This window comes from Mirounga angustirostris, unplaced genomic scaffold (assembly GCF_029215605.1).
Source record: "Mirounga angustirostris isolate CCGP_5_RB_7025 unplaced genomic scaffold, mMirAng1.0.hap1 SCAF_6, whole genome shotgun sequence".
NCBI lineage: Eukaryota > Metazoa > Chordata > Mammalia > Carnivora > Phocidae > Mirounga > Mirounga angustirostris.
Window position 1 is genome coordinate 119,324,178 of NW_026991714.1, and position 62,828 is coordinate 119,387,005.

Sequence of the window (62,828 nt, forward strand, 5' to 3'; positions counted from 1 at the left end):
AATGGAATAGAGAGTCTAGAAGCAGAACTACATATATTTGATTGATTTTGACAGATTTCTAAGGTAATTCAAAGGAGAAAGGAAAAGTCCTTTCAACAAATGTTACTACGCAAATGGATATCCATGTAGGAAAAAAATGAAAATTGGTCCTTATCTCACACCACAAACTACTCTGAATCTTTTGTGCGCAAAAGTAGTTTTACAAATCGAAAATTCAGGACATGGATTATTGGCCTGGATGTAAAATCCAAAATTATAATACTTATATGGGGGAAAAAGAGATTATTATGATGATTTTTTAGGTGGGCAATGGGTTCTTATATAGAAAGCACAAAGCATGTAACATAAAATTTTTAATTTATGAATTAGACTTAATGAAAATGAAAAGCTTTTCCTCTTTAAAAGTCACCAGTAAGAAAACAAAAACAAAAACAAGCCACTAATTGAGAGAAAACTCTCAAAACACAAATATCAAAAGACTTATATCCAGAAAAAAAAAAAAATCATTCCAGCTCAATAACAAAAGGCAAATGCCCAATAAGTAAATGAGCAATAGATTTAAAGACACTTCACCAAAGAAGATATACAAATGGTCAATAAGTATATAAAAAAATAAAAAGCTCAACATCATTAGCCATCAGGAAAAAGCAATTTAAACCATAATGTAATACATACTCATGAGAATGGCTACGATTAGAATAACTGACCATACCATGTATTGGCAAGGATCTGGAGCAATTAGAGTTCTCAAACACTTCAGCTGAGAATGTAAAACAATACAATCAATTTGTAAAACTACTTTTTCCATTTGTTAAAATGTTACATGTATCCTACCATAACATCCAAGCATTCTGCTTCTAGGAATTAATCCAAGAAAAACATATGTATATAAGTTCTTACATAGACTTGTGCACAAAAGGTTCATAGTAGCTTAAGTGTAATAGACAAAATCTGGGAAAAACTCAGAAGTTCATCAACAAATGAATGGGTAAACAAATCATGAATGATCTATACACAATGGAATATTAGTCAGCAATTAAAAGGAAAGAAGTACTGATAGATGCAACAATTTGGATTCATATCCAAATTTGGATTCTAACAATTAGAATCATTATGTTGAAGAAGAGAAACTGGGTGAAAAAAATCTGTATTATTCCGTCCATTTAAAGCAGAAAAACTGACAAAACCAATTATGCTGTTAGAATACAGTCTTGTGGTTACTTTTGAGAAGTGGTACTAACTAGGAGGGGAATGAGAGAGGCTTCAGGGGTCCCTATAATGTTTTTTATTTCTTGATGTAGGTACTGGTTATATAATTGCATTCATAGAAAGAAAATTTATCAAACTGAATATTAATGATTGGTGTATATTTCTGTATATATGCTATAATTCAATATACATTTCAAAATACAAAAACAAGAGAACATGATTACAGACCCTGCATTTTCTACTCCTTTGAGCATTAATAGAGCTATTTGTATTTGTATTTGCCATGCCCTTTGCGACCCTGTCGCATTGCATCAGAGGGTCACACTCTATCCTTGAACTTGGAAGCTAGTAGTCCCCTCATCCTCATCACTGACTAACACCAGCACTTGTACCATCCAGAAGTGGCAGCCACATGAACATTACAGACCTCTTGGCTGACATCTAATGAGAATAAACCTCTGTTCTGTTTAGAGAATATTCGCAGGACATTCTAAGTTTATTTATTCACACACACACCCACCACCACCACCACCGCCTCTACCCACATTGCTAAGGAAAAGAACAAAAATTATATCGTAGTTATTGAAAGTAGTACTCTTTGCCATATGTTTGCCTAGCTCCCCTCTTCTGATGATCATGAGGGAGAATAATGATAATTCTGTCACTATTTGGGGCAATTATTGCCTTTTCATACAATCCTAATTGACAAATGCATTTGCAAATTCAGGCCATGTGCAGATGGTCATGATTCTGTGAATAAATAGAAGGACTTTTATTCCAAATCTGAAACAAATATTACCTCTCCAGGTCAAGTTCTGACAGGACTATCTGTTAGAAACCTTGTCTCAACCCCCAGAATCCTGCTTGGGGGAAAATTAGCTGAGGGAAAAACGTGGTGGCCTACATGTGTCAGTCACCATGAAGCTGCTAGAAAACCTGAATTCTACCCCCAGGGAAGACAAAAAATTGTCTGGAGAACACATCAGAGCCCACGACAGATACTAAGATATCTGAACTTATGAAAAGTTGATTTAAAAAATAGTCCCAATTATACACCTTATTGTACCCATGCTTCTTGAAAATATGACTTTGCAGTTTATCCTATCAAAATGATGAGCCTCTTGGGGCACCCGGGTGGTACAGTTGGTTGAATGGACTCTTGGTTTTGGCCCAGGTCATGATCTCAGGGTCGTGAGATTAAGCCTGGCCTTGACTCTGCACTCAGCGTGGAGTCTGTTTGAGATTCTCTCTCCCTCTCCTTCTGCCCCTCCTGCTCATGTTCTCTCTCTCTCTCTCAAATAAATAAATAAATCTTAAAAAAAAAAAAAAAAAAAAAAGATGAGCCTCTTCTTTCACCCCCTTGAATCTAGGCCAGTCCTGTGACTTGCTTAGGTTAATAGAATATGGAGAAAATGATGTTGTGTTAGTTCTGAGCCTAAGTCTCAAGAGTTGTGTGTGCTTCCCCTTTCTTTGCTGGAATCCTGCCACTACTGAACAAACCCTAGCTAGTCGCCTGAAGAGAATTCAGTTGTAGTAGCCAAAATTTTCCTAGACCAGCCTATAACCAGCTGATCCTCATACCCATAAGAGCCTACTCAAGATCCGCAGAGTTGCTTGTCCAACCTACAGCTGATCATAGACACAGTATGAGCCTGGAGGAGTCCAGAACTGCCTAGCTGACAAACTGACAAACCCGATATATTTGTATTACTCAGGCACTAAGGCTTGGGATGGTTTGCTATGTGAATAGTTAGGCAACAAGGAGCTGAAACAGAAATCTGAGGGTATCTCTATTACCATCATCAGAGATGTAGATCTTTGGGAAGAGTCTTTGGCCTAATTTTCCTCATTTTATGAATATAAGTAAAGGTAAACATAAAGGACATGAACTAAGAGTCAAAAATACCAGCCTTTTTTTAATTCCATTATAGCTAATATTACAAAATTTATTTGAACAGTTTCATTATAATAACCGTATTAATAACTACTGGCATTTAGGCACTTAATATAGACAGAAGTATTCTAAACATTTTACATCATTTTTTCCCTATAATCTGAGGAAATGGATTGTTCAGAATCACACATGGAACTAGTATAGGAATGCACATCCTTCTGACACCAGAGCCCCTGTCCTACAGTTTCACTCTATTCTACCACCTCCCATGATGGTAAGGCATGGAACTGCACCTTGCACGGGCCTGCAATTCTAAAGTCAGTACATCAAGCAAATAATAACTACAGTCAAAATTATCCTGGAAAATGTCTTTGTCTATAAATTGTAACACCAGCTGTCAGGAAGTCCACCAGACTCAGTTTTATCCTCCAATATTGTAGAGACAGCTACAGTTTGGGAGGAACAGAAGTCAGTCTACATAGCTGGACTGTATTTCAGAGTCCATGTTGAATAAAAAAGATCCATGCATACATGGCCATGTATTTTATACATGGTTAGATGCTCACACTATGAAAGATGCAGGAGACCTGAAACCCACTGAATGATCATCATACTCACTCATCTCATTTTTCTTTTGGCTCATAATCCAGACTGACAGATGGAATCACTTGAGGTATTAAAATTTGCTCTTTCTCTATTCCTGTCTCTTCTCATTGCCAAGTGTTCAAACACTTAAATTCACAAAAGTTAAATGTGTATCTGGTGCGACTCCACTATACTGTTTTGGGAAAGGGTAACCTGCCATGAGTTCCAGAGTAATCAAGGAGGTTGGAGCTACATGGAGAACTGGAAAGCGTACTCCCCCAGGGTCAGGAAGCCCTGGTCTTGATCCCTGATCTGGCACTAACTTGCTCTGTGACTTTGTTACATGTCAACATTAAGTCGACAGCCCTGAAGCTCAGTTTCCTTGCCTGTAACACGTTTTTTGACTCTGAAACAAGCCTGAACGCTTTCATACCAAAGATAAGATCTACTAGGTAAAGTGTGACTGCTTCCAGGAAATCAAAAAGGGTAGGGGAGGGGCAGGATTGATGTTAGGCTCCTGGTCCTTAGAGTGCAACTGACTTCCCTGAAACTCTCCCAGATGCTTCCTGAGATGCAGGCTTCCCGCACCTTCTATCAGCTGCACCCTGGACTCATGAGCTCTATGATGTCATGGACCCAGGATCTGACAGTCCTGAGCTCCAACCTTAGCTTTTTCCCTTATTACCAGCATAAACCTTGGCAATGTACCTAAGCTCTTTCTAATTTTAATTTATTCATGCACGCAACAGAACTAATAATGCATATCTAACCCACCTATATAATAATAGATGGTGTTTTTGTTAAATATGTAAGATAACATATCTTAGGCCCAGTTATTTTGTGTCCCTTGATATCATTTAAACATTCCATAAGCAATAAAAACAGAAAACTAACTTAAGAAAAAAAATTACCACAGTGGAATGATACTGAGTGAGCTCAAAAAACTGAAGAGACAAAACCAAACCTGGGAAGGACTAGGCCCAGGGCAATTTGGGTGTTTCCACAATAGAGGAGCATTCCTAGCTGGGTCTCTGCCCCACCCACCTTCTGTGTTCAGGATACGAATTGCTGGGAAAGATAACCCAACTGTACTAGTTTGGATCATCTGACTACACTGGATCAAAGGTAAAGAGCCCTGTGGTGGAAAACCCCATTCAAGCCACATGGAGTGAAAAGGGTGAGCTCCCTAGAGGAAGGAAGTACTGTTTCCAGAACAATAGAAGGGATGCTGGGCAGAGAGAAAACAGGTTCCATGCCCAGTCCTGAGAGTTATCATCAACGTCACACAAAGTTTAGGTCCCAAAGTCATTGTTGTTGTTTTTTAAATGGCCTACCCAATGATATTTTCCCCTAGCTATGTCCTTGCCATGACCTTTCCTGCTACCCTACCTGCCTTCCTGTTGTTGGCCCTTTTTTGTGGTTCTAGATAGTTTCCTGTTGAGAGCCTTGCTGAGTTTAATTACTTTTAGGGGAAAAACTCTTCATGCTGGTGAACTCAGCCATAAAACACCATCAATCCAATGAGTAGGCCTAGGTTCCCCCCTAACACAAGACTTTTGTTTTTGTCTTTGTTTTTTTCACTTACAGAACAATACAAACAAACTCCACATAACTGATGAATCAGTAAATTTTAAAACTTTGATCTTCACCCGGAGGCAACACAAAGAAACTCTGAAACCAGAGCAGGAACGTAGTGTGTCCTCCATGAACTCCTCCCTCCACAAACTCATTCAGTGCTATTTGAATAGCTACCACAGGCTTGGTCTGATCTCTTGAGCCCTCCATAACATTGGATCAGACAGTAACATCAACGCTATGTTCAGCCATGAGGGAAATCAAGGTCAAAAACAGACCCATGAATAGTGCAAGCTATTTTTTGGTTTGTAATTTTTCTTAGGAAAACAAGGAGATGCTTGGTCTATATATTTAGGCTTGAGAGCTCCAGATCCTAACGTGAACTTTCTGGGTAATGTCTTGTGATTCATTTCGTCTCTCTGTGACCTTTTCAGACCCAGCACAAAACACATGGATGGAAATTCACACCAGCAATTCACAGGTGGGGAAGTGGAATTCAGTCCAATTCAGTTTTTAGTGTAGCAGAACCACTATAAGTCAGGATACCTGGGCTCTGATCGAACTGCCAACTGCTTCCTAACGTGAGGGGAGTTGCTTTCCTTCCATGGGTCTTGGTTTTCTCCTCCCTCATGTGAGGATGCTGAGCCACTTATTTCTAAGTTGCTTTCCTTCCTGTGTTGATGTTCAATGAAGCTAGGGCCAGAGGGACTCCTAGGAATAAATGCTTCCAGTACTCAGAGGACCCAACTTCCTCCTGGGGAGGAAACATGGAAATTAAAGGGCCCCATTTGCTCACCTTGACTTAGCTGGGGGTGAAGAGCTGAAAAGGGCACCTGCTGATGTTATTCAAGAACTCCAGAATATCATTCTTTGTGGGCACTGATTCTATGATATTTGGGATGACAATAAAAGTTGGAGTCAGCAAACTTTTTCTGTAAAAGGTCAGATAATAAATATTTTAGGCTTCACAGGGCTAGTCTCTGTTGCAATCACTCAACCCGCACCATTGTCGTGTGAAAGCAGATGCAGACAATCCTTAAACATAGTAGCAGGTTGTGTTCTATTACAAAACAGGTGGTGGGGACTTGACCAATGTGCTGTAGTTCGCTGACCCATGATGTAAATGGCAGCCTTTGGAAGATCACTGAAATAGGAGCCACAAGATGTAGGTCGAAGCCAAAGTTCACCATTAAAGTAACTGGCCAATTATTTAACTTCTGTAAATCTCAGTTCCTTCATTTTCAAATGAGAAAAAGAACAAAAGAAAAGAAAATGGTACACACTGTGCCTCAAAGGAGTAAGAATGCTAACAGTTAACACTGGAATATTATAAAACTTAAAATATTCCTTTCACATTTATCATCACATTTAATTCTAAAAAACAAAAACCCTTAGTATCCACCTAAACTGGTAGTTGTTACCTAATTCCTAACATTCTGGCTTGTAGATATCATTATTCCCATTTTATGGAAAAGACACTGAAGGTCATGTGAGGGGGGGAAATGAGGTGAAAACTGTCGGGTGCTACATTAGCACAAGGTGCCATAATTATTCAAGATGAGGAAAATAAGGTCTCCCAAGTCCTCCCTTCACAGGTTCAAGGAGTGGATTTTCATCCTGGCGTTTAAAATCCAATTCAACATACATGTTCTAACATCCACTGTCATGCGTAATCAGCCTCCACCCTCAAGGAGCTTCTGATCCTCATAAAGAGCCCTAATTTACCCCCAAGGAGAGGCTGGAGAATCCCTCCTATGTCCTTGTCCTCTCTCAGAGCATATCCAGGAAAAGAGCTGCTGCTATTTGCATGGACATGGTAGTTACGTGGCAACAGAGAACCAGGCGTGTTTCCTACCTCTGCCAATAAGACACATGGAGGAATGGGGAGGGGGAAATACTCCGAGAAATCTGGAATCTTCCAACTGCCAACAGCCCTAGGTGAGAAGGCTTTGAGAATTCTCCTTTGCCTGAGGCTATGGAAAGACAAGGGTGACAGGTACACAGGCAGTGTCTTCCCAGGCTTGAAAGGGGATGATCAGACTAAAAGACATACATGGAGATCACCACTTTCAAGGGTTTGAAATCATCCCAGACATCACTTTAAAACATTTTACAATTTTGAAGAGCGAAGATCACAGCTGTTGAATTTCATTTGCACAGTATAATTTGACACTTACATGACTTTTTTGGGTGTTTTTGACATATATTTTTCTACCATTAAAGGGAGCATTGTACTAATATGGAAAACCAGGAAAACACAGGAAAAAAAATGATTGATGAAATAAGAGTAATCCATAATTCCATAAGGCAAAATAACTATTAATGTGGCAGATTGTTTTCAAAGATTGTTTTCAAAGATGGCCACAGCCATTCTTCCCCTTGTGCATGCCCTTTGGCTATTGACCTTGCCATTCGCATCCAGAAGTGGAGTTTGATTTTCCCTTCCATTGAATCTGGGCGAACACTGCAGCTTGTTTTGCCAATAGAATGTCACAGAGTGACGTTTTATAAATAATGATGCTAGGCCTTAAGAGAACTTAGAGCTTTTGTTTTTGTCTGCTTGGAGCCCTGAGTCTCCATATTAAAAAAAAAAAAAAAAAAGTCTAAGGGCTCCTGTGTGGCTCAGTTGATTAAGTGTCTGACTCTTGATCTCAGCTCAGGTCTTGATCTCAGGGTCATGAGTTCAAGCACAGCATGGGGCTCCTTTAAAAAAAAAATGTCTTCTAGGGCGCCTATGTGACTCAGATGGTCAAGCATCTGCCTTCGGCTGAGGTCATGATCCCAGGGTCCTGGGATCGAGTCCCACATCAGGCTCCCTGCTCCTTGGGAGCCTGCTTCTCCCTCTGCCTCTTTCTCTCTCTCTCTCTCTGTGTCTCTCTTGAATAAATAAATAAAATCTTTTTTTTAAAAAGTCTTCTAAAACGAACTACTTAAATAAGACCCAGAGTCTTGTAATACTGCACAAGCCCAAATTTCAATGGAAAATCAGGCATACCAAGAACACAGACGATCTCAAATCAAACAAGAAAAGAAAATCAACAGACACCGACACCAAAATGACACAAATGTTGGAATTATCTGGCAAGGATTTTAGAGCAGTCATCATCAAAGTGCTTCAATGAGCCTATGAACATGCTTGAACCAAATGGAAATATAGGAAGTCACAGAAGAGAAACAGAAGATATAAAGAAGAACCAAATGGAAATTTTAGAACTAAAACGTACCATAAATAAAATAAACAACTAAGAGGTTGGGCTTAACAGCAGAATGGAGAGGACAAAGGGAGAATCGGTAAAGTTGAAAATGAAACAATACCCAATTACCCAATCTGAACAACAGAGAGAAAACAAATAGAAAAAAAAAAAGATGAATAGAGCCTTTGGGACATGGAAAACTATAACAAAAGATTAACATTCATGTCACTGAAGTCTAGAAAAAGAGGAGAAAGTGGGCAGGCTGAAAAAAGTATTCTAAGAAATCATGGTTGAACAGTTCCCACATTTGGCAAGACATAAATCTACAGATACAAGAAGCTGAAAGAAACCCACACATTATAAACCCAAAGAAACCTGTGTCAAGATATATCATGGTTAAACTTCTGAAAACTAAAGACAAAAAACAAACAAACAAATCTTGAAAGTCACCTGAGAGAAATGATGCATACCTATATAGAGAAAACAACTGGACAGAGTTGGACTTCTCATCAGAATCCATGAAGGCCAGAAGGAATTGGCACCACATTTTTCAAATGCTGAATGACAAGTGTCAATCCAGAATTTTATGATTAGCAAAAACATCCTTCACAAATGGAGGAGAAATGAAGATATTTTCAGATGAAGAGCAACTAGAATTGGTTGCCAGCAGAGCAACTATATAAGAATGACTAATGGAAGCTCTCTAACCAGAAAGAAGATGATAAGGGAAGGAATCTTTGAAAATCAGGATGGAAGAAAGAACACAGGAAAATAAAAAGCATGGGTAAATGCAGTAATATTTCCTCCTTAAGTTTTCTAAATTATGTTTGATGGTGGAAGCAAAAATTATAACAATGTGTGCTGTGGTTCTCGATGTATATAAAGGAAAGATTTAAGACAAGTGTAGTGGGAGAGACAAAAAGGAGGTAGGGTTTCTACGCTTCAGTCAAACTGGTAAATGTTGACACCCACAGCCTGCGGTAAGCAGTGTGTGTATATCCTGCAATACCCAGAACAATCACTATAAAAACTATATAAGAAGAAAAACAGTCAAAAACACTACTGATAAATCAAACTTGGATTTAAGTAATTCACAAGAACCCAAGAAAAAAGGAAACAGAAAAATGAAAAAGAAAACAAACAGAAAGCAAAATTCTTCAAAAAAAAAAAACCCCCGCAATTATACAGGCCTCCGAGCAATCAGGTGCAAAGTGGTTAAAGCCAGTCCTCTGGAGCCAACCTATGGGGCCAAATTCCTGGCTGTGTCCCATTGGACAAATTTCCTAATCTACCTGTACTTCGGGTACTAAATCTGTAAACTAAAGATAATGATATCCACTTCACAGGATTTTGTTGAGGTTTAAACAAACCAATATTTACTTATAACAACACCTGACGATTGGTAAATATGATACACCTATTTTCCAATTAAATAAATTAAATTGATTCCAATAAATTAAATTGATTTCCTAACACTCAATTATTCCTCTTTTTTACACTCAAATTTTTTGTAATGATTTTTTATTTATTTATTTATTCATGAGAAAGCGAACCCGCGAACAGGGGAGGGGATGAAAGAGCAGAGGGGGAAAGAGAGAGAATCTCCAGCAGACTTCCCACTGAGTGCAGAGCCGGAAGCATGAGATCGTGACCTGAGGCGAAATCAAGAGCCCGAGGCTCAACCAGCAGAGCCACCTAGGCGCCCTGACCCTCATAAATTAATACTGTGAAAAACATCCTTATACTTTAGTCTTATTCCATATCTCTGACTATTTTTAGGATACAGGAAACCTCTGAAATGTTTTCATGTTCATGTGCAGCCCCACTCCTTTTTCCTGGCGGGATAAACTCCACAGACTTCTAGAAGAACTTGAATAACTAAAGCAGCTGCTGTTTTCACCAAATTTGTTTTGCCAGCACACAAACTAGAGAGCAGAGGTCTTTATGACAGATGATGTAAGGAAAGCCTAATAGCTTATGACTTTACACTAATGATTTCACTAAAGCAGCCTAATATCTTGGTTAAGAGCATGGCCTCTGAAGTTTGATTGCCTCGGTTCAAACTCCAGTTCTATCATTTATTAGCTGTGCCACCTTAGGCACATTGCTTAACCTGTCTGTGCTTCTGTGTTGGTTTTCTTCATCTATAAAAAGGGGGAGGGGCGCCTGGGTGGCTCAGTCGTTAAGCGTCTGCCTTGGGCTCAGGTCATGATCCCAGGGTCCTGGGATCGAGTCCTGCATCAGGCTCCCCACTCAGCGCAGAGCCTGCTTCTCCCTCTCCCTCTCCTCCTGCTCGTGTTCTCTGTCTTGCTCTCTGTCACATAAAGAAATAAAATCTCTAAAAAAAAAATAAGGGGAAATAATAGTATCACAGGGATGTCATGAGGATGAAAAGAGTTAATACACCTAAAGTGCTCAGAGTAGTGCCTGCCATTAGAACGAATAGAAAAGTTAAGTGAAGCCTCCTTCCTGATGGCCGAAATCCATCCTGCAAGCGGGCCGATAAGAAACTGATCGAGACCCTTCCATGTGCGATGGTGGTTCTCATTACTGAGCAATGTTGGCGGCCAGGAGTGTTGGGGTGGGGCGACTGGTTATGTGCCACCACTACGTTAGCCTACTGAACATCAGCTCCGCAAGAAATCATGAGTGAAACAAGTAATTTTCATAAAGCATTTTTTTCATCTGAGCTGACTCTAGCTGCCGGCCCATGTGGGAGCTTTGCACATTTATTGGATGACAAACAGATTGGCCTGTTCCATCCGGGTATCTGAAAGGCTCAACGTGCAGTTTGAAACCTTTGCAATTCTTGATCTACAGGAACTCCGTGACTCAAAGGGAGCATTCTTAGATTTCTTATGGCTATAAATCAAAGTATAAGATCATGCTTTGGGAGATGTTGTTTATTGTGTTCTTAAATGGAGTAAAAAAATAAACTGTTAAGATTCCCTCTTAAACTCTGGGCTTAGAGCAGATTCTATTCTGAGGTATTATTAGTCAGTATACAAACAGACTCTACAGAGACAAATTGTACAAAATCCCATAATTCCGTTCTACCAAAGAATAGCAGCTGTTTGCTGGGGGGGGAAAAATAGCTTCCTATCTTCCCTTTCTCCTTTCCTCATCTTTAATGGCTGACTTTACTCTGGAATCCAGACAAGGGACAGACTATAAAAGCACTAATCCATCCATTGTATTCAACTTTGCAGCAGGATATTCAAGACCCAAAGGAATCACTCTCAGATTTCATGCATCATAGAAAAGAGATGATACATACGTCCTCAACTCAACTTAATGTTGACCACAGATCCTGATTTCCTATCACAGTTCCAATGTGCAATATTCTGGCCTATTCTTAGCATAAATTATCAAATTATCCTGAAATCCCACTAGCTAAGCATTCTTGTCACAGCTCCTCTATGACCCTGAGGAGCCATGTGTCCTATTTGAAGGTATGAAAAATATTAGGACCATGAACCCAGGCAGTTCCTCTCATTCATAACTGCTGAGTATGGTATGCCCATTTCCAGGGTACAATGTTGGGGTCTGGACTCCATAATTTGGAGAACATGATCAGTGTTCCAAAGAAAGCTCAAAAGGGATGCCTTTTACAATTTCTTAAGAATTTCTGCCCCAGTATGTTTTGCAGGTCTCACAGATTTATTATTTTTTTAAAGATTTTATTTATTTATTTGAGAGAGAGAGCACCAGTGGGGAGGGACAGAGGGAGAGGCAGACTCCCCACTGAGCAGGGAGCCCATCCCAGGACCCTACAGTCATGACCTGAGTCAAAAGGAGACACTTAACCAACTGAGCCACCCAGGTGCCCCAGGCTTCACAGATTTGAAGGAGAATTTGGTATAAACAAGAAGGCTCTGCTAGAGGATTTCCAGCTGGGGACTATTTACAGATTGAACCCTGTTCTCATAGGAGATAAGCTCAACAGAGCAAGGCCAAGGTAATTGGAACAGAAACCAAAGAGGCACTCCAGCCTCTGTTGCTTTAAGAGTGTGCACTCTGGAATTAGACAGCATGGGTCTGAATCTTGTCTCTACCACTTATTAGCTGTGTGACCTTAGATAAGCTAAACAAATTCTCTTTGGTCATAATAGTGTCATCCTGACAAGATTGTTGTGAGGAGTAAATGAGCTAAAACACATAGACTAGTACTTCTAAAACAACATTTCCTGTTTTAGGGTTCTTATCATGTGAAGTTATTAGCATTGTTATGTCCACATTGAGAGAGATTTACAATGGTTGCTTAGAAAACCAGAACCAATAAAGTGTATTAAGTACCTACCATTCACTCAATCCTGAGCTAAGCACTCAGTCTTCGAGGATATAAAAACATGAGTAGGGGCGCCTGGCTCAGTCGTTAAGCGTCTGCCTTCGGCTCAGGTCATGATCCCAGCGTCCTGGGATCGAGCCCCGCATTGGGCTCCCTGCTCCGTGGGAAGCCTGCTTCTCCCTCTCCCACTCCCCCTGCTTGTATTCCCTCTCTTGCTGTGTCTCTCTCTGTCAAATAAATAAAATCTTAAAAAAAAAAAAAATGAGTAAATGGGGGAGAAGAGAAAAATATACTATGTAGAAGTATTTCAAATAATTTATATACTCAGCAGAACCTACTCCTTGAGTGTAGGCTGCACCCAGTGACTTTCTAAAGAGCCATAAACAGTATGGGAAGGGGTGGGAGGCCTGCAACTTTACAGTGAAGAAACCTGACAAACACTAACTCAGCCAAACATCAAGCTCATCGTAACAATGATAAATCATGTTAATTATATGCACCCCAGCACCAGTCAACTCATGGGAAAAACCTGAGACAAATCACAACTGAGGGTCATTCAATACCTGGCCAGTTTTCCTCAAAATTGCCAAGGTCAGAAACAAGGGACGTCTGAGGAGCTGTCACAGCCAGGAGGAGTCTAAGGAGATATGAACTACTAAACACAGTGTGGTTGGTCCTGGAACTAAAAAGGACATTAGGTAAAAACCAAAGAAATCTAAATAAAGTATGGATCTAGTCAATAATGTATCATAGCGGTTCAACCATTATAACAAATGTACTTTACCTAATGTAAGATGTTAGTCAAAGGAGAAACTGATTGCTGGGCCGTATGGGAACTCTGCACTGTCTTTGCCAATTTTTCTAAAAATCCAGAACTGTTCTAAAAATTAAAGTTTAGGGCACTTGGGTGGCTTAGTTGGTTAAGAGTCTGCCTTCGGCTCAGATCATGATCTCGGGGTCCTGGGATCGAGTCCTGCATCAGGCTCTCCCTGCTTAGCGGGGAGTCTGCTTCTCCCTCTCGCCTGGCTCCCCTCCCCGCCCCCCCTCTCTCACACACACACAAAAATAAATAAAATCTTTTTTAAAAATTAAAATTAAAATTTATTTAAAATAAGATATGGATTTGGCTCATAAGAATGTCCCGGAGTGGGTGCCTGGGTGGCTCAGTTGGTTAAGCGACTGCCTTCGGCTCAGGTCATGATCCTGGAGTCCCGGGATCGAGTCCCGCATCGGGCTCCCTGCTCGGCGGGGAGTCTGCTTCTCCCTCTGACCCTCCTCCCTCTCATGCTCTCTGTCTCTCATTCTCTCTCTCGCAAATAAATAAAATCTTAAAAAAAAAAAAAAGAATGTCCCGGAGTAATGGGGAGACGTGATTAAGTCATAAATTACAAGGCAGCGTGGTGGGTGTGACAATGGAAGCACATATGTACAGAGCCTACACAGCTCAGAGAGGTTAATTCCAATGTTGAGGGTGGTTAAGCATGGCATGAGGAAGGAGGCATTGTCTGAGCTGCAGTTTTCAGGAACCAATCAGGGGGTGGGGAGGGCAGGCCTCCTAAGCAGAGGGAATACCTGAGTAAAGATTTGGATTTGGAAACTATCGAGCCTTTTGGAGTTGTCAGGGCACTAAGCATAAAGGGCAGGAGTCACAAAACAGGAGACTGACAAGGGAAGAGCCAGATCAGAAAGAACCTGGCTACTGACTACGGACTGGACCTCACTTAGCCGGAGGGAGGTCGGCTCATCAAAACCATTCCAAAAGGGGATGACTGGAAGAGCAAAGCAGAGGGAAACTGCTGACAGGCACCCCATTCTCTTCAAATTAGAATGCCTATCATCCCTCCACTGCCAGAAATAATGGCTGGAAAGTACTGGGCTTGACCTATTTTAATTCCATTTGTCACTGGGCTCAATTTATTGATGGCTAATAGGCTCTTTCCAGAGCAAGATTCATGACTCGAGAAAAAGAACTTACCATTATTAGTCGGAAGGCTTTTCCTGGGATGGACAGAAAAAATATCAAATGAGGCTTGGCCCGGATGACCAGTTTGGGCCATCTCAGCCTGTGTAGGGGTCCACGTGAGCCAGCACCACATCAGTGAGGGCAGGAAGGGGGCAGACATTGGGCGGGGGATAAGGATGGGAATGCAAATGCCCTTTTATAATGGGCTAGAATTCAAAGAAGTGCCCTGGGTATTGAGCTCCAACCTGAGCACAGACCAGCAGACTAGGAAGGCTATTAAAATAAAAATACAATTCTCCATCACTTTTTGCAGAAGTACAAGCATACTGCCCCATTATTAAGAACAGTCAGTGTGGGTTATGGGTTTAATGGTGCCACTTTAATTTCTAACTTATGAAATCCATGAAGAGCAGAATTTGTCCAATCAACCATTCTGGTTGCCCCAATGATGGGAAGAGGCAGAAATTCCAGATGTCCCACAACACCTGGGACAATCCCACCCAACAAAGAACTGTCCTGCATTCCACCTACTTCACACATGTCACTCCAGAGGGCCATGAGGAACAAAACCTACGTATAATTATCAGAGCCAAGAACATAACTCTGTCTTACCTATAAATACAAAGTATCTTTTGCAAGATACTAATTTTGCAGAAACCCAACCACCATGTAAATCAAAGAGTTTCTGTTGTTTGAAACTTCCATTTTGGACGGTGCCATGACTTACCTAATAGCAGCACTAACAGTAGTTTTGGATCGAAGACTCTGTGAGCCTATTTTTCACAGTCTCTGCATTCACAGAGTTTCCAAATATAAATGCAAGTATGCAACACCCTCATTGTGGCCCCTGTTTGAAAATTTACATATTGAAACATATCTCCTTTTAGTAGAAATCTCTTTCTTTTTATTTCTCCTCTATATTATTGCTAAGATGTTACATTGTTTTAATTGTGTGAATAGGGATTTCATTTTAGGATAGTAAAGAGGACATTATGTTTGCTATAAGTAGGTGGTGGGTCTGATAGGGTTAAGAATCATAGTATTAGATTCAAGGGGGCTAAGAAATGGGGAGAAAGCCCCTCCCAGCAGCCTGCCCCTTCATTATCTCTAAGATGAAGTTAAATGGCTCTGGTGGGCTCTGTTAGTCCACTACTAAGGGATTCTGCTTAAGGAAATTCCTGAGGGCAGAAGCCCAAATGAGCTCCAGGAGTGTCTCAGAAGTTTGGGGCTGCTCTGAGACCCAACTGAACACAATTAAATTAAACTCCAAACATGCTTCAGAAACGTCAGGGGAAGTCTAGTCTCCTTAGTGCTGGGACCAAGCCATGAATGGGTTCTGCTTTAAAAGGGTAATATCTCATACACAGAGACAGAAAGAAGCCCTATTAAACTGTTTTCTACGAGAGGGCAGGGTGACCATGTACCAGCTTTTCCTACATCGGGCATCAGCACCTTAGCTGAAATCATTAAGTAGATTTCCTTTGTTCCAATAAGGTTTTGTATTATTGTGTTTTGTTTTCACCTGTAGGAGGATTTGGTGATGAGTACGGTGCCAGTAAAGACAAAGATGCTTTCTATGACCCAAGCTAGCACACAGTGGAAAGAGAGACCCTTGGGGTTCTGATGTCGGTCTCCAGGTCCTCCTCACCAAGCAGCACGGAGATAGCCTTTAAGCAGGAGAACCAGGGGACCGGTTCTGACCCAGCCATGCTTCTTTTTTGCACACTGCATAGCATTCTTGATCCACACAGCCTCAGGTCTTTGGTTCCTGCATCAGGGTGAGGTGCACAGTGCTCAGCAAAGAAAACCTGGACAGACATCCAAATCAATGGTATCTACCACAGTGCCCCACCCGAGTTGCAGGAACAAGCCTCCTCGGTGTGCAATGCCTGCTTCAGAAGATTCTAGACATTAACACTGGATGGGAATTGGTACCCTAAACAGAACTTCTCAGGGTACTCGTGATTTTACTAAATTGTCAGCAACAGTATTACCCTTTCCAATCTCCCAGGGCTTTATCTGACTCAAATCCTGTTATTTGTCTCCATTTCCCTTGGTGAAAATATTAAAAGGTCAGTGCTTGAACTAGCTGAGGAAATCCATGTTGTACCCAAACAGTGGCATACTTAACCTAATCTGAAGGAGAATTTTTAATTGAAGTACTTCCCACCAAACCCACATGGCTCATATGATCAGCACCAAAAGTCACTTGCAGAAAGCTGTAGGTCAGGTGTTGATCTCTTTTTAGGGCAGTTTCCAAGGAATTTTCCTCTGAGGGCATTATAAATAATAGCAAAAATAACAAAACACCAGCACCAATCAAATGCTATTTATTGGGTCCTAACTATATTTCAGACATCACACTAAGGGCATGTGGCCTCTGCCATCTCCTTCCTCACAACTACTCCACTGTAGAAGTATTACCATCCCTAATTTCTAGACAAGCAAACTGAAGTTCATGTATGCTAATTAGCTTTTCCAAGCAGTGTAGAAATAGATGTGAGCCCAGGACTGAATCCAATGCTCTCATCCTCATCACGGCAGGAGAGGCAGCATGGACCATGGATAGAATATGAACTCCAGGGGCGCCTGGGTGGCTCAGTCATTAAGCGTCTGCCTTCGGCTCAGGTCATGATCCCAGGGTCCTGGGATTGAGCCCCGCATCGGGCTTCCTGCTCAGCAGGGAGCCTGCTTCTCCCTCTCCCACTCCCCCTACTTGTGTTCCCTCTCTCGCTGTATCTCTCTCTGTCAAATAAATAAATAAATAAATAAATAAATAAATAAATAAATAAATAAATAAATAAATAAATAAGAAAGAATATGAACTCCAGCATGAAATACATCCCCAGTCACTGGCTGTGTGATCTGGAATAAGTCTCTCAATCCTGGGCTTCTGTTTCTCCGAAATTCCATGGGCTGTATAAACTGACCAAAGGAGAGCACAGATGGGTGTAGACTGTTGCCTGAGGCTGGGCTGGCTTGTTTATTCTCCGAATGGAGTCAATTGAAAGGTCGTGCATAGGATACTCCCAGATGCACACTGACGGCGAGGGCAGGATGCCCACTTGAAGAAGAATGACTGCAACTAATGTATGGATTTACGTTTGCAAGGCCAGTGCTCTTGAAGCTGTTCATGGGTCAGTCCCTTTACACAAGGTGAAGAGTAGAGACAGCTGTCCTCAGTTTTCTGCTGTCTTGAGTGTTTGTAGTCATTGCCATCTGAATACCCCTGAGATTTCCTCATCCTTCTGGATTTTGCTGCTATTGGGTCCTGGAAACTGCTGAGAGCTAAATCCAAAGGAAAAAAATATAGACTTAAAATCCATATGGTATAATATATAGGACTATATATATAACATATATCATACAATTTATAATAATATATATTTGATATTATATGTGTGTGTGTGGATACATATATATATATCAGAGCCCAATTACTAGCTGCATGTACGCAAAAGTACACAAAAGTTAAAACTATATAGGAAATGAAGTACACTGTACCACATGATGGAACTAATACATGAAATGGACATAAAATTCTCCAAAGCATAAATTTAAAAGGAATATAGATTTTATTTAATCATGAGGGGAAACATGATAACAAGAGCTTTGTTCTTGTCCAGCTCTGCCATTGGCTAGCTCTGTGAACTCTGTAAGACACAGTGAGGTCCATAACAAGCTTATGGGTCAGACAATTTAAATTATGGTGTGGCAGGGCATCGATCTGCACAATACGACAATACAATTCAGATGTGCAATAGCAACAAAACAAACGAAAGTCCTATTTGTCCCACAACTAATCACATCGTTGTAAGGCTCTCATTCCCATGGTGGAAAGACCATAGGGGAAAATGAAATACTTAAATTTGACAAGTCAACGTGATTTAATCTCAAGTTTTAAAAAGTCTCCTTCAGTGCAACAATTTTATTTGGACAAATAGTCAATTCAAACTCACACTCAGAGAAGTTCTTCCCTCTTTCTTTAATTTCAATATTCTCCCTTTCCTTCCTTCTTCACAGTATAGTATCGGAGTAGAGGGCAAGTCTACTGTGTATCTGTTTCTTGGCAGGGCTGAGGCATCTGGTCTACCTGCTTTCCTTCCCTCACTGCTCTCCAGTGTACATGTCGTTGGTGCAGACAGGCTCCTGAGCACTTACTACAGGTGTCTGTGGAGGTACAGCTAATCCTAGAGATTTAGGGTGTTATGCTCGCCCCTGCTCCTTAGTGTCCTGAATACAGTGGTCAAAACAAATCAAGAAGTAAATGTCTGAGAAAGTATGGGAACAATAATCTTATTCCAACTCCACCCACAACATCAATAACCATCTATAGTAGATGACTCAACATGTTTTATCTCCAGTCTTATTCCTTGAGCAGCTGACATATGTGGCCAACTACTACTTCATATCTCCATCTGGTGCCTGAAAGACACCTCAAATTGAATATATTCAACCAAATTCATCATCTTAATCCCCCCCAAATCTGGCCTTATTTTAGTTTTCCTTACAACAGTAAGTACATCTACCATCTACCAGCTATTTGAGCTAGGAATTTAGAGTTCATTCTTAAAAGCCTCTCTACCTCATCAGGTGCAATTATTTTAACGTCCTAATTACCTCACAGATCTGAGCCCTTCCTCTCTGTCTTCACTGCCCCCTGTCTCTCAACTGGGCTTCCTCAACGGCCTCCTGACTGCTTTACCTGTATCCATTCTGGCCTTTTAATCTGCTTTCCTCCTCGGCCAGAGGGATGTTCGCTAAATAAACACAGTGCCAGCAGCGTGCACGCACACGCGCACATGCACACGCACACGTACATGCACACGCACACGCACACCTACTTCTTAAAACTCTAGTTGGCATTCTATTACTCTAAGAGAAAGACCAAAATATTTCACACACATCTCAGAATCCTATGTCATCTGACCCCCACTTGCCTCTGCAGCTCCCCTCACACACTTGCCTTCACTCTCTGAGTTCCCGTGACACTGGCCCAATTTCAATCTCGCAATCTGAAAGGCTCCTTCCTGACACAGAGCCTTTGTCTCTGCTATTCCCTCTGTCTTGAAGGCTCCTCTCCCCACTTAACCCTCCTTTTCCTGGCTAACAGTAACTCTTCCTTTGAACCTCACCTTAGCATCATTTCCTCGGGGAGCCTTTCTAACCTTCCTGATGATGTAAAATCTCCTTGTGAAATGTACTTTCTCTCAGCTCTCAAGTTTACATGTATTCATATGATTCTTTGATTAACGGACATCCCCTTTTACTAGATTATAAGCTTCCTGAAAGCAGGGACTGTATCTGCTTTACTATTTTATCTTTGGCATTCTGAACCATGCATGGTACATAGTAAGGTGCTGTCATACATATTTTTTATTTCCACTCATTGAATGCATAACTGATTGAATAAAATCCATCCAGAAACTCTTTGATGATTACATTTTTAAAAATATAGTAAGTTATTGATATTTGTGGAATTGACTGTCAATGGGAGAAATGTTTTTAGGTTGGAGATTTTGACAGCTGTTTATGCCACCTATTAGCTTGGTACTCTTTGGAAAATCATTTAACTCAGCAGCAGCATTAAAATAATAAACCTGTTTTCAATCACAAAGCTACAGATAAATAGTCAAGTATTATACAAATGTAAGGCATTATAATTTTATTAGCAAGTTTAAAAGCTTTCTATGCAAAAGCCACAAAAAAATACATAAGAACACGTAATTAATGTTGAAAAAAGCCTGTGATTTCCCCCACAGACTTTAATTTTATATTAGTCAATGCGATGTTTAATCAAATGTTACACTAAATATTTATGGAACATTCTGTAGGTAACGAATACCTTGCAAAAAATATCTATTTCCTATCATGTAATCATTATTATAGTTCAGTTCCATGGGTGGTAGCAGCTCCTTCCCCATAGATGAGGAAACTGAGCTTTAAGCAGGTAACTGCCTTGTCCAAGGTCATGAGCTAATAAGGGATGAGCGAGGGTTCCAACACCTGGTGTCTCTGACTTCAAAACTATCCATGCTTCTGGAAATTTGGGCTGATTTAAAGGAGAAATTTTATCAAACAAAAGTAGCATTTCACTTTTTTTGGCGGTGGGGGGGAAGGTCATTATTAAAACCCAAATTAGTAGCCTAGAAAATGGCCGGCAAGAAATATCTCAAAGACCTGAGAAAAAAGTATAGAGACATAAATCATGAAGGAAAAGTTTAGAGACTTAGAATCTCTATGTCCAGAAGACCTAACAAATGAATAACAGATATTTTAGAAGGACAAAGGGAGATAGATAAGAGGAGGTCGTAGTTAGACAAATAAATGGAGAAAATGTTTGTGAGATAATGAAAGACTTAAGTCTGCAAGATTGAAAGGGCTCTCTGATTTCGAGCCTGGAATACTCTTAGGCATGCCTCAATAAAATTTCTGATCTCTTAAGTAAGGATAAAGAGAAAAAAAAATAATATCCAGGTCATTTCACAGTAAAGATACACTTGTCCTTCCTCATATTAACAAGCAGCAACTAGTTGCACACTGAAATCATCTTTTTCTAGTCCTAAAGTTGCCCCTTTGTCCCCCAAAGGGGAAACAGACATCTCAGTCCATCCTGACACAACACATTGTTGTCATTACTTGATGAATACCCAGCTTTTCCCCACTAGAGTATAAACTCTGTGAAGTCAGAATCCTTGTCTATCTGGATCCCCAATGTCATTGTTTCTTGAGCTTTGTATAGTTCCTGGAACATAGTAGGAACTCAGTATTTGTGGAACCAAGAAGAGGAGGAATGGGGAGAGGAAGGAAGGAAAGAAGGAAGTCAGGAAGAGAGCAGGCATATAATAATAAATGATAGCTTCTTGTTCAATAAGTGGTCATGGTTATTATTGCTGTCACTACTCACATTTTATGGATGGAGTTCTAAGTCCATTTGCTTGCATTTACAAAGACTTCATTAGTCCTTCAGACATTTTGTTGGGCTTTCGCTACAATATAATCATATTTCCAGGCTAACATCTCTGAAAGAAATTTTCTGTGGCTTCTGTTTTATTTCTAAGTGTAGCATAAGGTATCAACATTTCCAAACAAAACAAAACAAAAAAAGTTTTTCTGAAGATATTTGAACCAAGAACAGCAAGTTATATTTTCACGAGGAAATGGATTTTCTATTAAATGGCAAATTCCTTCAAATGGCTGTTTCATAGAGTTCTCGGCAAAACGGTGTTTTTTAAAATTTACGTGTTTAAATTTAGATTACTGAAAAGTCCATTTCAAGAATGTTTTCTGAACACAGTAAGAGCATCTTCACTCAGTTGTGAAGAAGGCCAATTTTCTTCTACTGTACACTTTCACTCAGCATTTGCTCTTCTGAGCTAGAAAAACAGGCAACGACATTCTGTTAGCCTTTAAACTTTCTATTACAGTCCACATCATCATCTCAAGAGCACTATTATATTTTAGCGCTTTTCAGAAAAGTTATCATACTCAAAAAATATGGCTATTCGTCAACATCCTCATCTGTACCAAGATGACTTCTCCCTTCCCCTGCCTTTCTCACCTGGAATACTTTCTCAGTGTTTGAAATCATTTTAAACTGAAAAAGTAATTCTCCATCTTTGTTGGTTTTATCCAAAAAGATGGAAATGTGGTGTCATTACTGTCCACACCGTCCTAACCCTCACCCATGGCAGACATCACTAATTGATTATGGCAAATCCAGTGCCTAGATTTGAACACAGAGTACATATCAACCTGGGCTTCCAGGCAGTCACCCACAATTATTTAGACCATTTATGGTGAGAGAACACTTGTTTTGCCAGAGATAGTCTAGAAACTATCTGAAAGTTAGGGCAATTAGCCACCTTGAGATCCATTTCAATTCTATTATTCATTCCTATCTACAAATTATTTTACCCCCCAAAGTTGGGAGAGACAACTTAAGTAATCTTTCATACTCCAGAATAGTAAAATTTCAACATTTATCATGCTGTTGTCAGCCACCAAGTAAGAGAGTAGCAACTACGTATAGGTTTAAGTAGTAGTAGTTGTGTGTCCTATGGAAAGATTGCAGTGGTCTCTTTAGATCTTGTATAAATCAAGAAAAAGTATGTGCATGAGAAGTCAGTAAGATGCATGTTATTGGAAATGTAGAATAAAGTTGATCTTGGGCAAAGAGGAGTGGAAAAGAGGTCCCAAGAAGAAAGGGAGAGAGTATAGAACTAACCCTGCCCATTCAGGCTGACAAAACATGGGACAAGAAAGGAATGAATTCTGCTGCAGGATGGGAGGCCGAGAGTGTGAAAGAATCAACTAGTTCAAACCTACCACATTTTACCTCAAACAGTGTGGTGTCTGTGGCACTTTGCATCTGTGTTTGTGTTATGGTCCATCTACTCACACAAGTTTTCATTTCATGGTACAGCATGTTTTTACAACTGAAGCAATGGAATAGGGATGCCTCCTGATTATGAAGTAAACTGGAAGAGGGAGTGGGCAATTACTTGGGTTGATAATCTTCAGAGCCCAAACCCAAGCAATAATCACACATTCCCACCATTTTCCCTATGTAAGTGGCAAGAACGTACCATTGGTTAATAGGTTAATATTTTTAGCAGGCAAAATTTTACTAATCTATATGTTTAAAATGATTACATGCTCTCTATAAGATACTCTTTATTGAACTACAATAGAATATTTGGGTAGCAGAAATTAACTTCTAGGTACATCTTTCTTTTTTTCAATCCCCCAAGATCCATGATCAAAGCTGTTCTAAGAGTTGTAATACTAAAGGAAAGTACTGTTTTTCTTGTACAGAGGGATGATCTTCCCAACCTAGTATCTATGGAAGGCATCATTTTGGTGCTTTCCACAGCAATGGGAATAAGTCTGTCCTGAGCCATCCACATCACTTACCTGGACCCCATTACAAGCATACCTGTCAGACAGTATAATTTGAGGTCATGGCCTCATTTGTAAAACTTTTTTTGCAAAACTGGGAATTGAATATGTGAACTTGTTCTCATATGAATGTCATTTGTGGGAGCTCAGTGGAGATACACTGTCTTTCCTATTCTTCTGGAAATAATAATCCAGCTTCCAGCTACCTTAATATTATGTAAAGTCCTGGTTAAAAAAATAAATAAATAAATAACCTTGCCTTGAGAACCTGAGATCCACTCTGACTCCTCTCATATAGGTCCCTAGCTAATGCTAAAAGCATAATACGATTTTTATAAAGATGGGGATGTGCCTCGGCATAAAATAAAATATGGTGTTATCAGAAGGAAGCCAGAGGAGTTTATGAAGGTTCAAAATCTTCCCCGTATTTTTCTGTTTTGCTAAATATAGAAACAATGAATCATATGAATGGGTGTGCTCAGCGTTCCTCTCCCCAGCTCCAAGCTCTTTTCCTTTTGGGAGGGGGCGGCATGAAATGTGGAACACTGTCTCAGCTTGCTTTCAACCTTCTGGTCTCCCATCAAAGCCCTAGAAGTCTAGAAACTGCTACCAATTTTTCCCTGGTCCAACTGGGAAAAATGGAGAGAATGAAATACTCTGTATCAGTCAGAATTCCCCAGAGAAACAGAAAGCAGAATCACATTTATTTATGGATATATACATATACAGATAGAGATTATTTATATAGAGAGAGAGAAAGAGAGAGATTATATATATATGTGAAATATAAATAGGATATAAAATAGGATATATATATACACATATATGAACACACATTTATATATATGTTACATATATGTGTATACACACATACACACACACACACACAGACACAGTCTTGAGTCAAAAATCTACAGGGCAGACCAGCGGGCTGGAGGCTCAGGCAGGATTTCTATGTTACAGTCTTGAGGCAAAAGTCCTTCTTCTTCCTAAAGGCTCAGTTTCTGCACTAAATAAATTCAGCTGATTATATAAGTGCCACTCACATTGTCAAGGGCAATCTCTTTCATATAAAATCACTTGTAACTGCAAATGTTAATCACATCTACAAAATTTACCTTTGCGACAACATCTAGGCTAGCGTTTGACCAAACAACTGGGCACAACAGTCTAGCCAAGTTGACAATTAAAATTAACCATCGTGCATCAGTCCTAGCAATGTCTCAAATTGTTGATCTTCAGGCGCCTGGGTGGCTCAGTCGGTTAAGCGACTGCCTTCAGCTCAGGTCATGATCCTGGAGTCCCTGGATCGAGTCCCGCATCGGGCTCCCTGCTCGGCGGGGAGTCTGCTTCTCCCTCTGCCCTCTTCCCTCTCGTGCTGTCTGTCTCTCATTCTCTCTCTCTCAAATAAATAAATAAAATCTTAAAAAAAAAATGTTTAAAAAAAATTGTTGATCTTCTAGAAATTATTTCTTTACATCTCGTTCTACCAGATTGATAAATATGTGATTTTTCTTGTTCTAAAATAAATTAAAGAAATGTCAAAATGATGGCTTTATACACAGCACAGAGCCTTTAGAAGTAGAAGGGAAAATGGTGTCGCAAGCCTTAGAGTTATTTAAAGATAAAAGAAAAGCTCTAAGATACTGCAAGGTCCTTAAATATAGGAATAAATTATAGGAATAAATGTAAAAATAAATTGGAATTGGAGAGCATTCCAAGGGCAGATGTCTGATACTGTTATCACCTCAGAAGTATACAAGTTCTGGAATTGAAGCGACATAGCTAAAGTCAATACACATGCAAGACGCATTACACTAGAATCTGGAGGGTTTTTTCCTTTTACAGGAAAGAGAAGTACAACCTTTTTTAGGAGTTTACATTCCCTGTGATTGCTTTCATTTCAAAAAATAAGATCAAGAAGAAAATGAAGGTGTTTTATTATCACCCAAAATTCAACAATAAATAGACACAAAGTGGAACTGATTTAGTTTGCAACACCATAAATGCAACATCCTATTGTTCTAAAGTGCCTTTCATTTATTCATTAGTGTTGTTATTCAGCATGATTGCGTGCCTGCTCTGTCCTAGGCTCTCTGCTGTGGACTGACAACACAGTCACTTCTAGTATCATGGCAGTGACCCTCAGAAGGATTTGCTTGTATTTATAAAATACCTGGGAGGCAGAGAGATAACATTTTTTTTCTGTGCATAAATGCATAAACATTGCCTGAATGGCTATACCATCATCTGCCAGATGGGTACATCTGCCAAGCTGGGTCAACAATGTTTGTGTATGCTTAGTAACATCCCTCTTTGAAGTATGCCTACCTCCCAACACACCTGCAACCCACATGCTCCCAAATCCATCATTTTTCTTTCTTTCCTGGCTCCTTTGAGTTTTTCCTCAACATAGCACAGATCATCACTTATTGTTTGTATCTGTTTCTTGTTCATCATTATATCCCCTGTTCTTGGCTTAGAAAAGGAAAAGAGATGAATGGTTATTTGTTGAGTGAATGAACAAATGGCAATTCACAATTATATGAACTCTGAAACCTGCCCTGGGTCCGGGAATGAGGAAATATAGCTTACTCCCTGACAAACAGGCATTCCCAACCATGGGCTGTCTATGTTACTATCTTTGAAAAGATACATCTTTTTAAGAATAGAAAACCCAGAAATGGACCCACAACTATATGGTCAACTAATCTTCGACAAAGCAGGAAAGAATACCCAATGGAAAAAAGACAGTCTCTTCAAAAAATGGTGTTGAAACCTGGACAGCGACAAGCAGAAGAATGAAACTGGACCACTTTCTTATACCGTACACAAAAATAAATTCAAAATGGATGAAAGACCTAATTTGTGAGACAGGAATCCATCAAAATCCTAGAGGCCAACACAGGCAGCAACCTCTTTGACCTCGGCCATAGCAACTTCTTACTAGATATGTCTCCTGAGACAAGGGAAACAAAAGCAAAAATGAACTATTGGGATTTCATCAAGATAAAAAGCTTCTGCACAGCAAAGGAAACAATCAATAAAACTAAAAAGCAACTTTGGAATGGGAGAAGATATGCAAATGACATATCTGATAAAGGGTTAGTATCCAAAATCTATAAAGAACTTATCAAACTCAACACCCCAAAACAAATAATCCAGTTAAGAAATGGACAGAAGACATGAATAGACATTTTCCCAAAGAAGACATACAGATGACCAAGAGACACATGAAACGATGCTCAACATCACTCATCATCAGTGAAATACCAATCAAAACCACAATGAGATACCCCCTCACACCTATCAGAATGGCTACAACTAACAACACAGGAAACAACAGGTGTTGGCGAGGATGTAGAGAAAGGGGAACAAAGGGAGAAGGGGCTGCAAACTGGTGCAGCCACTCTGGAAAACAGTTCCTCAAAAAGTTAAAAATAGAACTACCCTACAATCCAGCAATTGCACTACTAAGTATTTACCCCAAGGATACAGAAATACTGAATCAAAGCAGCACATGCACCCCGATGTTTATAGCAGCATTATCAACAATAGCCAAATTATGGGAAGAGCCCAAATGTCCATCGACTGATGAATGGATAAAGAAGATGTGGTATATATATACAATGGAACATTATTCAGTCATAAAAAAGAATGAAATCTTGCCATTTGCAATGACATGGATGGAACTAGAGTGTATTATGCTAAGCAAAATAAGTCAGTCAAAGACAAATACCATATGATTTCACTCATATGTAGAACTTACGAAACAAAACAGATGAATGTGGGGAAAAAGGGAAAAAAAGAGAGGGAAACCATAAGAGAGACTCTTAACTATAGGGAACAAACTGATGGTTGCTGGAGGGGCGGTGGGTGGAGGGATGGGCTAAATGGGTGATGGGGATTAAGGAGGGCACTTGTGATGAGCACTGGGTGTTACATGTAAGTGATGAATCACTAAATTCTACTCCTGAAACTGATATTACACTATATGTTAACTAACTAGAATTTAAATAAAAACTCAAAACGTTAAAAAAAAGATACATCTTTGAAGTGCAAGAACAATGGGGACCCTCTCTTAACCTGAGAGAATCAAGCTCTATTGCCCTGAAGCATCTACTGTATGTTAGAAATTAACTTCTCTCTTATGCATCTAGAATGTTCTGTGTCATCCTTAGGAAAACTGCAAAAATAGTCACTGAAATCATTTTCTGTGTTCAGATGAAAAAGGCCAAGGGGAGGTATGCCCATACCTGAGGGGCAACTTTTCCATACTGTATCATTGCAAATACACTGAATAACTATAATTATAACTATAACTATATATAAGTGTGTGTGTGGTGTGTGTGTGTGTGTGTGTATATATATATATACATAAAACTATATATAATTAACTAGATAATTGCTCATTATTGGCTCAGTCCCTCCATTTCCCCCTCTTCTAATTGATCCTGACCAGTTTAATTCTATATTGGTGGCAGGGACCTATATTTTGACGCTTTTATTTCAACGCATCACTATTAGGTAACACTTGAGGTCCTGTTTGTCAACCTTTTCGCTGCATCACCAGAGGGCCCCTAGGCACGGGAAGTTCCATGCTTCTGGTCCCCTGTGCTCCTCATGCAGCGTCTGATATTTCTCAGCAGGGCACAGAACACAATCAGTGCCAAGAATTTCGGGAGATTGGGGCGGGGAACCTAGAGCCCCACTGTCAAGTCTGTTGCAGAGCATACAGCAATAGAAGCTAATCCAGGGACAGCCAGCACAGCAGGGGGAGGAAGGAGTGAGCAGGACTGAGCGTTCCCCAGCCAGTGGATGCCTGCTGGCTGGCTGACTCACCATCTTATTTCCCTCGCTTCATTCTCCTGAGAAAAATAGGACTCCCTCTCCCTATGCTTGCTGCTCTTGGTAGGAGCCCAAACCTCAAAGCAGCTGGGACAAGAAGGTGAAAACAAGGGTTTTTGATCACGTTATATGAAGCCTTGATACAAGAAGAGAGCCTACCTCCTTCTGTTTCTATGAAACAAAATATGGCTCAGCAGTTTGCTTAATCAGAATACGTCTTGGCTATTTTTTTTTTGGCTATTTTATCACGTTAAGTCTGCCAACCATTCTTTTAAAACGGATGTGACAGGAACAGTGCAACCCGTATGTCTCTCCAACAACAATAAGTAGAGAATTATTATAGATCCGGGAGAGGCATGCTTTTCATGTATGCTTATTGTGCTACTGAATTTCTGAAGTACAGACCCTCATCTAAAATTTCAAGTAGTATCTATGACAGCCTAGAATGGTTTTCTCATGTCACTTGTGGGGATAAGTGATACTGATAAATAAAATAAGTCATTCAGTTAGGGTTTTTCTTTGTGTATGAAAGATGTTTGCTCTCACTTAATAAGTTTAAAAATAAAAGATCAACCCTACACAGACTACTCCCTTCCTCAAAGACCTAAATCGGCTCTGGGTGTGTTGACCAGACCAAAAAGTTCCCCATTCAGCTAAGTCGCTGAGGAAAATGAGATGACGCATATTTCCATGCTTCTTGATGGTTTTTCCCTTCAGAGAAACTATTAGAATAATAACCCAGTACTCAGGAAGAATAAATATATAACAGCAATAAAAGCAGATACAGTTGACCTTGGAACAGCATGGGTTTGTACTACGCAGTCCACTTAGACGCGAATTTTTTGGATAAAAATGTATTTCTCTTCTTTATGATTTCCATAACAACATTTTCTTTTCTCTAGCTTATTTTATTGTAAGAATACAGCATTTAATACATGTAACATACAAAATGTGTGTTCCTTGACTGGTGATGTTATAGATAAGGCTTCCCCAGCGGCCCTCTTGGTGCAGTGGGCAGCGCGTCAGTCTCATAATCTGAAGGATAAGGCTTCCTGTCCACAGTAGGCTATTAGTAGTTAAGTTTTGGGGGGAGTCAAGGTTACAGCGGATTTTTGGCTGCCCAAGGATCAGTGCTTCTAACCCCCACGTTATTCAAAGGTCAACTCTACTAGACGACTTATTGGGAGCAAGCAGGTACTCTTCTAAGCATTTTACATTTATCAGTTCATTTAATCCTGATAAAAACCCTATGCAAGGGATGCCCCTATAATCTCATTTTACCTATTAGGAAACTCAGGCACCGAGGGAAAAGTAACCTTCAGTCACACAGGAAGTAGGTTGAAACGATACTAAAATAAAAACAGTTGGGGGAGAATGGTACCTCTTGTCCCTAAATTTTGTTTCCATCACCACTTAATTAAAACTTGGCTCAGGAAAATTTTCATTTTCTCAAAATAAGAAAAAAAACCCTGCTTGTCTTAGGCCAGGCCTCCCCTCGTAGCTATTAGCAGCTTGCATGTTATAACACATGGTGCATCCTCCTGCTGACAAAGTTAAATGGAGGCCAGTTCTCACTAAATATTCATGCTGTGGGTAAAGAGAACTGCTATCTGTTCATGTGGATTGTGTTATCTGTGGTGATGTCATCAGAATCTTTCTGCATCAGTAACGGAGACTTCTGAAATCCCCAAGAGTCCCCAGAATGGTCATTCTAGCCATCATCATCTCCCTGCCGCAAAACGTATTAAAGAACCAAGTCTCTGATTCATTCAAACAGCCATCCTCCTCTTGCCCACAGAGTTCCTCGCTATAGCACTTTGCTGTCTCTGGCTACCCTGGGCTTAGCAAGGACAATTCCTTACTGGGGCCTTACTGAACATTTAAAAAGAGCAGTCATTTCTAAATACAGTTACCTACAGCTTCCTTAGTATCTTGTGCAAGTATCTTATGCACTTTAAGTGAGCTTTTTTACCTAAACCCTACCTATACAGACCTCAGCCTCCAAAATAAAATTTGCCACATTTTAAATCCGAGGCAAATTCAAGGTAACAAATGGACTCAGGTTCCGCTATGTACAACACGGAAGTTTTATAGCTCCTTAGCTTGTGTTTTAGTTCCGGACTTTGCTCCCCAAATGATGAAGCTAATTTAATTAAGGGTCTGTGGAAGCAATGTCCTGTTTAGTGCTGGAAATAGGAAAAACATACATCATTTCTGTCCCTTCCTACATCCCCATCCGCCCTCAAACCTAGTGATGTGAGTATCTCGCAGACAATGCCCTGTGGATTTAAGAATCATGGCAGGTCAGAGAATTCTCAGACTAATCTTAAGTCCATGGCTTATTGTAGGGACCCACAGGTAGAAGTCTGAGAGAACACAGTGTAGAGAAAAGTCGGGCTGATCAGAGGCTTCACAACCCAAGGAGCCCCATAGTCAATGACAGTTAACTTTGGTTGAACACGCATCTCTAGCCAGGCACCTTTCTAAATGCTTTACATGTTTTTACTCATTTATCTTCACAGGGAAATGATGAAATAGGTACTATTCTTATCATCCATGTTTTACATATGAGAACCCTGAAGCACAGAGAAGTTAAGTGACTAGCCAAGGTCACACAGCTAGTTAGAGGCAGAGTTAAACATTTGGATCCAAGCCTTCCAGCTTCAGAATTCCTGAGCTGAACTACTCTATTCCAGCTGCTTCTCGGAATATAAATTTAATGTTGCTGTCCTCTTCTTCCTGGCCTCAGAGATAAAGAAAGAAATGGTCAGTAAATTACCTGAGGGTTCATGGAGAAGGTGGATTTCAGAAAAACCTGTGTTTGGGATTTTCATTTGTTTTGGGGGGGGGATGTTGTTTTTTGGTACTGGAAAGAAAAAGACTCCTTATAATAATTATTGTAATGTTTGCCTAGCAAAGAACCTTTGGACACATTTATCTGACTTTCCAGGGCAGAAGTAAACAACAGTTAAGGTCCCCATTTGTACTTACAGTTATGACGATTTAAGAATCCAGTGAACACCAAAAGCACCAACATAGGTCACAAAAGATACAAACAGAGCAGCATACCCAGAGGGTTAGGGATTCCTGAGCCCATTTTATCCCACTATATCCAATCGATATGGCTTTGTTGATAGAAACATTCCGCTTTCAACCTTTCCAGTATTCCCGACATTTATTATCTCTTTGGAGAGCAGGGATGATTCTGGAGCTTTCAAAGCCTAGAATCTAAACCAGAATATAAGGAGAGCCTGAGCCTTATTTACCTTGCACACTTACGTGTTGCAGGTGCCTAGAAACATGCCCAACAGATAGTAGGCACTGACTATACTGAGTGAAAGTTGGTCAGTGAATGACTTGGAACACCAGAGTTCTCTGAGTCTGGTTCCAGTCCTGGTTTGAGGGAAACGGGTAGGACCCTTACACAAATTTATTCTATAATTCCTTCTGCAGGATTTGCAACCTGAAATCATAACAGACAAGGGAAATCTTGGCTCAAACTTATACTTCTAAGACTATTGTAGAAGCCCCAGGACATGTTGATTATAATACCAGCATTTGACCACTGGTTGAAGGTAAAGAGGTCCATCCACCCAAAGCATGTACCTCAAACTCATTTGCAAAGTCATGCAGTATAATGGTTAAGAATTTGATCTTTGGGGTCTGATGTAAATTCAAATCTGAGCTCCACCATTAATAAGCTGCATTCTGAATATCTCTTAACCTCTGTTCCCTTGTGTTTAAAATCAAGGTAATAATGCATTCCAAATCTTCTTTTTGTAAGAATTCTTTGCGGTAACATACAAGAGGGGCTAGCAGAATGCCTGGCTATAAGGAAATGCTGAACAGATGGTTGGAAAGGATATAATGGAAACATGCTGAATACTCCTTCATTCTGAGGTTCATTCTCATACAGTATTTCTATCACTAAAAGCACACGGAATTGATGATCACCAACTTTTCTTTTAAACAGTCTGTGTCCCCCACAGGTCACTGAACCTCTCAGAAAAGAATTCTGATATCTTCTAGCAACGTGCCCTATGAACCCTGGCAAGAGTAGGGCTTATCACCATGGCATTGGGAAGTCAGCTGTGCTATGCTCATAAAGAGAATACATTTCACTAAATGAAAGAACGTATATGGTTTCTAGAAATACTTAGCTTGTTTCTGGGCCAGGGATCCTCATTTCTGTTATCCTCAAACTGCCTTTCCAAATAACTTTAATGAAAAGAACCCCTGACTTTTCCATACCTTGAAGATTCTAATCTAGTGTGTTATTCTAACATCCACACATTCAGGAGCCTCTTGGACCCTCTGTCCCACTCAGGAATTTTCTTACCTGTGTTAAGGGAATCTGACTTAATCACAGAAAATATTTGTGCTTATTTGGTGATATAAATCATAAAATATAAAAGACGTGTTGCAAATAAAAACATTTAATTAGCTTAAAATGATTATTGCACACACTAGCAACGTCATCCTAAGAGGAAGATTATCGGATACAAGGAGGAAAGGAATGGAAATGAGGGAAATATTTTAAAATTCATACAATATACCAGAAGCTGGAATACTTCACTACCAGCATTTACTGGCCTTAATGGATGCCAACCTCTATGCGAGCTCTTTTATGCCCACTTTCTCATATAATCATCACAACTAGTCTTTGATGTTGGGAAAGCAGATCCCTTTTTTCAAAGTGGGGAAGCCTTAGCAGAAAAGGGATAACTTGCCCAAGGTCCCTTATCCAAGAAATGGTGTGTTCAGAACTTGAACTGCCAAATCTGGATCCAAAATCTAAGATTTCTCATGCTATCATTTCACGTGCCCCATTGTTAACTTAAGCAGAGGGTAAAATCTTGACCCTCATAATTGGAAAGAGTAGGTGTGGGATACAATTTTTTGACCACTTTACAGCAACAGATACTATTATATAGGAGGACAACTTCATTGTCTCTCTATATCACTGAGATAAAGATGCACCCCAACTTCTCAGTCAAAGGAAGAATGAGCTAGATCTTGATTTTGCTTGAACCAGAGATCAATAGGTTTTAACAGAACTCTGAAATTCTGGAGTCTCCACTTATAATGCTTTTGTTGTGTTTGTATCTTGGGTCCAATTGCAGCTCAACTGGTTACAGAGAACAAGTTTTCCTTACTCACTCACCATCTTCTCCTAGCTCATGGCTTTTCCTCCAAAACCTTCTCTGGGTATTTTCATCAATAGGCTTCATAATCAGAAATATAAAGAGAATCACAGCAACACCAATTCTACCCCCAGGACAGGTTCCTGAAGGCAAGCTTCGGACACTTCACTTGCTTTTCAGACAAGAGTAGAAATAATTGGGCTGCACTAGGTCTATTTTTAGGAAATTATTCTGAAGAACAATCATTAGGTAGGAAAGATTCTACCTTCTCCATCTTCATGGGCTTGCTAAATGAGGACAGCAGTTTGTGGAAAGGCGGTTGTAAGCTTTTAAAACCACTACATTTCATACAGAAGTTGGTTTCTTACATATTTCAATGGGCATGGCCTGAAGCCCAAACTAAAAAGAAAGATACCCATCATTAGCTCTAATTTATTAACGATTCTTCTCTACCACGTCCAGGACTAGGTGACGTGCCCAGAAAAAAAAAAAATCCATATAAATTTGCGTCATAAAAGCAAATGTCATGATTATTAAACCATGGGAGAGTCTGTCAGTTGGTGGGATATTTGTTTTTATGCTGGGTCCCCCCAGGGGTGGGGGTGGGGAACCTGTGCAGCGCCTGGTTTCCCAACTGAGCTCTATCTCCTGAGATTTGCAGTTACCTCAGTGCCTCTCACTTACACAAGTGGTTTAGGACAATTCAAAGTGTCCAGGCCAAAGACGCTGGCTCTAATCCTGGTCCTGCTGGATTTAAATAAATTCCCTCATCTCGAAACTGTGTGGATGGGACTAGGTGATGTCTAAGTTTCTCCAGAAGCCTCAAATTCTGGAGGCTCCTTCTTCTACTCCCTCCACCCTATTCACACATAGGCTTCCTGGCCTCTTCCCCTTCCCAAGGCAAACGCCACTGGAAGCAGGGGCGACTGCGTGAACTGGTCTGGTTGTCAGACTCCAGGACACGGAGGGGGCCACTTTCACCACAAGGCAGGGTCACCATAAGGGGAATGCGCACTTGGAAGTGACTTTCCTTTCCTGCTCTCGGGCATGGAGCTGGATGCGAAGTAGACCCCAGGCTTGTTCTCTGCGCCACTCTACCCCCTCTTCTCTGACAACAGCCAAGCCTGAGCCCACGCCTCCGGATGCAGCTTCGAGGCCATCTCAGCCATCGGGTTGGAAACAATTGCATTTTCCCACAGTCTCTCCTTCTCTCTCTCCCTGTCCTTCCATTCCTGGGCGGCTAGCAGGGGATGGACTAGGAGTAACTAGCTGGGAGGAAATGAAACACTGGGCTCATACAGTCCCGTTGTCTTTCCTGGAGTTCTACAGACTGAGACCTCAAGCCTGAAACCAACTGCCAAACATGCGGTTTTGGCCATTTACCTTCCATGCGCTCCATTTGGGTGTGCTTTCCCAGAGAAAATTCCAGGGAGGGTGGGAGATGGGGCTGGGTAGGTGGGAGGCAGATGCTCTGAATTCCTTGGCTCTAACACTACTGTCACCAAGAATAGTACAATTATCAAAAAGATAGTTTGGAGAACACACTTTGATTCCAGAAACAAATATAAACAATTTTATCAGAAGTTAGCTTAGACCCTAATTAATAGTGTTTGCTTAAAATATAAGTTCTTACCTGACAAATATATGGCAAAAATTCATTTGTCTGAACTAATTCACATATAGCCTAGACCTCTCTCTTTCTCAGAGTATCTCTAGTTCTATCACTTTCTTTCCTCATCTTTTCCTCCCTCTCTCGCTCTCTCACACACACACACTCACACACACACGTACACACACGCACGCATGCACACATACACTCTACCGTGAGACCATGCAGGTACATCACGGCATCACACTGAGAGGGACTAAGAGTCTACTCTTTCCCAACAAGCCATCTGTACCAGGAAGCCTCCTGAACCAGAGCCCGAAGAAGAAATAATATACTTGATCTCGGTTTTTCCTATCCAAAGCCCACATACATGCCCACCTCGTAACACACACGGCATCTGGCTTACACACCCCGACGTTTCCCTACCCACTGGGAGCTCTGCACCTCAAACACGTTACTGCAACTATGGGGAGTGAATTCTCAAGGACATAACCTGGGCTGAGAAACTGTGAGGACAAGAGGCAGCGACCTCTGTGTCCAGTGAGCTCAGAGCGCCCTCCTCACCAGCAAAGTCGAATCGAACTCCCATCCAGCTTTTCCTGGAGGGCAGTGACCTATCGATAATGCACCTCTCCAGGTCCTTGGCGTCCCATCCTGTCCTGAGAACCCTGTCATTTCCACACCATTGGCTGGAGCCTAAATGCTGCTTTGGGTACAGAAGAAAAGGAAATAAAGCTGAAAGAATATTCAGCAGCCACCTCCCCAGGAGGTTACAGAAACTCAGCTGTAAGGATGATGTCTGACTTCCCAGAGGAGAAAGGGGGAAGAGGAAAGACAAAAACATTCAAGAGTTGTCAAACTCCAGAGTTCTTCTTTCCACAGTGATAACAAATGCAGGCTACATCAAAGACTTTGCATTTTTCCTAATATGCCCTGAGCAGCTCTCAAGCTGTTGCCATTAAGCGACTCTGATGTTTTCTAATGCACAAGCACATTTATAGTAATTAGACACGGGATGCTTCTTTCCGTCCCAGAACCTTAATGCTGGAGCCTGTGGAGGAAGTCTGGCAGAGTCTTCTCGGTTACAGTGGCTACTCTCCTGTACCATCTCTTTTTCAAAAGGGAGGTGTGACGTGGCATATAGTGACAGGCTGGTACCAAACCCAGGGCGGCCCCCATAGAGCCCAGAGAGGGAGAACTGTGCCGGGGAGCACCCTCTACACCGCACCACAGCGGGGCAGGGCTGCGGGGAGGGAAAGGGAGAGAGGAGGAAAGATGGGAATAACGTTCCTTGGCGACGTTCCCATTTCGCCGCAGGGCTGACCAAAGGTGCTCCATGACACTGCATTCCTTAGGATGGCAAGGGGTAAAGAAGACCTTTCTGGAGTGAGCACATGTGCTCCTTACCCCATTTGGCTTCCTCAACCTCCAGGCAAACACAAACACCCACGCCTCCTACATATAATTTGCTGCCCTAGCCAAGACTGTTCCCAAAGATTACATTTGATATTTATTGTAAAAATACTACATAGTCAGAGTAAAATCTTCCATTATGCAAACAGTATACTGTGAAAGGTCATCTCCCCGTCACCTAACCACCCCCCCACCATGTGCCCTGGCCACAAGTAACCATACTCCACAGTTTACCTTATATCCTTCAAGAAGTGAGTTATGCATATGCAATTGAATCTGTATAAAATACTTCTAAAAATATTCACAGGGGTGAAATAAGTCAAACAGAGTGAAATAAGTCAAACAGAGAAAGACATGTATCATATGATCTCACTGATATGAGGTATTCTTAATCGCAGGAAACAAACTGAGGGTTGCTGGAGTGGGGGGTGGGGTGGGAGGGATGGGGTGACTGGGTGATAGACACTGGGGAGGGTATGTGCTCTGGTAAGCGCTGTGAATTGTGCAAGACTGTTGAATCTCAGATCTGTACCTCTGAAACAAATAATGCAATATATGTTAAGAAAAAAAAAAGAAGAAGAAGAAGGTAGCGGGAGGGGAAGAATGAAGCGGGGGAAATCGGAGGGGTAGACGAACCATGAGAGACGATGGACTCTGAAAAACAAACTGAGGGTTCTAGAGGGGAGGAGAGTGGGAGGATGGGTTAGCCTGGTGATGGGTATTGAGGAGGGCACATTCTGCATGGAGCACTGGGTGTTATGCACAAACAATGAATCATGGAACACTTCATCTAAAACTAATGATGTAATGTATGGGGATTAACATAAGAATAAAAAAAATAACAAAAAAATAAAAATATTCACAGGGAATCACACAGAGCATACTGTTTCATTACTTGCTTTTTTAACTTAATATATTTTGACATTTTTCCATGTCAGTATACTCAGATCTAATTCATTCTTCATAAGAACCAAATACTGTTCGGGCAGACCATAATTTAATGAGTCCCCTCATTAGTGACCATTAGGTAACTTCCAGTTGTTTTTTATTACAAGCCATGTTGCAGTTAAATTACTTGTACATATATCTTTGTGTACCTGTGCAAGCATTTCTTTTTTTTAATTCTTTTTTTTAAAGATTTTATTTATTTGAGAGAGAGAGAGAGAATGAGCAGGGGTGAAGGGTAGAGGGGGAGAGAGAGAGAGAGAGAGAGAAGAAGACTCCCCATCAAGCAGGGAACACGACGTGGGACTCGATCCCAGGACCCTGGGATCATGACCTGAGCTGAAGGCAGATGCTTAACCGACTCAGCCACCCAGGCACCCCTGTGCAAGCATATCTTAGAAGTGGAATCCTTGGCTTAAAAAGGATGTACATTATAAATTTAGATAGATGAAATCATATTGCTCTCAACAATAATAATTGAAAATAAAATGTTGGCTTTTCCACATCCTTGCCAACACACAGTATTCACCAGTAGGTGAAAATGATATTTTGGGGCACCTGGGTGGCTCAGTCAGTAAGTGTCTGCCTTTGGCTCAGGTCATGATCCCAGGGTCCTGGGATCGAGCCCTGCATCTGGCTCCCTGCTCCGTGGGAAGCCTGCTTCTCCCTCTCCCACTCCCCCTGCTTGTGTTCCCTCTCTCGCTATGTCCCTGTCTGTCAAATAAATGAATAAAATCTTTAAAAAAGGAAAGAAAGAAAGAAAGAAAGAAAGAAAGAAAGAAAGAAAGAAAGAAAGAAAGAAGGAAGGAAGGAAGGAAGGAAGGAAGGAAGGAAGGAAGGAAGGAAGGAAGGAAGGAAAGAAAGAAAGAAAGAAAGAGAAAGAAAGAAAGAAAGAGAAAGAAAGAAAGAAAGAGAAAGAAAGAAAGAAAGAAAGAAAGAAAGAAAGAAAGAAAGAAAGAAAGAAAGAAAGAAAGAAAGAAATAGAAGGAAGAAAGAAATGGTGTTTTATTGTTTTACTAAATTTTCACTTCTTTAATTATGAGTAAAATTGGGAATATACCCACTCATTATAAATCCTAAGTGTGCATTTATAATGCCCTATTTGTACACACACAGATACATACCGACAAACACATTTCCTTCATGAATTATTTATACATATCCTTAAGTCATTTTCTTTTGGGTTGTTCATTTACTTTTCTTGATCTGTAAGAATATATCCATATATATATATGAAATTACTATGTCCTTATCATATACATTCACATTTTCCCTACTTCGTCCTTTGAACTGTTTGTATTTTGTTTACAGTATTATTACAATACTGAAGTTTTCATATTTCTTAAAACATAACATCTGGGTTTTGTCAGACACCAAGCGTTTCCCCACTCCAATTTTTTAAAATTACTGGTATTTTCTTCCAGCACTATTATTACTTAATTCTTTGTGTAAATGTTTTAATCATTTAGAATTTATTTTGGTGTAAGACATGAGGTAAAGAACCAACTATATATTGTTCCCAAATTTCCAGTTGCCCAAATATAATTTATTACATAATCTAATTTTGGCTTTTAAATTCCAAATACTATCCCACATGTCAAATTCAAAACATATGCAGGTTATATCTAGACTCTAATCTGTTTCATTGATTTGCTATTTCTGCCTTGATTATAAGCTGATTTAATTACTCAAACTTTATTATGCGTTTCAATATCTGGTAGGGCCAGTCTTTCTTCATAGCTTTTCCTTAATATGTTTTATTTTCAAGCTGGAAAAGTTGCAAGCAGATTCTCTCTTCAAAGGTGGTGGCTTGGGTTTGCTTTGAGGGGGAAGTGCTCTTGCTCTGTGAAAAGCCACTGGAGTGGGTCCTAGGGTTATGCAATACCCACCCATAGCCCCGGGGAGCAACTAGAATGCAAACCCAGATGCACTCCGTTCCATCTGAAGCCAAAGGTTCCATTTAGAAATGTAAATTGGGCAGATTTTTTTAAAAAGAGATCTAGGTTTCTGTAGTTTATGTAGCCAACAGAGAAATGTTTCTTCCTAAGTGTGGAATTTTAACGTCCTAGTCCTATACATGAGCACATATGACACAGGAATGTGTGTCTCTCAGGGATAGAGATGGAAAGGAAGGAGCCAGCATCAGAGAGAGGCCTGTGTGGAGTCCTGATGTTCCCCTCACCCTCCAGCAGGCCACAGAGAATGTAAACAAGAACAGGCTGGGACTGGTGCAGTCCATCCTGGGCCTGGGCGCTTTATTCCACAATTGGTGTCATGAACAGTGAAACACCCTGAATTAGGAAAATGTGCATTGTTAAACTTCAGAGTTCTGATGTATTCTAGAGCCTTCAGAGAAAATTGTAGAGGCCATTTTTAGGCAACAGGCTTGAGCCATGGAAACTTGATCAAGGTCAAAGGGCCCACAGCGACCACGGAGCTGAAAACAAACAGGCTCATGAAGGGACCCACACCGAAATAGCCATAGGCCCTGACTGACCAAGTACAACCAGGCACCGTTCCTAAGATTACCAAAAAGGGAAAATTCCATACATTCTCCATACTCCCTCACTCTGCCCTGTAACTGTGGCCCCTCATTACCCGCCCCCCAACCGACAGTCTCTCCTTTGCTGTCCTGCCTACCCCTCCCTTGGGGTGTATTCAATAAACTTCTTTCTCCTTTGTTCTGTCTTGGGCGAATTCTTTTTTTTTTTTTTTTATTCTTATGTTAATCCCCATACATTACATCATTAGTTCTAGATGAAGTGTTCCATGATTCATCGTTCGTGCATAACACCCAGTGCTCCATGCAGAATGTGCCCTCCTCAATACCCTCCACCAGGCTAACCCATCCTCCCACCCCCCTCCCCTCTAGAACTCTCAGTTTGTTTTTCAGAGTCCATTGTCTCTCATGGTTCGTCTACTCCTCCGATTTCCCCCGCTTCATTCTTCCCCTCCCGCTACCTTCTTCTTCTTTTTTTTTTTCTTAACATATATTGCATTATTTGTTTCAGAGGTACAGATCTGAGATTCAACAGTCTTGCACAATTCACAGCGCTTACCAGAGCACATACCCTCCCCAGTGTCTATCACCCAGTCACCCCCTCCCTCCCACCCCACCCCCCACTCCAACAACCCTCAGTTTGATTCCTGCAATTAAGAATTCCTCATATCAGTGAGGTCATATGATACATGTCTTTCTCTGTTTGACTTACTTCACTCAACATAATACCCTCCAGTTTCTTGGGCAAATTCTTTCACTGCCCCTGCCAATTGGCTTCCACCCAATTGGGTTGCCCCACATTTGGGGACCCCATCCCATCAAGAGAGACACCACAAAAACCTTATTCTTATGGCCTCTTCTCTTTAAGGAATGAATATTCCTAGTCATCCTTGAAGGAGGTGGGGAAACATGGATTTTGGGGGTCTTTGGGTTTGGGGGTAAGAGAGATGTGCTTGAGGGCATCGCCCTGGGCTTAGTGAAGCAGCAGACTGGGGGCTGGACTGGAAGGGGAGTTGGCGAAAGAGATACACCTTGTCAACGACCTCACCGAGGGGCTTTGAAGGCTGCCGTAACTAAAATTCTTTTTGCATTCTCTCTGCTATTACTTTCTTCTGAAACCCCCAACCCTTCATAAAGCTTTGGACCATCTAACAGGCAATTATGGGGGGATTAAAGGCTGTGACGGTGCCCACCTGGGGGAAAATAGTCAAGAGGCATCCAACCACAGGGGGATGAGATCCAGGGAAACTGAGGGATTCAGAGGAGTCGGCAGAAGACGAACTGGCAGAGGACAGAGAGCAGCAGTTAGATGGCCAAAGTGGCAACAACTGTACCAATTTCTGTACTATGAGCATTTCCCAGGGAATCCCAGAAAATACGTAAGTGTTCTGGAATTTCTACAGGCAGTCAAATTTGGTTACCAAGGGGGAAATGTGGGGCTCCTGGGTGGCTCAGTGGATTGAGCATCTGACCCTTGATTTTGGCTCAGGTCATGATCTCAGGGTCATGAGATCGAGCCCACACAGCAGGGCTCAGTGGGGAGTCTGCGTGAGATTCTCTCTCTCCCTCTGCCCTGCCCCTCCCCCCACTCACAGGCACTCCTCTCTCAAAAAAATATTGAAATAAAAAAACTAAGGGGGAAATGTGGCCTCACATCTATTGACAAAGGATCATTTCTTCAACAAATGTTTGACTTTTTGTAAATTCTAGGTTTGCTACTTAAGGTGAGGTATGCTTTTACTCACTAATTAAACTAAGTTTTTCAGATAGGCCAGCTTGTGTCTTCAGCCTCACCCAGCTGTCACAGTTTTCAAATAGTCCAGTGAATCCTATCAAGGCAGGAAGATTCTTTATCCTAAACGAACAAAAATTAAAATCCAGCTTATCCAGGTAGTTACCCCAATTCTACTCGTAGCCAACTGAGGACTCTTAGTTGCAGCCTTTGCCGGTGAGCAGGGAGAGGCCCCCGACGATGGACAGCATTGGCATTTCCTCATGGCTCTGGCCTGTAGAGGGCTTTGCTCTTCCAGGTACTACTAAATAAAAATAATTACAGAATTGAGACTCCTCTGAGCCCACGCTACCCTTTCCCTCCGATCTCCCGACCTAGGTAAGCAGATCTAACCTCTGAGCCTTCCATGGTGCCCTTAGACTGCCTTTTGAGTCCTTGTTTCAATACAAGCTTCCTCTGATACTCCTTTGAACTCCATTTAAACCAGATATAAATTTGGATTTGGGGAGATACTTGTATCCCCCTCCAGACAACTTTTAATGTGATTCTCACTTAAGGTTATCCAGTCTTTAAGCAGTCATGGAAGACCATCTTTTGACTCAGGTGCCACTAGTCCTTATGAGTTCACTGATCCATTTAATATGCATTTATGAGCATATGTCTATTGTATTCACAACTCTATGCCATGGATAATAGAGATGCGGGTGATAATATTAGCTTTCATTTCAACAATATTATTTTTAAAATAATTTCCAAATGCATTACCTCATCTAATCCTACGTAGAAGAAATGTCTGTGCCTTAAAAGATATGTAGACTCCTGGGGAATAATATATTCCATGCCAATGCAAAAATATAATGAACTTTATACTTTCTGTCATGTTTTATAAAATAAGAAAATTAACATGAAGTCAGCTTAATCTTAGAAAGATTCTTGGAGGGCGCCTGGGTGGCTCAGTTGGTTAAGCGACTGCCTTCAGCTCAGGTCATGATCCCAGGGTCCTGGGATCGAGTCCCGCATCTGGTTCCCTGCTCCGTGGGAAGCCTGCTTCTCCCTCTCCCACTCCCCCTGCTTGTGTTCCCTCTCTCGCTGTGTCTCTCTCTGTCAAATAAATAAATAAAATCTTTAAGAAAAAAAAAAAAGAAAGATTCTTGGAGGGAGTGGACTCAGATCAGTTTGTGTGGGTTTTGGTTTTTTTTTTTAAGTCTTGGGATGAGCATGAGTGAATTTTTTTGAGGGGTGGGGGGTGGAGGGGCACAGGGAGAGGGAGAGAGAATCCCAAGCAGGCTCCATGCCCAGCATGGAGCCCGACACAGGGCTTAATCCCATGACCCTGAGATCATGACCCGAGCCAAAATCGAGAGTCGGACACTCCACTGACTGAGACACCCAGGTGCCCTGAACATGAGTGAATTTTTTAAAAATTATTTTTCATATAATCACAGTATAGAAATTTTGGAAAATGAAAAATATAACACCCCTATCCTAAGTGATATTATTAGCATGCATAGGAAAATGAAAATAATGGAATGGAGCATATACTAGAGTGTTTCCTTCCTTAATTTTTTTAATATGCCACATATCTGTATCTATATATAGTTCTTTTTTTTTTTTTTTTTAAGATTTTATTTATTTATTTGAGAGAGAGAATGAGATAGAGAGAGCATGAGAGGGAGGAGGGTCAGAGGCAGAAGCAGGCTCCCTGCCGAGCAGGGAGCCCGATGCGGGACTCGATCCCGGGACTCCAGGATCATGACCTGAGCCGAAGGCAGTCGCTTAACCAACTGAGCCACCCAGGCGCCCTCTATATATAGTTCTTAATGAGCATTAGGGCATAAATACTTACATGCTGCTGCAGAGTGTTTATAAGCATCATTTTAATATTTTTATCCTATTACAGTCAGTGAATATATGACAACATATCATATAACCATTGCTCTATTACTAGACAGACAAAGTTTTCCAACTTTTCAACTATTCTGAGCAAAGTAATCTTCCCATATTATTGTTTCTTTAAGGTAGTTATCCATAAGAAACTTTTTTTAAATAATCTGTCTTAAGTTTGAGCTTTCTTGCTGAAAATATGGTAAATTCTTGCAAAATTAGGGTGATTAAAATCCTAAAGATTTTTGCTGCAACACTTACTTATTTAAATCTACATTCCTTCTTGAGTGACTAATCCTTCTCTATAATTTTTTCTGACTGCTTTGTTCCTCTCAAGGTAAACAACATATTTTTCTGTCAACTTTTTGTTATACAAACGCAGAACCATTAACATCAACAAGACACTTTAAAAGTTGTACTTTAAGAAAAAAAACATTAAAAAAAAATGGATCAGTAGCAATACCAAGTGTTTTCTTTGGCTTGAATTAAAGAGTAAAACATTTTGGACCTGTAGAATCACTTTGGCACACTGAAGAATTAGGAACACATTTTCTTGAGTAATACGGTGGATTTGCTTCAGCTTCTATTTATTTTCTGTCTTTTCCCCCCTGCCCCAAGCTTGTTTGCATGAAAACAAGAAATGTTCCTGAATTCCCGCCTGCCTCACACCATTCTGCTATTCCTTTAATTAATTAGTCCTCTTAAAATCACCTCTTCCATTCCTCCCACATTGTTCTAATTCTATGCATAGATCCCACCCTCCAGCTGTTCACAGGGCTTGCTAGCAACCCAGTGGTGGTAGATTTTATAAGAGAAAGCAAATCCACATGTCTGTTACATTTAAAGTTTCACATCCGGAAATGTTTACGGTGGGTTCTCTACAATAACTCCTAGACACTTTTTTCTTGCAGGGAATTTCAGTGCAGATCATTTGAGAAGAGGAAACATGTGCACTTATGGCAGAAATAAAAGCTGCAGGACCAAATTCCTCCAGCCAGAAAAAAGAAAAGGTCCACAGGATACATGCATTTCCAAATACCTCAGTGTAAATTTCAGCACGTCAAATATAACTGGTTAGCTATTTAAGCTCTATATACAAAGAATATTGGGAAAATTACAAACAAAAAATATTAAGGTCTTTTTATATTTAATATTGTTACAAAAGAAATATGTGTTCCCCGTAAAAATTCAAAATTCACAGAAAAGCATAAAGAAGAAAATAATATCCACCAGGAATAATTTAAAACTTTTATGTCAAGAGAACCACACTGTTCAAATGATAGTTTTTTAAATAAAGTTGGAATCATGCTCCACATCGTGATCTCCAATCATGCTTTTTTCTTTTTTTTTGAAATTAAAAAAAAATTTTTTTTAAAGATTTTATTTATTTATTTGACAGAGAAAGACACAGTGAGAGAGGGAACACAAGCAAGGGGAGTGGGGGAGGGAGAAGCAGGCTTCCCGCAGAACAGGGAGCCTGATTGAGACTTGATCCCAGGACCCTGGGATCATGACCTGAGCCAAAGGCAGGTGTTTAACTGAGCTACCCAGATGCCCCTCCGATCATGCTTTTTTCAATTAACAATATCCCAGGAACAATCTTCTATGTTATTGGTGTCCTGAAACATAATTTTTGTCTTATTTTATATATGAATATATCACAGATTAGCTAATTCCTGTTTTTTAGAAGTTGTGGGGTTTTTTTTCCTATTATAAGTAACTGTAATTGTAACTTGACATAAATTTTTTGCACATTTCTTATTATTTCCCTAGGAGAGATTTTTAGAAAAACTAGTTTCGCTAATCAAAAAATACAAACAATTTTAGAGATTTTTAGTAAATGTTGTTGAGTTGTCCATGAAGGACATTCCCTTCTTTTAATCTATGAAAACGTACCACACATATGCCTTTCTACTTTTTTTTTTTTTTTAAGATTTTATTTATTTTACAGAGAGAGATACAGCGAGAGAGGGAACACAAGCAGCGGGAGTGGGAGAGGGAGAAGCAGGCTTCCCGTGGAGCAGGGAGCCTGATGCGGGGCTCGATCCCAGGACCCTGGGATCATGACCTGAGCCGAAGGCAGACGCTTAACGACTGAGCCACCCAGGCGCCCCATGCCTTTCTACTTTTAAATTTTTAAAAATCAGGTGTGATATTGTTAACCAACTTCTAAAATAATTTGTGTGCCTATGTATCCATCCTTTAGTCCCTTCACACATTTAATCCTTTTATTTCTACAACAATTTTGTAACTAGAAAAATGGCGTTTTGTCCCACCATGCTAATACCTAGAAGATGACCATAGTTTGTTTCAACCTTAATCCTTAATCCCATCAATCAAAGCTTTCCCACAAGGGGACTCTAAGATTAAAAGGGAAAATTACTACTTCTGATTGAAAAAACAATCATAAAGACTTTTAGACTCAAAGGTGGCTGCCTAATGTTTTAGCTACCCAGCACCCTTCCTCTCTTGGTCTATTCAATATTTTTGGTGGGGGGTGGGGGTAACAACAGTGGCCTCATTTCATCTGTTTATAGTTCAGCTGCTAGTTAGCATCCTGCTCCTGTCAGAGTAAGTCATTCATCCCTTCAATAATTATTGAGCACCTACTTTGCGCCATGCGCTATTCTAGGATCTTGAAATTCAGCAGTGAGCAAAAGTGAAAATGCTCCTAGTTTCTTGGAGCTTAGATCTGTAACAGGGAGAAACTTAGCATGTCTGACTTCACATTGCCTCTATTTCCCTTGGTGCTGGGACCTACGGCTTAGAAGCTTCTGATATGCCCTCCACATAGGCATGTTAATCATTGAAGGAATTTTGCTTACAGCTAAGATTTGTAAAAACTGCTTTTTTGCCCCAAACCTACCTCTCTTGTGAAGATAAGGAAGTACATACAGATAGGACTACGTTATGTCCAAGATTAACGGGAACAACATGGCCAGATCCCTGTACACAAAGATCAACTGACCAAGGACAAAAATTACACGACCTTCCTCGGATGTCTACAGAGGTCAGTCACCTATTGACTCAATCCTCCCCCGCTTCCCCCTTTTGCTGACGTTACAGAAGCTTAAATTTCACGCTGAGGGGAAGTGGTTTTTGGGGACGATAGTCTCCAATCTCAGTGTGCTGGCTTTCCACATAAAGTCACTTTTCTACCCCAACATCTTGCCTCTCATCTTACTGGCCTGTCATGTGGCGAGCAGAGGAGCTTGAACTGGTTCTAAACCCTAGTTGGAGGAGTTGGCCAAGTTACACTAAATGGAGTTACTTTCTAGAATTTTATATGCAGACAGTGAGAAAAATATTCTTTCTTTCCCCTTGATTGAGAGCTGTAAAGGTAATGTTTTATTTATTTATTTAGTTAGTTAGTTAGTTAGTTAGTTAGTTATTTCTAGCTCTACGCCCAACATGGGGCTTGAACTCACCACCCCGAGATCAAGAGTCACATATTCTATTGATTCAGCCAGTCAGGTGCCCCTAAAGATACTATTTTAGAGCTTCCAGCAGCCGTGTCCTCTGCCGTGTGAGGGCACCAGAAGAACGAACGAAGCCAAGAAATACTGTAGAAGCTGAGAAAAAAAGCTAGAGAGCCACGGACCTGGGGCTGTTTTGCATCCCCAGCCCCAGCCCTGTGTTTCCTGGTTACAAGAGACCATATAACGCCCACTGCCTTTTTGTCCTTAACCTATTTGTCTAACACAGACTCTGGTCCCACGTCTTAGAAGATGGGATCTAGGAGCGCTAAAAAGCCAGGTGCAGAAGAGGAGATGCTAAGCTTCTGTCTATGTGTTTCTTCTTCCTTTGCTCCAGCCATACTTTAAGTATTTCACCTGCCCCCACATTTCATTCATTCAACAAACATTTTTTTCAGCAATGACTGTGCATCAGATAGTCTTCTAGGAGCTACGGACACAGCAGTAAACAAAACACATGAAAATCCCTATCCTTACAGAATTCAATTTCTAGTGGAACCAGCTAGACAATAATCAAACTAATGAAGAGAGTGGTGATACCAAAAAAAAATTAGTGGGAAAGGAGAATCGGGTGTTGAGGAAGGGGAGGTAAGGGATTGTTATTTCAGGGTCCAGTGTCCAGCCCCTGGGAAGAGTCTGGACTCTAAGACCAGAGTTAATTTGAAATAAAAAGGAAAGTGAGGGGAAAAGGGAAAAGGTGTTAAAGGATATAGCATTGCAGATTTAGTTTACCCTGTTCTTTTAATAAAGAGATAAAATGTTGTAATGAAGGATGGAGTGTCAAAATTATCCTTCTGGCATACTTTATAAGGGATCCCCATCGAAGTCAGCACTGGTGTCCAATCCACCTGTACCCACCATTGTTCTTGCCTGAAGAGTCACTGAGGGGTCAGAGAGAGTCAGGTTCCACTGGATTGAAATCTAGAGTGGGGAGTCCTCAGCTGAGATACCAGGAGACACTAAAGCCATAAAATCAGGCAACATCCACAACTTTAGGGACAGACAGACACTGTTAGTACACATATACATGCAACATCTATCTACTATAAACACACACATATATATATGTACATCTATTATATATACAAACATCTATTATATATATCTACATACATACATACATGCTATCACTGAGACCCAAGATAAATTGAAATGAGGATCCTTTCTCTGTGAAGGAGAAATGATACCACTATTAACTAAAACCTCAACCTCCTCTCTCTAAAAGAAGAAGTGAGTCATGAATGTGCCCAGGATTGCTGGCCTTCAAAATCAAGGGCCCTCCCCTTCTCTACATCACTTGTTTGTGAAACAAACAGGAGATCAAATTAAGGTGCTCAGAAAGGCAATAGGAGATCGCCTGGATTTAAAACCCAAGAATCTCAGAACCAACCTGTCCAGTGATGTGTCAGTATCTTACGGGCCTACAGACCCCAGAGAGGCAAGCCTGGGAGGTTGGTTCATCAGAGAATCACAAATGCCTTGAAATGTAACCTGCCCCCTCTCTTCCTGTCCAGAGCTCCCTCTATTCATGGGCACCCAATCCACTCTTATTCTACCATCTCATGCTTGGCCTTCCTTTCCTCACTTATAAAATATTATAAAGGTTAGATCATTAAGGTCCCCTCAGCATAAATTCATCCAGCCTTCAGTGTTGGGAACCAAAGGATCACCCCTGCAAGGAAAACTACGCTTCACAAATGCTCACTAAGGCATGGGCTTGGCATCAATCCCAAGGGGTCAAGACGAGTAGGCCCCCTCTAGTCTATAAACAATGATTTAAGAAAGTTTTCTATCTAATTTGAATACAATCCGGTCTCCCCCCCCCAAAAAAAAAAAAAATCCTTTAGTTAGAAGAAAGAGGAACCATTTTTTAGCAGTATCGGGAAATTCTGCAGTATAAAGCCTGTGCTAAGTGATAAGCTACCACTCCCTTCTTGATGCCCTTTGTGGATAACGTACCAGGAAATCCAGAGCCAAGCCACAAATAGCCCCAACCACAGAGGCTTGGAAAGGGACCAACGACTGTATGACAGTATGACTAACTGGTGAAAGTCCCAGGGCCATGCACGAGAGCAGTACCCTGTGGGGGAGGGAGAACCGACTGAGCCCTCAGTGGCCCATCCCCCACCCCCCTCAGACATTGGTCTGATATTCCTCTCAGATCTACTTATGGCAGTTACTGTTTCTAAGTAGAGGGTACATTTCAAGAGCCTAATTCTGTTCCTCTTAAAGATTACATTTTCTATAAGAAGCACAAGGCAGCAGATTACACCCCTGGCCCTCTCCAACATTCCCCTGCCATACAAGCCTCACTGGCAGACCTAGGTCTCCCCACAGACTCCCAAGTTCCCTGAGAACCGGAATGGCTGTGCTCTGATGAGCTTAGCCTTTCCTCTCTATCCCGCATCACAATGCCCCAGGGGATGGCAGAACATGGTCCTTCCCAAGTCCGCAGAGACCTGCTGGCCCAGAATGACTGGGGGCAGGGCCCAGGCGTCTGCATCTGGGCAAGCGCGCTAGTCACCCCCACAGGGGCTGAGAATGACCTAACTGGCAGCAAGTCACAGCACAGGGAACACAGAACCGTAGGCCGAAGGCCCTGGATTCCAGCCCAGCTGTCACCGTTAACTGCGTGGTCTGAGGGAAAGCTCCTTTGAAAAGGAAACTCTGGTTCAGTTTTCTTTTCTTTTCTTTTTTTAAAGATTTTATTATTTATTTGACAGACAGAGACACAGCGAGAGAGAGAGCACAAGCAGGGGGAGCAGCGGGCAGAGGGAGAAGCAGGCTTCCCGCAGAGCAGGGAACCCGATGTGGGGCTGGATCCCAGGACCCCGGGATCATGACCTGAGCTGAAGGCAGATGCTTAACCAACTGAGCCACCCAGGCGCCCCATGGTTCAGTTTTCTAAAGAATGGATTTAAACCTCTTTGTGGCCACTTACTCTCTTGCTGTCTTTGACATTTGAAGACAACACCTTAATGTGACAAGGCCTATCGTGGGGCTATACGATACTCAGGCACAGTTGCATTCACTGAGAGCAGAAGGAGGGAGAGGGAACATGCTTGCCCCTGAATCATATCCCGTGGATGGTCCCTTCGCACAAGCAGGTAGGAGCTGAGGACATCATCCTGCCACATCATACTTGACTGTCTGGAAGTTCTTGAATCAGTTCAACATCTGGGTTGCGGTAGGGTTATCCCTGATGAAGGATTAAAGTAACTTCTCTGGGATACCATGACACTTTCAGACAACTGCAAGTGGTTTAGTTTGGCTACACAAAGGGTACTTGAGTGAAAAATGAGGCTATGGAGGAGGTAAGAGCCAACATCTGGAAAGTCTTCTGTGCTAAACTAATGAAAAGCATAAGACAACAGTGAAAGAGTCTACATAAGGAGTGCCATGATTAGCATTGCATTTTATAACAATCCCACTCAGACAGCACCATGAAGGGCGAGTGGTGGTGGGGACCAAAATGGAGGCAGAGAGACTGGTTAGAAAGTCGATGGATTAGTGTATTTGAGAAGTGCTCAAGCTTGAACCAGGCAAGGTAGTGGGATCACAGAGAGAGGAATGGAGATATACTATTGAAAAGGTGGGCCATACAGGACTTGTGACAGGTTGGATAGAGTAGTTGAAAAAGAAAAGCACCCATTATTGCAAAAAAAAAAAGACCCTCCAATACAACAAAATGCAATGAAACTAGACACTTTTGGTACAAACCTGTCACATCAACAGTCTGACAAACCTCAGGGCACTGTCTTCTCTTGCCATTTTGAATCTCTCTACTGGACAATTCCTCAATTCATGTTTCAGGAAGCTGGTTTCCATTTGGACATGGACCTGCATGGCAAAACCTGGAGAGGGCTTAGAAAAGTGGCTTCCAGGAGCATTCAGGTCTTCATACAAGTGAAAGAAAAGCTGTCAAACATTCACATCACTTTGCTCAGGTTTCTTTGAGAAATGCTCTTTGTCACTTCACCGGGCTCCAGTATATTAACCACCTCCATCCAATGCGAATCAAGAGCAGGGCAAAAAAGGGAGGCATGACACAGGAGGAACGTTCCAGAGAACTTCATACCACTGAGAATCAAGGAAACAAGATTAACTCGATTAATAACAGAAAAAAAAAAGATAAAAGAATAAACTCCCAAAGTACCACACCCTCTCACCTTTCCAACCCCTCCCTTCATTGCACTCACCAAACACTTCCTGGTAAAAGTTTTTTTATGTGTTTGGTTTTATTTTGTTTTATTCCAAAATAATTGATGCTTAAGGTATTGGTTAAGCACACAGAAGTCATAACATGAGAGGCCTCAGGAAATTCATAACATGAGAGTGTCAGGAAATCATGTCCATGTGGCCAAGATCTATCCTCTGCTTTGTTTGGACTCTCCTCCCGCAGCAACAAGAGCCCTGCCGAATCACCAGGCTGGAATGGCAACAGGACACTCTATGGAGAATCAAGACGCTGGAAATTCAGTCTCAGCTGTGTCATGTAATCTCTCTAAGCCTTGGTTTCCTCATTTGTGAAAGGAGGAATTTAAAATCCTGCCCTTGGGGCGCCTGGGTGGCTCAGTCGTTAAGCGTCCGCCTTCGGCTCAGGTCATGATCCCAGGGTCCTGGGATCGAGCCCCGCATCGGGCTCCCTGCTCTGTGGGAAGCCTGCTTCTCCCTCTCCCACTCCCCCTGCTTGTGTTCTCTCTCTCGCTGTGTCTCTCTCTGTCAAATAAATAAGATCTTAAAAAAATAAATAAATAAAATAAAATCCTGCCCTTGTCAACTTCAAGGGGCTCATGGGAGAGTCTGAAAAAGGTAAACCTCTTTGTAAATTATAAAACACTACAGCAACATCAGCTTGTTTGATTATTATTCCTCTTGTTATTGTCGTCAGATGAGGTGTTGGGCTACTCAACTGGCAGGTGTGAGTAATTTAGACCAAATCTGTCTTCATTGCTGAAGTCAATCCCCCCAACAACCCTCTTAAGGTGAATTACTATTGTGTGTCATTTTCATGCAAGAAGGGTATTTGTGGACACCAGTGAGAGCTTAGAACAATAACAAACTTGTGCTTTGTTGACCTCAGATGGACATTAATGAACAAGTGTCAATTTTATTCCAGCTTGTAGAACAAGTGAAACAATAAATGCAGAATTTGGCACATCTCATTATTTAGAAACTATCTGAAGAAAATTCTAGGAAGAAGCTTGGTTTATTCATAAGAACTAATATGTTTGCTTCTATTTTTCTCCTAGTTTATGGCACTTCTCAATATACTGGTAAATCATCTGATTAATAGTCTGAAATTCCATGTGGGTAAAATGGGATTAATAAATTATAACAGAAATCATCATTAGTGAACTCTCTAACAAACCCCAAATTACTCTTTGGTTTCCAAGTTTTTCCTAATGCTCCAAAATAAAAAGTTCAGTAATGTATCAGTGTGACTGGTGATATTAATGTCCTCTGCTATGTCATCCCATCCTCAAGAAAATATGCTAAGAAAGGAATTGATTATCATCAGAATTATATGTCACCATGGCTTAGCTGCACTCTTATACTAACCTCTAGTTCTAAAATAATGCCTCCTATTTTTAAAATGTGGTTGGTATTTTTAAACAAAAGATAGAGCAGCAGTGAGATGGAAAGATGAGCCAAAACCAAAATGGATGAATTATTCTTATATCTCAAACAATAGCAGCAAGTCAGGACATGCAGACTGTTGATGTGTCTCGACAACACTGCACCTCTTAGTGATGAAGAATCTAATCAATAATCTAAATGTTTGATGTGTACAATGTACTAAACTTCCAGATCACGGCTGAATTTCCCTTCCTTTTAGTCAAACTGGACTGGACTTATGTACACCTAGGCAAATGCAAACAGGGAAGGGTTGGTGTGTAACAAATGTGACCATAGCATAATAGTCATTAATCAAGTCATTTTAGAATCACAAATTATAAAATAACAAGGGGGAGATATCTGTACCAGCAATATGGTTGACTAGACTTTACAGAAACTGCTCCTGGAACGACCCTAACACTTAAAATTCTGCATGAAATCTTTTTAAACCCTTTTTAATTCATGGCTGAGCCAGTGAAGAAAGAACTATGTAAGAGCTGAAAGCAGGCATTAGCTTACCATTTACCCTAGGAGGTCCAGAGCCTGGGATTTAACAGACCTAAGGGAGACGGGAAACAAATCTGTGAAAACAAGGGAAGAAGTCAGAGACTTCTAATTGAATCTGAAGCTCCTCCTCCTACCAAGGATTTTCACCCTTGAGGGAGACAATAGGAATACATGACTCTCTTGACCTTGGCTGTGGAAGGAGTTGGGAAAAAGTCTCCCCTTAGAATTCCAAGATATGGAAGCAGTCTGAGTGTCCATCAATAGATGAATGGATAAAGATGTGGCATATACATAAAATGGAATATTATTCAGCCATAAAAAAGAATGAGATCTTGCCATTTGTGACAACATGGATGGACCTAGAGGGTATTATGCTAAGTGAAATAAGCCAGACAGAGAAACACAAATACCATATGATTTCACTTACATTTGGAATCTAAAAAATAAAACAAACAAAGTAGAAACAGACTCATAAATACAGAGAACAAACTGGTGGTTGCCAGAGGGGAGATGTGTAGGGGGATGGGCAAAATGGGTGAAGTTGGGGGGGAATGTTCAGCCTTCCAGTGATGGAATGAATAAGTCCCAGGGATGAAAGGTACAGCATAGGGAATATATTCAATGGTATAGCATTATGTAGTGATAGATGGTAGCTAAACTTCTGGTGGGCATAGCATAATGTATAAACTTGTCCAGTCATTATGTTTTACATCTGAAATGAATATACCATTATGTGTCAACTATACTTCAATAAAAAATGGCATGTCAAAACTCATAAAACACAACTAGAGACAAATGTATAATTTTAAAGTATGTCTTAGCAAAGAAGGCTAAAATCAATGAGAAAAAACATCCATCTCAAGAAAGTCTAAAAACATAGAAAATTAAAATAAAGCAGAAAATGTAAGATAATGAAGAGAAGAAATTAATGAACTAGAAATAATACTTACAATAGAAAATATTAACTATGCCAAAACTTGTGTGCTTAAAAAAATAATAAAACTTATCAACTCCTGGAGATATTAGCTGAAGAAAAAAGAAGAGATGAATTAGATAAGTTTCTAGAAAAATAAAACTTACAAAAACTGATACAGAAGAAATAATAAATCTGAACAGTCCATAACAATTTGAAAGTCTGAGTCTGTAATTAAAAACCTATACAAAAAAAATCATAGTCTCACAGAAAGCTGACTTTACAGGACAACATTACCAAAGAATATACAAAGAGAACACTAATATAATTTATGAAGCTTCATTATCAAAGCTTGCTAAAAACATTGCAAGAAAAGAAACCTACAAACCAAACCTCACTCATGAACATAATTGCAAGAAATCTTAATATATTAGCAAAACAAACCTGGTAATTTATTTGAGAAGGCAGGGGAGAGTTATGCAAGAAACAAAGTAAAAGACTTTACTTATAAAGATTGAGAACTACATTAAATTAGATTGTGCATAAGAAAACAAACAACCCAATTAAAAAATGGGACAAAGACCTTAATAGACACCTTGTCAAAGAAGATATACAAGTGGCAAATAAGCATACATCATATATCATCAGGGAAATGTAAATTAAAACAAGATACCACTACATACCTATTAGGATGGCCAAAAACCAGAACACTTACAACAACAAATGTTGGCAAGGATGTGGACAAGGGCTCTCATTTATTGCTAGTGGGAATGCAAAATGGTACAGCCACTTTGGAAGACAATTTAGCTGTCTCTAACAAAATTAAAAATATCCCTATATATGATTCAGCAATTGCACTCCTTGGTATTTACCGAAAGGAATGGAAAACTTTTGTGTGGCTTTGTTCACGCAAAAATTGCACATGGATGTTTATAGCAGGTTTATTCATAATTGTCAACCAAGATGTCCTTCAGTAGACAAATGGATAAACTGTAGTACATTCAGAAAATGGAATATTATTCAGTGCTAAAAATAAATGAGCTATCAAGCCATGAAAAGACATGGAGGAACCTTAAATGCATGTTGCTAAGTGAAAAAAGCCAGTCTCAAAAGGATACATACTGCATGATTCCAACCATACGACATTCTTGAGAAGGTAAAACTACAGAGACAGCAAAATGACCCGTGATTTCCAGGGGTCTGGGGTAAGGAGGAATGAATAGGTGGAACACAGAGAATTTTTAGAGCAGTAAAACTATTCTGTATGACACTACATGTGTGGCTCCATGTCCTTACACATTTGGCAAACCCATAGGATGTATAAGACATAGAGTGAGCCCTCATGTAAACTATGGACTTCGGTTAATAATAATTTATCAATTTTGGTTCAGCAATTGTAACAAATGTTCCACTCTAATGAGAGATGTAGTCATCTGTGGTCACATGACTAGAAAGATTTGATGAACCTGAAAAAAGTCTTCCAAGTTGACCAAAGTCTGATGCAATGGGACATGGCAGCACGCATCCTGGGAACTGGGAGGATGTGTGGGCTTTCGAATCTGAAAAGCAGCCTTTGACTTGCTCTTCTACCACTTCCTACGTATGTGGCCAGGAATTTATCCAACTACTCATAGCCTCAGCAAAAGAAAAGATTTGATAGAATAACATCTTACGGGTATTTAAATTACAAGACAAGATCCCCTCTGTCAATGGGAATTAGAAGTCCGAGACCAAATGAACCAGTAAAAATACCTTTCATGATTCCTTTTCTGAGATCTGTTTAGCACACCTGATCGCACTTTTGTAGGGAGACTTCTCTAAAAACAACTGAGGTAATGAGCTAGAGACAAATTGCCAATTGGTGAAATGCTTCTATTAGTTGAATTTTCATATTTTTATCCTTATCTTTTTATCTCTTAAACTAAGTAAATAGTAAACTAAGAGAATAATTAAGACCTGTGTCTAAACTGATGGCATTATAGACACCATGAAGTTATTCATAGTCAGAGTTTCTGCCTGGCAATCTGATACAGTGTCAAGTCAATTTCAGTTTCTTAATTTCCTTCACATAGTAATCACTTAAATAATTGAAACACATTTTCTAAGTCATATCCTTCCCTATTTATTCATAATTATCCAATCAATTGAAGTACTTTCCTGTAACTTCAACCATAATATAATAAGTGCTATAATCAGATAAGTTTAAAGTTTAATCAACTCAGACTTCTATGTCTATGGAAATGTTTTAGTAATCTAAATTAAAATCACCTACGATAATTCACTCACTCCTCTCAATGGTATTTGGTAGTTCAAGGAGGCACACATGTCATGGGGGTTAGCATTCAGTGGCTCTGTATTGTATTAAGCAAAAGTCATTTTCTTTAAGCACAATGTAAATTGCATTTTAATATCTCTATAGATTTCTATATTGGCAAGAGGAAAGCATAGCAAAATTCCTAAATAAATTTGAACAGAATTGCCCAGTGCTCTTAATCATTTCATCTCCATATTTTAAGAATATGAATTTGCTTGCTTAAAAGCCATCTGGTGAAATTCTAGTGCTTGTATTTTGAAGGGGAAGCCAGCCCAATTTCATTAGAGTCCATGGTGACATAGTCAAAGTAAGCATATGCAAATTGTTTATGCTCTGGGAATACTCCACTCTGTTGTAAAAATCCAATTAGATTATATGTATAATACATAATAGATTACACACACACACACACACAGAGGTCCTTGGAGCTATTGGAGGCAAAAGTCTACTAAATCAGGAGGCCACTTCTGCATCTCTCAGGATACAGTGGTATCAAATACTGAAAACCAATTGCTGCTTTTTTCCAATTATACATTCTATTAACATTTGAAAAATGTAGGAAATTATAGGGAAAGAATAATAATAGTTTGTAAACCCACTATTAAAAATTTACTTATCTTTAACATTTGAAAATATAGAAAAGTATATAAAAGGAAAGAAGAATCCCCTGTAATGTTGATATCCAGAGATAATCACTTTTAACAGTTTGGTATACACACTTACATATCTATGTACAAACACACATATATATAAAGACTTACTTATATCATTTTTTTTAATTGGGATTTTATTACTATATATGCAGCTCCTTACCTGGAGTTTTTCACTAGATATTATACCATTAGTTTTCTTTTCATATTATTAACTATATTTTCAAAACATGTTTGTTGTTGATGGCTGTAAAATATTTCTACTAGACTATAAGCTCTATGAGCATAGGGACTATATCTTGTTCATACATCCAGTACCAAGTGTGCCATAATTTATTTAACCATTTTCCAATTGTTTCACATTTAAGTGGTTTCCAAATTTTCACTGTCATAAATGTTACAATATTCTTTATTGTGGGAAAAATGAATTTTCCCACTATTTCCCCTTTGCTGACAGCTGTTTGGTTTCTCTCTCTCTCCCACCCTCAGGTATTTCACCTAATGATCCTTCGAGATTTTGTGATGCAGATTTGGAAGGAAAGAAGTGAAGTTGAGGTTGAAGAATAAGAGCTGTGTGTTCTAGGACTGGAAGAGGAATTTTCTGAGAATATGAGGATAAGATGTGGGAGTAGCTATGTGAGAGAAATAGATGGGAGATGAGAGCTATTGCAGTGGTCTCTCTAACCTCCTCACTGTGTTTTAAAATGGCAAGTATGAAAACGGAAATGGAATCAGTTTTTTGTTTTGTTTTGTTCTTTTTGCCAGCCCACCATTCATCTTTGACTATTAGGGCACCCTAACTTCTGAAACAAACAACCCCCCAGATTTCATTAAAGTTCATTTCTTGCACATGTCACTCTCTAATGGATGTTCGGTGGGTGGCCTTCATGGGATGACGTAGGAACTCAGCAACTTCCATGGATGGATCTGACATCCCCCAGGGCCTCTGAGTCTTGCACTGGTCCTTCAGCATCCTGCATGGAGGTGAGCAGAGAGAATACCAATCCTGCAGGAGTTTTAAGGGGCCAGAGCTGGAGATGGCATACATCACTTTTGCCCCATTCCATGGCTGAGAATTCAGTCACGTAGTCCCCACTGAGCTGCAAGGGAAATCGTGAATGTAGTTTATGGCATCCCAGAGATGTCAATCTCTGCTATCCCTCCCTATTCTATGGAGTCGTGGTAAAAACAAACAAAAAAAAAAAAAAAAAAAAAACAACAACTGTTACTCGAGGTATCAGTGTTGTCCTGGTCAAATGGTGGACAAGTAAGGCTATTCAGAATCTTCTTTCCAGGTATTTGAATCTTGAGTAAAGTGACCAAAGGATGGGAAGCAGTTGGGACTAGTTCATCCTGATGGTGGTGCCCTATGGGGATCATTCTTTTGTTCCTTTGACCATCTTTTACAAGAACTAGATATTCAACTTTTCCTTCATATCCATGGTTTATCCACATCCTTCTAACAAATTCCCTTGTTGCCTAAGTAAGCCACAGTTACTTTTTGGTGCTTATAATCAAAGGACCCTAATGAATATAGAACCTGAATTATTTTGAAATTGTGTTTGGTTGTCATTGTTATTAATCTGTGTTTCTTTGCTCATATAACAACTTTTGGATGGTGGCTCTATAAAGGTTACAGAAACAATGTTGAGATAAATTGATTTGTATACAAATCTTTACCTTATTTCTGATCATTTTCCCAAGCCGAATGCCTAGATCAACTGTTTTTAAAAAGCAATTTAATACTAATTATATATTTCAGTCATTTAAATATCAATATGAAATCTTTTCGTATCATCAGCATTCCATTTTAGCTTCAGAAAATTGTATTTTCATCATTTCAAGTAATAGCAAGCCCAAGAGCACTCACCACATAGTCTAGTATTAAAGTTAGATTGTTGAATCTTATCATGAGTGAGGAAATCCTTAGAGAAATTCTAGATCCAGTATGAGCTTTCCTGGAAGCTTCCCTGGGTTGCAAGAGGAAGGTGGGGAAAGTGTGGCCAGATCACAGGTTGCTGCAGCTTAGTTGGTCTGGTTTCTCTTATTCTTGTTTCCTTTCCTCTAACCGGTGATGTCTCCTAGCATTCATGAAGCCCCAGGCCACTAGAGTTCTGCACCCAGAAGATAATCACGTCGCTAAGAATTTGCCCGTGAGATCTCACTGTTGCATGAAGACAAATTCTTTCAGAGAGGATGGGCTTCTCTTCTTGGCTTAGGAAAGGGAATGAGAACTGTGAAATCAGATATCTATGCATCCCCAAAAGAGAAATACGGAAAAAGCTTTTAGAAAAAAATTCCATAGAGAAGAAACGTTTTTTTGACGCTTGCATACATAGGGCAAATCTTATGTAATAATATTCAGCTTTGAAATTAGGGTAACTGTCACCAGTTAAAATTTAACTCAGCTATGGCCAACTCAGCCAAGTATTTTGTTGTTGTTGTCAGAGTTGTTGTGCTGCTTGAAAAATGCATTCTTTATCAAAATATTAGCATAAAATATTTAATTAGTATTTAACCCAAAATATGATATAATATCTTCTTAAAGAACAAGCACAAAATTAGCTAAAGATAGACATTTTTAACAGGCAATACAAAAGTGTGACCAAACACTTTTAATAAAATTAAATTGGAAAGTCTTTCTTACCTTGAAACCAAAGTCAGAAGAAAACAAAAAAGCTTTTTTTAAAAGCCACCTCTCAGAAAGACCCAGTATAATCATGTGAGCAAATCCTTTAAAAAAAGGTTTTTTTTAAGATTTTATTTATTTATTTGAGAGAGTGAGCAAGAGAGCACGAGCAGGGGGTAGTGAGGGAAGAGGCAGAGGGCCTCCCCACCGAGCAGAGAGCCTGATGCGGGACTCAATCCCAGGACCCTGGGATCATGATCTAAGCCAAAGGCAGACGCTTAATCAGCTGAACCACCCAGGCACCCAATCTTTAAAAGCCAAATAGGATAAACTTCTCTGCTGAGCCCTGGAACAGTTTAAAGGAAAAGGATACATTTCAAATACATGTTATAAGCAACATGACATTATTGCCAAATCTTAACAAAAAGAAAGCTACTAACCAAACTCACTTATGAATATTGACCAAAAAAACCCTAAATAAAATATTAGAAGAGATCATTGAATGGAATACTGAAAGGATAATAGATCATGAATAAGTGTAATTCATTCTAGACTGCAAGGATAGTTTGACATTAGTAAATAAATTAACATACCATACTCTCTTAGCTGCCAAAAACATTTGTTTGATTCCAAATATATTTGAGATTTAAAAAAAAAAAACTATGATGGGGGCGCCTGGGTGGCTCAGTTGGTTAAGCGACTGCCTTCGGCTCAGGTCATGATCCTGGAGTCCCTGGATCGAGTCCCGCATCGGGCTTCCTGCTCGGCAGGGAGTCTGCTTCATCCTCTGACTCTATCCCCTCTCAGGTGTTCTCTCTCTCTCATTCTCTCTCTCTCAAATAAATAAACAAAACCTTTAAAAAAAAACAAAAAAACAAAAAAAACTATGATGTAGGATTGAATGGCTATTTCCTGAATATTATAAAATAATATACACTGTAACTCTAAAGCTGGCATTATGCTTAGTGCGTAAATAATGGAAGTATTTCCTTTAAAGACAGAAATAAGATAAGGATATCTTAGATCAGTACAATTATTTAATATCGTTCTGAACACTGAAGAAAATGCAATTAACCAAGAAAATGAAATGAGGTATACCTACTTGAAGGGAGAATGCAAAATTATTAGTATTTCCAGCTAATATAATTTTCTACTTGTGAACTCCAGGAAAACAAACTGCAAAACTTTTAGAACTGTAAGATAGCTAGTTTCAAAATAAAGATACAAAAATGCAATTGCTCTTTTCACATACCAACCTTAACTATGAGAAAATTACCACATTTACAATAGTAACTAACAACAAAAACTCAAATTAGAAAATAAAAAGATGTACTCATCCCTATTGTATTCAGCAAAAATAGTAATGACAGCCACGGGAATAGCATGCACGGTACTGGCACAGGAAAGACAGACAGACTGCCAAGGAGCAGAGTCAAAAATCCCAGAAATGCTCAAGTATCATGAGAATTTAGAGAACAAATGTGTCACTTCAAATCACAGGGGAAAGAAATGTTATTCACTAAATAATTTGGGACAACCAGCTAGCCACTTTAGGGAAAAGTCACATTCATAAATTAAATTCCAGTTGGATAAAGAGCGTTAATAAATGGAAAAAAATGTATGAGAAAACAGTCCCAAGAATAATAGAGTGGAACGTCTCTTCCTTAACTTGACACCAAAGCCAGAAACCATAGAAATTTACATAGAAGTTAAATATTTCCTGGCAGCGAAAACAAAAACAAAATACCACAATTATAGAAGTTTAAGAGACTTAGGGAAAACTATTTAGTAACACACATGTTGGACAAAGACTTACTACCACTGTATGAGGAGCTCTTACAAATCAATTATTTAAAAAAAAAATGGTCAAAGACTATAGTCAATTTAGAAATAAAATAAATTAGAATGGACCAAAAAATGATACATTCAGTTTATTTTCTAACATGCAAATAAAACAATTTTTATGGTAAACTTACCCCCCCCCATTTTTTTTAATTGAGGCATAACTGACATATGGCATTATATTAGTTTCAGGTATACGACTTGGTGATTTGATATTCGTATATATTGTGAAATAATCAACACAATAAGCCTAGTTAACATCCATTACCATACATAGTTATAGAATTCTTTTTTCTTATGATGAGAACTTTTAAGATTTACTCTCTTAGCAACTTTCAAATATGCAATACAGCATTATTAATCACAGTTACCATGCTATACCTTACATCCCCATGACTTATTTATTTATAGCTGGAAGTTTGTACTTTTTGACCACCTTCACCCATTTCACTCACAACCCAACCTCTACCTCTGGAAACCACCAAGCTATTCTCTACATCTGTGAGCTTGTTTTTTTGTTTGTTTGTTTTTGTATTTAGATTCTACATATAAGTGAGATTATATAGTATTTGTCTTTCTCTCTCTGACTTAATTCACTTAGCATAATGCCCTCAAGGTCTATCCATGTTGCTGCAAATGGCAAGATCTCGTTCCTTTTTATGGCAGAATAATATTCCACTGTATATATATTCCAAATTTTCTTTATACATTTATCTGTCAATGGACATTTAGGTTGTTTCTGTATCTTGTCTATTGTAAATAATGTTGCAATAAACATGGGAGTGCATATATCTCTTTGAGTGTTTTTGTTTCTTGTAGGTAAATACCCAGAAGTGGGTTTGCTGGATCAGATGATCATTCTATTTTTAATTTCTTAAGGAACTTCCATACTGTGAACCTCCATACTGTGATAACTGTATCAATTTATGTTCTCACCTAGAGTACACAAGGGTTCCCCTTTCTCCACATCCTCGCTAAGATGTGTTGTTTCTTACCTCTTTGACAACAGCTATTCAAACAGGTGTATTTCCCTGATGATTAATGATCAGCATTTTTTCACATATCTTTGGCCATCTGTATGTCCTCTGTGGAAAAAATTCTTCAGATCCTCTGCCCATTTTTCAACCATATTTCTTGCTATTGAGTTGTACAAGTTCTTTATATATTTTGTACGTTAACCCCTTACCAGACATA

The 62,828-nt window shown here is 40.0% G+C and overlaps 1 long non-coding RNA gene across 4 annotated transcripts; it reads right to left on the minus strand.

Annotated features, from left to right (window-relative positions):
* Positions 1-17,049: 17,049 nt before the first annotated feature.
* LOC135364785 (uncharacterized) lies at positions 17,050-60,607 on the minus strand. 4 transcript variants are annotated; one of them, XR_010412512.1, is made up of 6 exons: positions 59,034-60,607; positions 54,237-58,263; positions 53,299-53,360; positions 51,360-51,589; positions 50,881-51,240; positions 17,050-17,996 (listed from the first exon to the last, which is right to left on the minus strand). It is a non-coding gene; the product is annotated as an uncharacterized LOC135364785 (long non-coding RNA). The 4 variants fall into 4 exon arrangements; XR_010412511.1 differs by lacking the exon at positions 59,034-60,607 and having other exon boundaries at positions 54,237-58,356; XR_010412513.1 differs by lacking the exons at positions 51,360-51,589; positions 59,034-60,607 and having other exon boundaries at positions 54,237-58,356.
* Positions 60,608-62,828: the final 2,221 nt, after the last annotated feature.